This window comes from Magnolia sinica, chromosome 2, assembly GCF_029962835.1.
Source record: "Magnolia sinica isolate HGM2019 chromosome 2, MsV1, whole genome shotgun sequence".
NCBI classification, from domain to species: Eukaryota; Viridiplantae; Streptophyta; class Magnoliopsida; order Magnoliales; family Magnoliaceae; genus Magnolia; species Magnolia sinica.
In genome coordinates this window covers 22316831-22388919 of record NC_080574.1, presented here as the reverse complement: position 1 = coordinate 22388919, position 72089 = coordinate 22316831, and the positions used below count along the sequence as shown (strand labels likewise).

The window sequence follows — 72089 nt, the reverse complement described above, 5'->3', positions numbered from 1 at the left end:
GAGCCAAGCTGAGTTCATGTTGAGGTCAGTTAGTGGCCGAGCCGAGAGCTGAGGCCAACTCGACTCGGTTCAACTCGATGTACACCCCCTGCAGTCGAGGATCCACCAACCCCGGTGGATACTTAGATCCACCCAAGCCGTGCTCTTTAATGTGGCCAAACTATTTGGCAAAGGTAAATCTTTACCGTCCATCCGGTAAAGCACACTTTGTTTTTCTGAAATTAAATATAAAACATCAAAATTCATATAATTACCTGTGTTTTGGAATACTATGATTTTTAAGTAATTATTTGACCCTGACGAGACACATTAAATGAATGGATTTGATGATATATATAAAGACCACGTTGGGCCCTACACAGCCGTGTAGGTAACATCCCAACTTTTTCTGGTGGGTCGGCCTACCTATATTCTATAAGCCCGAGATTTTTGGATTCTAAGGTCAGGATGAGGCGGCATACCTGATGGATGAGGTGGATCTCATTGAAATTCCACCCACGTGGCACTCGATTACCGGAAGTGACCTACCGTCTGCCAAGGTGGGTGGATCCCTGACTATGGGGCCCACCATGATGCGTGTTACTTACATCCACGCTGTCCATCCGTTTTGAAAGCTCATTTTAAGAGTAAATGATACAGATCCAAATCTGAGGCGGATCACACCACAGCACACCACAGGGACCCATCGTGATTGATTGCCCGTCATTAAAAACTTGTTGGGGCCACCGGATTTTTTATTTACCATCCAACCTGTTGATAAGGTCACAAAGGCAGGAGGAAGGGACCAAATAAATATCATCTTGATCTAAAACTTTTGTGGCCCTTGAGAAGCCACTGTTTCCTCTGATGTGGTATGCATGATATATGGATCTGCTTTATTTTTTAGATCATGACTTAAAATTCTCTGTAAAAACGGATGGACGGAGTGAATTTAAGGAAAATACATCCTGTTTTGGCCCTACAGTCAAGGATCCACCTACCTTGATGGATCCGGGGATCCACCGAATCCGCGCCCCCACAGTCAAGGACCCACGCACCTAATCGGTTCCCACCTCGTGAGTGGATCCTTGACTGTGGGCCAACCGGGATGTATTTTCCTTAAATCCACTCCGTCCATTCGTTTTTACAGGTAATTTTAAATCAATTTCCAAAAAATAAAGCCGATCCACATATCATACATACCACATCACAGGAAACAGTGGCTTCTTGGGAGCCACTAAAATTTTAGATCAAGCTGGATTGACCATAAGGTGGCCTCACCTTGTATGTGCAGTGACCCAAATTTAAACCATCTCCATCGTCCAAGAAGTCCATACATGAACACTGAATCGGACCATTATCCGATCTTTGAATTTGAACAGTTCGTTTCTATCATACATATGGGGCCCACCTGATGACCAGATTGTCTGATTTTGGGACACCGAATGTGCTATGGTCCACCAGATGAACGACCTTGATCTTGTACACATTGGGGACTAATCAAAGGTTTACAGTGTTAGAAAAACTTCTTTTGGATACACCGAAAAATAAATAATAAAATAAATAAAATTATCACTAGGCTGAATCACGTATAAAATACGTTGTCCTTAAAGCGTGATTCGCCCCTTATCAACTGCTGATGGGACTATGGAGATGATAACAGTATTCTAGTATGAAGCTATGGACTGTATTTGATTTGATGGGGAGATGGTGTGTTGAGATGATGAAATCGGACTGAAATGGTCCAGTTTATATAGGCCTCAGGTTTAGACCCGTTGCTGTGTGGTATTCAATGGTCCAGAACGTTTGAAAAACGTTTCTGGCCGTTGTCCATTAATCTCAGATATTTCTGGTCATTAGATCTGTAGATCTGACCATTGGATCATCCTAGCCCGTCCGTTGTGGCTTTTAAGGTAGTTATCCGTTTAAGAAACGGCTGGACGTTTCGGATTTAAGATCCGACCGTTCAGCGCGCGCATGCTTGTGTTCCAATGCACACAACCCGTGTTTCATCTCCTCCAAAAAGCTTCAAGTAAGAATACCCTTCTCAACATCTCATATAAACCACAAAACTTTTGTTTGTATTTCCGATGTGGGACAAAGCACACACACCGCACTTTTAAATTTAAAAATTCAAAAAGATATTTTGACGGGAAAATCCCGAAAATTTAAAAATTTTGAATTTTCATTTTTTAATTATTAATTATTTTTTTTTAAACCACTGATTTTCAACACACAGCCCTTTTATCAGTTCGATGGGTGGATCGACACCCTGATAGGACCAATCAAAGGTGTGCGGTAGACCTTTTGCCATCACACGTGTGGGATTAGCATTTTCTAATCTATACGTCTACTAGAAAATGAGATGACTTTCCGTCCATCTCAAGAAATTCGAGATTTCATGCCCATAGCTAACCACCCATACGTAGATCAGACCGAGGGTGATATCTCCGAGGTGGACCATCTTTCAAAGCTGGATGGTTGGTAGTGTATACCTGTTCCCGCCTGCCTCTACCGAATTACCTACCAAAGGAAGAGACTATAAAGCAAGGTGGTGGTTGACATTGGACAACGACTACATGTGTGGCCCACCTGATGATCAGATTGGCTGATTTTCGGAACACTGAGCTTGTAATGGTCCCACCATATGAACGACCTGATCTTGCACATATAGGGGATATGTGAGGCCCATCAAAGGCTTTAACGCCTGGAACTAATCAGGAATATGTGGTTGAGATCTCTCAGATGGACCATCTTTCAACGTTGGAGATGGAAACGGATTGGCAACTCCCCCTGCCACCAGCCCGGTGGCTGATGGTCGGTGCTCTGTGGGCCCCACCATGGTGTATGTGTTTCATCCATTCCGTTCATCCATTTTTAAAGATCCCAAAAATGAGAGGGATATAAATCTCAGGTGGACCACAGCATGGGGAAATAGTGATTGGATATCCACCATTAAAATCCTCCTAAGGCCCACTGTAGTGTTTATTTGACATATCCAATCTGTTGATTAGGTCATACAGAACCAGATGAAGGGAAAAAACAAAGATAAGCTTGATCCAAAACTTTGATGGCCCCCGAAAAGTTTGTAATGGTTGAGGTTTATGCAACACTATTTCCTGTAATGTGGTTGACTTGAGATTGGGATATACCTAAGTTTTGGTCTAATAACATAAAATGATCTAGAAAAATAGATGGACGGCGAAACACAACATCATGGTGGGGCCACAGATCACCGACAACCAGCCATTGGCTGGTGGCAGGCGGAGTAGCCAACCGTTTCCGTTGGAGAATGACTTGCAATTAATAGTGTATGCTCGTTCTTGCCTGCCTCTACCAATCACCTACCAAAGGAAGGTGATGGTTGACACTGGGCAACACCACATGTATGGCCCAGCTGACACGTGTGATTAGCATTTTTTCCTTTATTACAGGAGGACATGATTTATTTATTTATTTTCTGCTCACCATAGGCCTTTTTAGAAGGAAAAAAAAGGAAAAAAAAAAAAAAAGTGACTCTTCCCGCCGTTTACAGAAATTTGAAATTTCTTGCCCATATGTGGATGAGAGAGACAGTGAGATATCCACGGTGGGCCATCTTTTAAAGGTGGAAAGTGTAATGGATTGCAATTATTAGTGCATGTCTGTTCTTGCCTGCTTCTCTGACTATATAGACAAGCTAATCTTGACATTGTTTCACAGACAATCCCAATACATCCAAACATGTTATTAGCTATAGCATCGAGAGTGTCAGAATCGTACTCGATTCAAATTGATGGTATGCATCCCAAGTGATGAGATAGGGAACTTTTTTGTCCGTACCACCGAATGAATGTACCAGATCCCTCACACATGAACATGGTGGTGGGGTCTTTTTCCATCTTTCACACGCTCGCCATGTGCTCTTTCATACCAGACGAAGAATTGCAAGTTGAGATGATCCTGTCAAATGATGCAACCGTCCTGCCAAAGCAGATTAGCCGCTGAGAGGTCCAGGTCATGTGGAGGTCATGTGCATGGCCTTTTTTTCATGTGCTCGTGAAGAGGGGAAAGTGGTTTTGAAGTTGTGAGAGAGGAGCCGAGGTCTGAGGCTAGTTTAATTATGGAGGCGACTATCGGGTGGGACCCTGGCCATGGGGCCCACCTCAATGTATGTGCTGCATATCTATGCGGTCCATCCGTTTTGTCAACTCATTTTAAGGGCGTGAGTGCAAAAAAGAATCAGATACAAATCTCAGGTGGACCACACCATTGGAAAAAAAATTATTATTAAATGCCCACCATCTTCCTAGGATCCACTGCAATTTTTTTTGCCATCCAACCTGTTAATAATGTCACACAGATCTAGATGAATGAAAAACACAAATATCAGCTTGATCCAAAACTTTTATGGCCCACAAAAAGTTTTTAATGGTCATTGACCAATGTTTCTTGTGGTGTGGTCCACCTAAGATTTGGATTCCTCTTTTGGGCACATGTTATAAAATGATTTGTAAAAACAGATAGACGACAAAGATATACAACTCATGCATCAAGGTGGGCCCCACGGGCAGGGTCCACCTGACCTAAATTGGCATTTTGAAATTTTATTTGTGGTATATATCAGTTAACGTATGAGCAAGCTTTGGGCGGAGTGCCCCGCCTCTTTCATTTTTGTACATTTGGAGAATTTGTATATTTGGAGTATCCAGCTAGGTGAATTCCGTTAGTTATTTTGTAGAATGCTTATTGTGGCCAATATATTCCCCATTTGGGCAAACACCACTATCGGGATTGTACTTTGACTTTTAGCTATATATTTATAGATTTTTGTTGTTTTTACATTGCTTTGAATCTGTCAAGTTGAATTGCGCTACTTTGATCATTCATGTGTCGAATGAATGTGAATTTAAACGAAGTCACACGTGCATTTCATTTGGTTTACACCCGAGAACTCGGGACCGTGGTCTCTGTACTCGGGTACCGATTTTCGGGGAGTGACAAGATGGGTTTGTATTACAAACTATCCCGGCCGAGTTGTACGAACTCGGTCTCAGTCATTACTATCTTACATTGGCCTTTCACTCTCTTGAACCGGCCAATATAGTTTTTAACGGAATTACTAAGCAACTGACGAAAACGCACAAGATCGGTCATAGAAATTTCTCTATCATTGTAGACGAATTGGGCATTTTCTTCCATATCTTACCTGATTTGGGCGGAGTTTGGCAACAAATTAAAATACCAAGTAAATGCTATTGTGATTAAGAAATTACTAAACAGTTGTAACTTATGATAATCATTGTTACCCAATTCACCTCATTACATGGTAAATCAACCAATATGTTTTATAGTCGATTGACCAGTGTCACCCGTGAAGAGCACAAAGTCTAGTTGATAATTCCTAGATTACGAATGTTGATGCAGTTTTCCTATAAACCCTCCTTAGTTGACCGTCGAGAACCTACACACAGGAAATAAAGAAACAAAGGAGACCCTCCGATGCCTAAGTCAGGAATTTAGGTCTTTTATATGAGATGATCTTTTAGGAAAAGAGTCACTAGTCGCATGAATGATTGAATGTGTGTACCTTTCACTGGTTAAAGGCTTCCCTATTTATATGAGTGGGAAGATCACACCATGAGAAACATTCCCCCTTTAGGACTCCTGATACGTCGGAGATATTCCCGTATGGATCCTCAGATTTGTCGAGGATCCTCCCAAGATTATGGGCATCTAAGATCTTCGGGATCTGATCTTATGGTTACGGGCATCCGAGATCTTCTGGATCTGATCTTATCTCCTGAAGATCTTGGGAGAGATCTTCGGGCCAGTTGCTCAGGACAAGGTCGGTTGTCAAAGGCGGATGATGCCTTAAAGATAGGTAATACCAAGTTGTTCGACAAATCAGCATTCACCTGAGGTCTCAACAGATCAGCATTCACTTAAGGTCTCAACATATCAGCATTCACTTATGGTAGATACCGACTGCCGACTTTGTCGGAGACTGTGCAGAGCTATGGAAGACTTATAGCCGTTTTATAGTCGTGCCGACCTATAGCCGTTGTATAGCCAACCTATAGTTGAACCGGCCTACTCAATAGATCGGTTGGTAGTCATGTGGACCTATAACTATACCGACCTACTTTGTGGTCGGCCTTTCTTTGCCAGTAGGTATCTTGCAAGCAGTTTGACCCATTGAGTCCATATCGGTTGTAAAGTCGGCTCTTTTTATAAGTCATTCTATTTTGCCCCCAACAACGAATATTGCCGGTCGATCCATTCAGGATAAGGTTTGTGCCATATAGAGGTAGTGGTGAAGCTGATAACTTGACTTGCCATTTCCTGTACTAGTTGTATAACTTGATCGCGGTCCAGATGTTGAGATTCATCAACTGGTAGTGGATCTAGACCTAATAGGTATTGTCCCCTGTTGTAATGCAAATTCCTAGGGAAATGGTGCCCTCTAGGCATTCCTTGATTTCTAAATTCTGAAATAAAGTTTCTGATCTCCTACTTAGGTCACTTGAATTTGGGGGGGGGGGGGGGGGGGGTGGTGGGCATTCCACACATCCTGTGTTGGAGCAAGATGTGTATTCCATTGTAGGGGAGGAACTAGTTGTATTGACACCAAGTTTCCAACATGATTGACCTCAACATTTTGCTGGGGTGCAGTAGACGCCCTCTCGGTAAGGATAGTCACTATCCAATTCAAGTTCTCGGTCTGACTAGCCATCCACCTGTTGAAGGTGCCTACCTAAATTCGCGATTACTTTGCTTGAGCTCGTGCTTGATCTCCTTCAGCCCTTCCTTATTACACGATATGATGGATTCCCATCTGCATATCGCGCACCCCAACTGATATCAACTCAAGAGGATTGCTCCAAGATGAAGATGTCCCATCCTGCTTTGGATGATTAAGCATAGGGTTTGATGGTGAACTCAATAGTTCAGGTATTGGTTGCACTTGCATTTTCTTGAGTGGAGAAGGGTCGTGGGCTCATTAGCTCCAGAAGAGTTTCAGGTGACCCTTCGGCTCATATTTCTCAAGTTGGATTAATTAATTGAAATAGAGTTACATCAGTATGTATACCAAATTAGGTGTCCCAATGGGCATGCTAAAAACTGCTGACCCTCGGTTTCGAATTCGGTCATATGTGATATGCATCGGCGTATCAAAACCGAATGTACGACTCGATTCCAACCGAACAACTTTAACCCCAAGCGCTAAGATTGGTAGATACGTTGACTATATATGACCAAGATTTACGGAAATTGGCTAGCTATTCAGCCACTCGTAAGCTCTTTAAGATGATCAGATGATTATCAAAGGGTAGGGTTCGTCCTTCGAAAATGGGTTGCACCTTGCCTTATGTAGGAAAGGACTTTTAGATAGAAAACTAGAAAAAAGGAAACACTTATAGTCAACCGCTGGGAGTAACTGTAAAACACTTTTTTAAAATAACTACTTGTATTACAATGGAAATCATCCAGCGCATGAGCGTAGATTACAACGAGGGTTATTAGATTACTACTACTCCTAATGTAGGATTAAGTTACTGGTTACACTAAGGAAAGTAAAAGACAAATTATGCTAAGGAGTATAAACATTATAATAAGATAATTGAAAAATAAATTTAATTTCTTTGATTGAGTTGGTATGGGACATTTTACCTCATTAAACTCTACTATTTATAGAGTTTTTAGAGATACCTATTTAGATGCTTCTTTTTATGTCCAATGATCACATTAACTGCTTCATTACCACTCCGCCCTTCCAAACTCTTCTTTGATACCTATCCTTATAAATAGTTCAACATCACTTTTCTCACAACCACGTTCCGCGGTGCTCCGCTACGCTCTGTCATCATTTTGTAAATCGTATGCATGTCATGTACTTTGCGAGCATCATATGTCTTTCTTTAATCGACTCTCACAGGGAATGTCTAAAATATAGGGTACAACAATTGCAACATGTGTGAGGGCTGTAGCCCTTTGACTTTATGACCAGGTTGGATAGAAAATAAACATCGTGGTTGGCTCTAGAAAGGTTTCAATGGTAGCCATCACTATCACAATTTCTTCTTATGCCATAGTCCACTTGAGTTTTGGATTTGCCTTATTTTTGGTCCCTTAATCTCAAATGAGCTTGCAAAATGAATGAATGGCATGGATAGAAAACATACATTATGATGAGGCCCACAGAGCTTTTTCAGTACTGAATAATACTAAGCTCGGTACTGGAGGGGTCACTACAGAAGTCGAGTCCATCTAACTCATTTATGAAGTGGGTCAGCATGTGACCAGCATCTTAACAATCACGGTGATTGGATTATGCTAGCCATTCGATACAAGTAATGGGCCAATTGAATTTAAACAGTTATTGTTCATTCTCATGTGATCGATGGTAACATCCTGGATTTTTCACTGTTTTGGATTTCCAAAAATCCTTGAAATTTTCTTCTGTAATTAGCTTATAATATCACTTACTGACCATTAGCACTCAATGTTAGTTGTACACAGCTGGTACTAGTAAAGAACCGCACAAGTCCGATTAATCAACCATAGGAAGCCAACGAATCTGCCCGATCACTTGAACATCAGGTGTAGCCCCATGATTTACTCACAAAGGACCCAAATTTAACAGACTCATCACTAACTAATCAAGACAATCATGATTTAATTAAAGATCTAACCGGGGCCGAGTTAGATAAGGCCCAGATCTTGAATAATAGATCAAATCAACCCTGTTACTCTTTTATCCTAAAACCGACGGTTTAGAGTAATCATGACCAAATCTCCACTTTCACTAGTTATAAATAGGTCACACTATGAATATAATTAATCCAAACCCCAATCATTGCCCATGAGAAATCTCACTACCAAATTCATTCCAGAAATGCCCCAATTCTCCGAACAAGCTCTAAACCGCTCGTTGGTGGGCCACTAGTTCCAAAACTATAGAATAATGTCCATCTTACTGGGCTTGACGTCCATCGTGGGAGTCGAACCTGGACTGCCCAGAACTGCTTAACTTGAACTAAAGGACGAGTGCATGAGAAGCGCAAATACCCCAAAGAAAGGAGCTGGAACTTAAGTGAATTAGATCATCCACTCTTATGCAAAGTTAAAGATTTCAGACTGTCAGTTTACGACCAAACTTCACACGTGGAGTGAGGATATTTTCCTACTCATATCCATATAGTCATGGCCCCGATCGACCACTGGCGACCGTTGAACAGACTTTTCATCATATCTGTCGATCAGCGCATCCAAATGGCGGGCCGATCATATCCATACGTAGATCATCATTAGGGTTAACTATCCTATGGTGTATATTGACTTGTACACCCCATAGTGGGCCTTAGAAGCTAGAAAAATCCTCCCATAGGATTAGTATAGTAAAAACCCAACACTTGGGGCCATTGGCACCAAATCTGGTATTATAAAAGGGCCTCATTTTGGGCACCCCTCTTCCCATACGATTTTTCCATCTTCAAAGGGGAGAAAGAGAGAAAGAGGGAGAGAGTAAAGAGAGAAGAGAGAGAGTAAGGAGAGAAAGAGAGAGTGAAGGAGAGCAAGGGTGGACCATAGATCGAGGTGGGCCCAAGGTAACTCAATCTTACAACTCCCTATCCCTTCTCCAAAGGAAAACCCTACACCACAATCACAAGAATCATTCCGTTGATCATCTAGGTAAGATCCCTCATCATTTTTTTTTAAAAACCCTTATGTTAAGAAGGGATTGATATGGATTTCTAACATGCAAATGTGTGCTTTAGGGATTCCGGCCGATCGACCTCAAATCCACCCTCCTAGGTCATTTTCAAGATCTCAACGATTCATAGGTGTGGACTATTATCCTTATATGGCTTAGCACCAATTGTAGTATGAGTCTAATGATTTTGATTGTTTGGATGATGCATTGAAGAATCTAGAGAAAACCTAGGAATTGTTGGGTTGTTTGGAATTGTATGGAATTATGTCTTATTGATTTTCCCATATGATGTTGTTCTTGCCTCTCACATGATTTGGTACAAATTGATGATCTCATGTTTATGTCTTGTTTGTTTTCTCATATGATGTTGCCCTATAGCATGTATGCCTTGTTAATTCTTGTACAATTTGGCTCTATGAGATGTAGGAAGTGCTTAACTTCCTCACCAACCTATACAACACATATGCAACTTTATTCATCATATTGTTAGCTTCGCTTGCTAGAAGAATCTGAATTACATGTTGAGGTGTATGAAAACATGATGATGATTATGCTAGTTGTTAACCCAGTTAGTTGGCATGTTATGGATCACCACCCAAACCCTTGTATTGGTCTGAAATACGAGGAGAGTGAAGGCGGCCTCGTTGGCAGGACCGTCTTGAGGCTAAACCATGGATTTGGGTGAGTGCGTATGTGCGATAGTAGTTAGACTACATGGGTCGCTCGTACCCGATGTTGTCCATCACGTACTTGCCTGAACTCATGAGTTCTAGCTTACTGGCTGACTAACCTTGTTTGTTAACCCTGTTTGCTCATACATGTATGGAACCTGAAACACCCTACAACTATTGTAGCCCATCGATAACCACCTGAAGCCGTTCCACCGCCTCGTAGGCCGGGCATGGTGGAATGAGACACTGTGTTCGAGCTGTTGGCCTACGCTAGGGTGACGAACCTCCCCGTAATGACCACGAGCGATCCCAATTCTCAGCACTCCTCATGTGCTTGAAGTCGGAGATGAGGAACCCAACAGGATCAAGGATCGCGGTGCCCTGGCCTCACGCATTGAGGGGCCTTAGCATCGCAACTAGTTAAGGGCATTGATACGTGAGGTATATCAGTTTTCCTAACTTGTTGGATGAATGAAATTAACTAAGAACTTTGCTAACATTATTGTAATACCCTGAAAATAGGGGGGTCGTGCATACGCTCGACTCCCGAGTTCCTGGGGTCACTTATAATCGGTTTTCATTAATATGCGATTAATTCAGGTTTAAAAGCGCAGCATGGAATTACTTGAAACATGAAGCACGATCACAACTAATCTGTTAAAATGAAAATAGATCATTATATACAGGTCCAAAAGAATATAAAAAGAGTCGCATCAGGCATTGCCCAACAAAATCACAAAAGGAATATCATGTCCAAAAAAATAGGGCTAAGTCCACAACTCAGCCATCCAAATCCTGTCTACTAGGCCGACGGGGAACCATCCATCAGCAGAAAGTAAGAAAACTCGTCCTCATCCTCAAGGCTCGTATCACCAGGCTCCACGAAATCTGTATCACCTGCATCTATGAACGGGTCTGGTTGGTGTTTTAAAACACCGTCCCAGAGTGGGAGTGAGTGATCAACTCAGTGGGTGCTATTAGCCATAAGTTGTAACAAGCATCAATTATAATAAGAATTTAATGAAAAGCAATCAATCATAAGCATCTATCTAGTCTTGTTAATGCGCATGCATGCAGGATGATATGATGTATGCCATCGCCACAACACTCCCTCGAGCGACTCCATCTAACGATCGCGTATGACAACACTCCCTCAGTGCGACCTCGACTGTCGAGTCGTCAACCTAACTAATGCCATGCAATGATGATGTTAACCGGGTTCTTAGTTAAGTCCATTCATCCAGCAGATTTGGGAATCTGATACACCCCACGTATCAAATGTCATGAACTAGTTGCGAGGCCAAGACCCCAAATGTGTGAGGCCGAGACCCCGCGATCCTTGACCCCATCGGGTTTCTCCCATCCCCGACTTCAAGCACATGGGGGGTACTGAATGTGGGGTCGCTCGCGGTCACTACGGGGAGGCGCGTCACCCCAGCGTAGGCCGACAGCTCGGACACCGTGTCTCATTCCACCATGCCCGGCTCACGAGACTGTGGATCAATATTTCATCTGGTATCGATGGGCTACAACGGTGGTAAGGTGTTCCAGTTTTCATATATATGTGAGCAAACAAGGTTAACAACCAGGTGGGTCAGCCAGTGGACTAAACTGTACGAGCCCAGACAAGTATGTGGCGGAACGACATCGAGTACAAGCGACCCATGTAGCCTAACTACTGCCGCCCACACGTACTCACCCAAACCCATGGGTTTAGCCTCAAGGTGGTCCTACCAACAGAACCACCTTCGTTCTCCTCATGTTCCTGACCAACCCAAGGGTAGGAATAGTGACTCATAGCATGCCAACTACCAATGTAACAACAAGCATATTCAATACCATGTTCTCATATTGCTCAACATACAATTCAAATTTCTCTAGTAAGCAAACTATTAATATCATGAATAAAGTGTATGTGTGTGGTGTGGGTTGATGAGGAAGTTAAGCACTTCCTACACCTCAAGGAATCAAACACATAAGAGCAAATGATTCATACACAATATGGAGCAACATATATGAGAAAAGAAATCAACCAAACATGAGCATGTAATCATCCATACACTAGATCATGAGAGAGACAAGATTAACATCAAAGAGAAATAAATATGCAATTCATACAATTCCAACAATATGTCATCCCTAGGTTCTTCTAGATTCTTTCATACAACATACCAAGCAAAAAAAATCATTAAACTCCAACTATAATTGGTGCTAGGCCACGTAAGGATAATAGTCCGCACCTTAAGAGGAGATTTCCATTCTTTGAGATCTTAGGGTTTGGAGATTTGGGTAAAACCACCTTTCCTAAATCAAAATCAAGAAAGACAACATTAATACCTAGAAATCTATACTAAGTTACTCTGTTGAAGGGAAATATACCATTCTTACTTCCGCTTCTTGGCATGGGTGGGTTTGGTGGAGGTTTTCTTGGAGAATGGGTAGAGAGTTACAAGGTTGAGCTTCCTTGGGCCCCACCTCCTACCACATACTCCTTTCCTTTCTTCTTCCTCTCTCTTTCTCTTCCTTTCTCCTCTTTCTTTTCTCCCTTTTCTCTCTTCTCTCCTTCCTTCTCTAGGGCAAATTCGTATGGGGAGAGGGGTGCCCCAAATGAGGCCCTTTTATAATGCCAGATTTGGTGCAAATGGCCTCAAGTGCTAGGTTTTTACTATACTAGACCTATGAGAGAGTCTTTCTAAGCTCTAGGGCCCACTATGGGGTGTACAAGTCGATATACACCATAAAATAGTTAGCCTTAATGATGATCTACGTATGGATACGATCGGCCCGCGTTTGGATGCGCCGATCGACAGATATGATTAGAAATCTGTTCAACGGTCACCGATGGTCGATCGGGGCCGTGGCTATACGGATATGAGTAGGAAAATATCCTTACTCCACGGGTAAAGTTTGGTCACAAACCGACGGTCCGAAATCCTCAACTTTACATAAGAGTGGACGACTCAATTCAATTAAGTTCCAACTCCTTCCATTAGGGTATTTACACTTCTCATGCACTCGTCCTTTGGCTCAAGTTGACCGGTTCTGGGCAGTACCCAGGTCCGACTCTCGCCATGGATGTCAAACCCAGTGAGACGGACATTATTCTATAGTTTTGGAACTAGTGGCCCACCAACGAGCGGTGTAGAGCTTGTTTGGAGAATCAGGGCAGTTCTGGCGGCCCTCTGGCCATGAAACTAATAGGATAGGTGCTCTATGGCCCGATGAAGGGCCATGCAAAATTTGGAGGTAAACGAATGCGGGGTTTTACCGCAACGGTCCGATTTACGATTAACGGTCACCGTTTCACGATCGGGTCCCAGATTTTTGTGGGCGGATGTAGAAAAATACATTAGACCCTCATCGTAGATCATGAAGAAATCTGACGACTGAAATGTCTTACATTTCGATTTTATTTACACGTGCCAGATTCTAATTTTTGGCATTGGTGGGGCGCATGTGGCAAGTGCCAGATTTCACTTCTGGGTACCTAATGGGTTCGTGGTCTGTGATGGTCCCCAAGCCCAGTGAGATCTATGCTCCCCTAAATTTTTATAATTTTCTGACCTTCCCGTGTCGCGGTATAGCCTGTACGGGCTGTCGCTAAATGTAAACGGCCATCTGGCTTGAAGGCCCGCACCAGGTTCTATCAAGCCTCGACTGGTCTATTCAATTGGGTTAATCTTGGTCTAATTTATTTGTGATACCTCACTATGAGTGACTTAAATGAACGGTCCTGTGGCAAATCCTACGTGGACGCCCCAGGACACTGTTCTGGTTGGGTGGGACGTTACACTACACCTGATGTTGAAGTGATTGGGCGGATTCATTGGCTTTCCACGGCTGATTAATCAGACTAGTGCGGTTCTTTACTAGTACACCCTTGTATAAACTAACATTGAGTGTTAATGGTTATTAAGTAATATTTAGGTTAATTAAATAAAATTTTAAAAAAATAAAAATTGATGGATTTTTAGAAATTCAAAACAGTGAAAATTCAGGATGTTACAATTATCATCACATCGCACTAGTTAGGTTGGCAACTTGGCAGTTGAGGTCACTCTGAGGGAGTGTTGGTCATACGCGATCGTTAGTCGGAGTCGCTCGAGGGAGTGTTGTGGTGAGGGCATGCATCATATCATCTATCATGCATATGCATTAACAAGATTAGTTAGGTGTTTCTGAATGATTGCCTTTCATTAAATTCATAATATAATTGATGTTTGTTACGACTTAAGACTAATAGCACCCACTGAGTTGATCACTCACTCCCACTCTGGGACGGTGCTTTAAAACACAAACCAGACTCTTTAGTAGATACAGGTAGTGATGAGTTCGAGGAGTTGAGCAGTGCTGGCATTGACGAGGAGGACGAGCTGTCCTACTTCCAGCTAATGGGTGATTTGTTATAGATTAGCAGCCTATTGTGGATCGCTGAGTGGTGAACTTAGCTTATCATTCTTTTTTGACATATTTTTATAATTCTGTTGGGCAACGCCTTTCGCGACCCATTTATATTCTTTTGAACCTATATATGTTGACATCTTTCATTTCAATAGACTAGTTGTGATTGTACTTCATGTTCCAAGAATTCCACGCTGCGCATTTTAAGCCTGATTAAATGTAAATTAGTAAAATTGGTTATAAGTGACACCTGGGAACTTGGGAGTTGAGCGTATGGACGACCTCCAATTTTCAGGGCATTACAAAATGGTATCAGAGCAATAGTTTTGAATCCATTTGGCCATGGGTCATGAACTCACTAACGCGTCCGCTGATTTGAGATGATACGCAATAGAAAACGCAACAGGGACTTAGAACGCTAGGAATCATCTCATACCCTGAACCAACAATTGTAAACGGAGGGTAGGACTTTCAAGGAATTGGGAATGGGTAGCAAGAGAGGGAATAGTGATGCTAGAGAAAGAAATCCAAGAGTCTTACAGTGCCATGGCCCATTCCTGGGCAAGAAATTAGGAACTTGACAGCAAGATTCGATTCAATTACTAGGAAATTTAGCTAGTTTAGTCCACCAAGTTCCTAAGGCTTGTTGGGCCAACTGAAATAAGTGGGATCAGGGTGGAATAAATTTTAGAGTAATGATAAATGTAGGTAAGGTATTGTCCCTGGGATGAGTGCATCCCATGTTCTATAATGCCCCATTGGAATGTATTCAATTAAGGGTAAATCCCAGGTCTTCCTTCCCAATTATGCTTAGAAATTCTTCATCCTGGGATTTGAAAATCCCACATTACACCTTCCAACGCAAGGCTCATTTAACAAAACCTGTGAAGTAAATTTGAGTCTCATCCCACACTTGTTCCAGATGTGTCATTCCCAATCTTGAGCTGGGATTGGCATTGCAATCCCATTTAGTACAGTTTAATGTCACTCGCCAAACAAGCCTAAATCGAAATTCCTCTTTCCAATATATCTCCTTAAGATATTAACATTTCATCACTCTATTCTTAAACTTCCCCAGCACATTGTTAGGAACGAGCCGAAAATTAAAAGATTTGACGGTCAAAGCCAACATTCAAGTTCGAATGAGCTAGTTCTGGTCAAATTTGTTAGTTCCAACCCATTCTAGGATAAAGACCTAAGGGTAAATGAAAATTTACTAGAAATAGTTGAAATGTAGATAAAATAGATTTTTAATTACTAACTAAGAAGAATTTTATAAAATAACTATATCCATTGTGTAGATCATCTTCTCCTACCCCAAATTCATATATGGCATTTCGAATAACTCATTTCGGTTTGCGAGATATGCCCATCGCAAGGCAACCCCACCCGGAAAATAGTGAGCCGGCAGGACCCCACCCGGACAACCGCCTAACCCCACTCGTGGACCCTGCCTAGCCGGCGGGGCCCCTGCCCGGACATCCAGAGGGTCGGCGAGACCCCACCCGACCGGCATGGCCTCGCCTGGATTTGGATAGATTTTGCTCCAACTTTGAAATATCATATCTCCTTCGTTATAACTTCGATTTAGGTGATTCAAAAGACAAGTTGAAGCTTGATAAGTCTAGTTTTATATAAAAATAAAAAATTATAATATAGTTAAAATTAATATATTTTGTCAACTGTTTGAAAATTTTTAATTTTAGGTAGTTGATGCTCCTAGAATTTTTGTAAATTATTTACAACTCTAAATGATATGAAATTTGGTGAGATAACTTAAAAATTGATGATAAATTATTATAAAAATTTTAAAAATAATTTAGTTGCTAAAAGTATAAGGAACGTTACAAGATGAGTCCCCTCCTCCCTTTCAATGTACACACGAGTGGGGCCCATTTCTCTTACTATTTAGGACTATTTAGAGTCCATAAAACATATCTCTACTACTCCCATTACCCGCCACCATCCCTTCTAAACCTTAGAGAAAACTCTCCCTGTCCTAATCTCAAAACTCAATCCCCAAACCCACCATCTTCTTCTTCACTCTAACTCATCTCAATCCTCATTCTCTCAAGCCCTTTCCAAACTTTTCTCAATCTCATTTCTTCAACTCATTCGTAATCACTTCTCAACTTCCATCTGTCAAATCCATTTTCTTAAACTCATTTCCAAATTCATCTCACTCAACATCTCCAAACCTATCTTCTCCTCCTTCACAAACTCATCACCAAATCCATTCTCAACACCATCTCAAACCCATTCACCAAATCCATTTTCAACACTTCCCCTTCAACACCCTCTTTTTTTTTAAAAAAAAAACCTATTCTCATCACCTTCCCCTTCAACAAAACCCATTCAAAACCATCCACTCATTCACTCTCATAAGCTCATTCACAAAACCCAAAGAATTGTAAAAATTGATTTTTATATACTTTTACATAAATTGATCATTAGATTATTGCAATTGGAAATGAAGGTTTGATAATAATCAAGAGACAACAATTTACTGTCCATTTTCAACTTCATTTTAGCCCAATTATTAATCTTTTCCATTCCTTTCCTTTTATAGGCCAATTGATGCTATTGCCACCACATGAGCACACTCTTTGAGGTTTGTGGCCACAGACCTTAATTTCTTTCCATTCTTTAAAGCTTTCCAGATAAAGAAAGTTGCTAAGGATACTATGTAGTCCACATAATCAATGAGATTTAAGTGGCCTCTAGGATCCAAAACATTGACCTAAATGGTGTAATCTGACCCTTCAATAACTTGGGCTAGGTATTCCATCCAATAAGTTGCCTTTGTTGTCTTGTTGGAGCTATAGCAGAAGTTGAGTCTTGATTAACTCCATTAACTCCCTCCAAATCACCCTCATCACTTCCTGAGCCTTGATTTGCTGTAGCAAAGGGGAGGGGGCACCCCCACCCTTGTTCAACCCAGAAAAATAGAAGCTTAACATACGGATAATTAGTAGTTTGTTTTGAGTTAATTAGGACTATTTCCATGTATTGAAGGATAACCAAAACTTTTGCTTGACGAAATTATATTTCCCTTACGTTTGGAATATCTATGCTAAATTTCATACTGTAGGATGTAACTGGCCATACTAATGGCACTTTGAATCCAATATGAATGTATGGATTGCCTTGGAATTTTCTTATCGCCTTGTGAATGCTTGTATGTATGATTACCTTAATGCGTCCTTATTAACATTATTAGCACTTCAAACCACCAAAATACTTTAAAACTTTTGACTATTCCTTCATTCTGAAAATTTATGAAACCGAAGTGTAGTCTGCTCATAAACCACTAGCCTAAGATTGAAATGGTAATTCATATAAAATTTCGTGCCTTTAGAAACTTTTTAGGATGATCTTTGACCATAGGTATATCGAGAGATTTATTAACCCCTAATTTGGATATAAAAATTAAAACGAGGACTCTCGTAGACCAAGACCCAAAGGACAACCTTATAAATAAGAGATGTAAACTTTCCAATGATGGTCATTTCCTAAACATTTAGATTGATCGGACTACAGAATTACGGAAGTATACACTTACGAAGTATTCGCAGCTTGACCCAATTCTCAATCCTAGGCGACTACCAATGGACTCACTGCTTTGACCGAACAGAAGACCAGGATCTACCAAGACTAGGAAGGGATACAACGTATTGTCTGCCCTAGTCAGGCGGACAATCGACGTATCGGATCAAAGCCTATCACAACTGTCTTTCCATATTAGCCCAATCATAAAGAGTAGAATATATCACCCTTAGGTAAACTTTATCATCAAACACTTAGCACAATAATGATGATTTTGACATTTGTTTGCAAACCTCAAAGGTGAAAACTTTTAAGGGGGGTAGATCACAATAAGCTAGGCTAGTTTATTTATTATATATCCTAAAATGTATATAAACCTGAAACTAACGAAACTTAAGAAAATAAAATGATAATATCTTTACTTACTACCCTTAAGCAATTTAGGGGACGAAATTGTTTTTAATGGGGGTAGATTGTAACATCCTGAATTTTTCACTGTTTTGAATTTCTAAAAATCCTTGAAATTTTTTTCTATAATTAGCTTATAATATCACTTACTGACCATTAGCACTCAATGTTAGTTATACACAGTGGTACCAGTAAAGAACCGCACAAGTTCGATTAATCAACCGTAGGAAGCCAATGAATCCACCCGATTACTTAAACATCAGGTGTAGCCCCATAATTTACTCACAAAGGACCCAAATCTAACCGACCCATCGCTAACTAATCAAGACAATCATGATTCAATTAAAGATCTAACCGAGGCCGAGTCAGATAAGGCCCGGATCTTTAATAATAGACCAAATCAACCCCGTTACTCGTTTAGCCTAAAACCAACGGTTTAGAGTAATCATGACCAAATCTCCACTTTCACTAGTTATAAATAGGCCACAGTAAAAACATAGTTAATCCAAACCCTAATCATTGCCCATGAGAAATCTCACTACCAAATTCATTCCAAAAATATCCCGATTCTTCGAACAAGCTCTAAACCGCTCGTTGGTAGGCCACTAGTTCCAAAACTATAAAATAATGTCCGTCTTACTAGGTTTGATGTCCATCGCGGGAGTCGAACCTGGGTACTGTCCAAAACCACTTAACTTGAGCCAAAGGACGAGTGCATGAAAAGCGTAAATACCCCAAAGAAATGAGCTGGAACTTAAGTGAATTGGGTCATCCACTCTTATACAAAGTTGAGGATTTCAGACCGTCAGTTTATGACCAAACTTCACACATGGAGTGAGGATATTTTCTTACTCATATCCGTATAGCCGCGGCCCTGATCGACTATCGGCGACCATTGAACAGACTTCTCATCATATCTGTCGATCAGCGCATCCAAATGGAAGGCTGATCATATCCATACGTAGATCATCATTAGAACTAACTATCTTATGGTGTATATTGACTTGTACACCTCATAGTGGGCCTTAGAGGCTAGAAAAACCCTCTCATAGGGTTAGTATAGTAAAAACCTAACACTTGGGGCCATTGGCACCAAATCTGGCATTATAAAAGGGCCTCATTTGGGGCACCCCTCTTCCCATACGATTTTTCCATCTTCAAAGAGGAGAAAGAGAGAAAGAGGGAGAGAGTAAAGAGAGAAGAGAGAGCAAGGAGAGAAAGAGAGAGTGAAGGAGAGCAAGGGTGGACCATAAATCGAGGTGGGCTCAAGGGAACTCAATCTTGCAACTCCCTATCCCTTCTCCAAAAGAAAACCCTACACCACAACTACAAGAATCGTTCCGTTGATCATTTAGGTAAGATCCCCTATCCCTTTTTCTTAAAACCCTTGTGTTGAGAAGGGATTAGCATGGATTTCCAACATGCAAATGTGTGCTTTAGGGATTCCGGCTGATTGACCCCAAATCCATTCTCCTAGGTCATTTTCAAGATCTCAACAATCCATAGGTGCGGACTATTATCCTTAAGTGGCCTAGCACCAATTGTAGTATGAGTCTAATGATTTTGATTGTTTGGATGATGCATTAGAGAATCTAGAGAAAACTTAGGAATTGTTGGGTTGTTTGGAATTGTATGGAATTATATGTCTCGTTGATTTTCTCATATGATGTTGTTCTTACCTCTCACATGATTTGGTACAAATTGATAATCTCATGTTTATGTCTTGTTTGTTTTCTCATATGATGTTGCCCTATAGCATGTATGTCTTATTAATTCTTGTGCAATTTGGCTCTATGAGATGTAGGAAGTGCTTAATTTTCTCACCAACCCACACAACACACATGCAACTTTATTCATGATATTGTTAGCTTCGCTTGCTAGAAGAATCTGAATTGCATGTTGAGGAGTATGAAAACATGATGATGATTATGCTAGTTGTTAATCTTGTTAGTTGGCATGTTATAGATCACCACCCAAACCCTTGGGTTAGTTTGGAATACGAGGAGAGCGAAGGCGGCCTCGTTGGTAAGACCGTCTTGAGGCTAAACCCATGGATTTGGGTGAGTGCGTGTGGACAATAGTAGTTAGACTACATGGGTCGCTCATACCCGATGTCGTCCGTCACGTACTTGCCTGAATTCATGCGGTCTAGCCTACTGACTAACCAATCTTGTTTGTTAACCTTGTTTGCTCATATATGTATGGAGTCTGAAATACCCTACAACCGTTGTAGCCCATCGATAACCACCTGAAGCCGATCTACCGCCTCGTGGGCCGGGCATGGTGGAATGGGACACTGTGTTCGAGTTGTCAGCCTACGCTGGGGTGACGAACCTCCCCGTAGTGACCGCGAGTGATCCCAATTCTTAGCACTCCCCATGTGCTTGAAGTCAGGGATGGGAAACTCGACGGGATCAAGGAGCGCGATGCCCTGACCTCGCATATTGAGGGGTCTTGGCATCGCAACTAGTTAAGGGCATTAATACGTGGGGTGTATCAATTTTCCTAACATGATGGATGAATGGAATTAACTAAGAACTTGACTAACATTATCATCGTATCGCACTACCTAGGTTGGCGACTCGGCAGTCGAGGTCGCTCTGAGGGAGTGTTGGTCATACGCGATCGTTAGTCGGAGTTGCTCGAGGGAGTATTATGGCGCGAGCATGCATCATATCATCTATCATGCATATGCATTAACAAGATTAGTTAGGTGTTTATGAATGATTGTCTTTCATTAAATTCATAATATAATTGATATTTATTACGACTTAAGACTAATAGCATCCATTGAGTTGATCACTCACTCCCACTCTGGGACAGTATTTTAAAACACCAACCAGACTCTTTAGTATTTGTAGGTAGCGATGAGTTCAAGGAGCCGAGCGGTGCTGGCATTGACGAGGAGGACGAGCTGTCCTACTTCCAGCTAATGGGCGGTTCGACATAGATTAGTAGTCTATTGTGGATCACTGAGTGGTGAACTTAGCTTTTCATTCTTTTTTGATATATTTTTGTAATTTTGTTGAGCAACGCCTTGTGCGACCCATTTATATTCTTTTGAACCTGTATATATTGACCTCTTTCATTTCAGTAGACTAGTTGTAATTGTACTTCATGTTCCAAGGAATTTCACGCTGCGCATTTTAAGCTTGATTAAACGCAAATTAGTAAAATTGGTTATAAGTGACACCCAGGAACTTGGGAGTCGAGCGTATGCACGACCCCTAATTTTCAGGGCGTTACATCGATAAGGGTTTAAGATGGCTCAATAGTCCGTGATCTTTGGGTAATCTTTGCGTGTGGTAGCCCACTGGATTAATAGTTTTGATCGTCTTGTACGGTTGCATATGTGCAGTAAAGATGCAAGTATATGTTTGTACCAAAATTTATATAGAGCAATTAAATAATATAGATTTAGCTAAATGGCATGGAAGATATTTAATAAGTGTGCAATAGAAATTTGGGGATGAGTTTATTTCTTTAAGTGTTCTCAGCACTTGGAATAAAGCAAGTAACTATTCCAGCCATGAAGGAGCCACATGAATAAATGGTTGTTATCTTGTAATCCCTGAATTCAAAATCCAAGCAACTATTCCAGTTACGTTGGCCCACGCGAAGAAGCCACGTGAATACATGGTTGTTACCTTGTCATTCCTAATTCAAATTTCAACTACAAATCTAACACAACATTAAGTATCTAAGTTTTAGTTTCCTTTCTTCCCCTGCATGACAGATATAAAGGAAGACCTTAGTTTATGAATTCGTTCACCTACACTCATAAGTTGAGTTAACTTTAGGGACCTCTCGATTTTCTAATTACAGGGATAATTCAAGGTAAATGGGTAATAATTATTTACCTTTATATTTTTAGTTGGATTTTCAAAGTAATGTTGACAACCATCTTCATTTATACTACTCCTCACTAGAGGTGGGTATCGAGTCGAGTCAGACTGAGTTGGGTCCAACTTGACTCGATCCGATTTTTCTAAGAACTTGACCCGAACTCAATCTGATCTGAATCCTTGCTAGCCTGACCCAAACCGAGTCTGACTCGGTCAGGGAAACAGAACTGAGTTGGATTGAGTTGGGTCTGTCCAGTCGATTCGGACTGAGCTAAATCAAGATCGTGAGACAGAGGGAGAGAGAAGGAGAGGTGGGAAAGAAGGAGAGAAAGGATGAGAGAAAGAAGGAGAGGAGAGAAATCCGAAGAGAAAGAGGGAGAGAAAGGAGGAGAGATGGGTGGGTGCGGGGGCCACCGTTCCAAAATACTGCAAAATAGAAGATAAAATAATAAATGAATAAATAAAAATTAAAACTAGAGTACCTTCCCGATCAATGGACATGATGAGCAATCATGATGAGTAGGCTAGGCTGCTTAGTGGCTGTTCACTCCCCAAGTATAGGGTTGTGACGGTGAGACCGAGGTCGAATCCCAAGGGACTGATACTTGTACGTAACCTAAAACTAGGTAGAAATAGAACTAGCCTAAGATAAAATCTAAATCAATTATAAATTGATGAATAATGGTGAGAGATTAATGTAAAACTTAAGAGAAATCAGAGATAAGAAACTAGGGATTCAGAGGATCCACTTGTAGAGATCAGGGAGATCTTATGCCTGCTTCAAAAATCATGGAAATTAAACTGAACTTCCTCTGATATAATTTTAATGAGATGAAAAGTATATGAATTAGAATGGATTCCATCACCAAACCATGCCCAGAAGACAATGCAAACAACAGAATTAAACTAATTACCAACCAATCAACATGCTATGAAGGTTAGGAAGGGTACCGTCATCCTAACATGCCCAGGAGACGATGGTGAACAACAGGGCTTCCTGACGTCATAAACATACAAGGAAGGAACATGCTCAAAGCCATCGCAGACCCATTGTAATTTCAGTCACAATAAACCATTAAAAACTAAAAATATTTTCATAATAAAATTAAATCAAAATCCATTCAATCTAAACAAAAGGCACATACATAAATTCTCCCATCACGCTACAAGCTTCACCTCTTAGCCCTACCTAAGAGGTTTAGCCAGACATGATCTAGCTAAAATATCTTAAAAACATAAAAGGGAAAGGAAGAAAAAGTCTAAAAGAAAGAGGGAGAAAACTCCACGTTATTCACGGCTGATCACACGTCCAAGCTTGGATTCACCTTCACGTCCACAACCGAGCTCCTTTTCTCTTTCTTCCCAGGACTGACTCCCTCACCTCTCTGACATCTCTTTCTTTTATAGGCTGATGGAGGATGGACGGCTGGGTGTAGAGGTGGTGGAGATCTCCTGCGGAAAAAAATTTTACGCATCAAACTGTGAAACTGGAAAGTCGGTTACCTGCGTAACTCCTTACGCTGATGTATTGGTGGCCCCCACATACGATCTCTGATAAAAAATCCACTCCGTTCACTGAGATCAGCACGGAAAAACGGTCGAACATGACCGTTTTTCTTCTGTTTTGGTGTGGTCCACACAATCTTTTGTGCTACCGTCCGTCCTCCATTTGGATGGTTGAGATCCAATCTTCATTTATTCCTGCAATTCCGTCATCTAGGCTTGGATGATAGGGAGCGTGGGCTTCAGATGGATGGTCCAGATCCGACCGATGAAGCACGGTGGTGGCCCACAAGATTTGTCCGCAGGCTCTGTTTGCGAAACAGAGTTTACGGACCGCTGCTGCGATGATCGGTGGGCCCCACCTTTATGTCTATGAAGAAATCCACCCCGTCCATTGAAATCCTGGCGTAAAACCAGTCGGGAAGGAGTAGTTTTAGTAGGTTCTTATGTGGTCCACTGTACTAACTTAATTCGCCGTTCATCTTCCGTTTTCTGACAATTCACATGCGTACACATGTATGGGCTAAAAAGAGAAGCTAGGTGATGGTCACGTCCCCCTTCTAGACACGTTGAACAGTCCAGATCATCAAAATATGATATAGGTGGGACCCACTTGCCAAAAACGGCCTCTGTGCGTAAAGACGCTGGATGGCCTTTTATATTTTGAAAATTGGAGTCGGTCAGCGTGTCCTGACCTACTTTGTGATATTTGGTGCACGGCCAGTGCACGTGCGCATGTGTATGCACGATGCACATGTGGGATACACTGTGATTTTTACGAGCAATCCAATACATCCATTTAGTTTGTATCCCCATTTAAGCCGTTGAGTCCAAAGCTAAGGCATATCCAGAGATCAGTTGGGCCCCACTTAAGGAATTAAGGGGCTGATCTGTCCATTGGGCCACTTTCAGAGGTATCCAATGGTTAAAATTTTACATGTACGGTTAATTTATGGCCCCCAGTCCATGTATGAAGTTTTGAGTCGAATGGATGGTTGGAACCATGTGATCTTGCATTCTGGACCAATTTCGAGCTCGTTTAATGTGAGTGGCCTAATTTTCTTGAATCTCTGGCATGTAATTTCTTCGATCTTGGTTCCCTAAAAGTCCATCCCTTGCCTTGGTGACTTCGGAGCGTAAATTCCATGCTTTTAGTATCCTTTTCAGTCCACGCTTATAAATCCACCTTGCAACACAAATACGATTAAAATAGGGCGTTAAACAGTATCATGTTCGTAAATCCAGGTAATAACTGGGGTCTGATATGCAATATTTGACCCTCAAAACAACCCCCAACCAGCATCTTGCTAGTCCCGAGCAAAGTATGCGAAAAATAAGTTGAGAATTACAGAACAATTTCTATAAACTCGAGTGATTTTTGAAGAATAATTCAGATACGAGAATTGTAAGATTCATGAATGTTAGGTATTACTTTCTCCTAGACTCAAGCGCACGGTAAACTTCATAATCAAGTTCAAAGTATTACTTCATCAATTAGAAAAATTCTAAACATTGAGTTCCATGAGTGTATAGTGTAATCTCGGCTTATCATCATTAAAATTCACTTCTTTATTTCAGGATATTATTGGTAACCAACAAGATAATTCATGATAATCAAAACTTAAACCAAAACTTGCCTCACAGATCATCTTTTTATTTTTATTTTTTATTTTTTTTAGCTTTTGATTTTTCTAGTAAAAGTAACGCCAAGAAGAGGAATCAAATCCTCACCTATAGGGAGCAAACCTATGGTGAAGACTGTACACCCAACTTTTTTCACATATCATTCATGGGGAATTAAATCTACACTTATAGGGAGCAAACCTATGGTGTAGACCATTCGCCCAATCCTTTCAATTTCTCAGGTTAATCCTTTGAACTGAACTCTTAATGTGCAAGCGAGATGTGTTTTATGAAATCATGACTCAATCAATATTTAAAACCTCTAACCATTGATTAATAGTTCAAACTTAACTGTGAAATCTAACAAATAGCTGAATCCAATAGTCATAAATTTTTAACATTACTTATCTTGTAATTCTAAATCCAAGATGGCCGTCAAAATCACTTCGAATTCATACGAAATTTCAGAAAAATTTAAAAATTTTCACAATTTTCGCGCTTACAAGAAAACACCGATTAGGAAACCTAATCTCCCACCCCCAACCTAAAGTCTACATTGTCCTCAATGTAAAGGAAATGCTCGCAATGTACATGAGAGAATGAAAGTAATTGAGAAGTGATGGGAAGATTGTACCTGGACGAGGGATTCAAAAAGTTTTTACACAAAGATCTTAGCATGAAAGCAAGTCAGCACAAGAGAGAAACCAACAAAAGAAAATTATCCTAAAATAATGTAGAAAATGAATGAACCTAGAACAGCATAAAGCAAACTACCCTAGTCCTATGAAAACAGGAAACCTACCTATACCTCCATCAGACTAGGAAATCAATCCTAGTAAACAGGATCAGTCAGAGGTATGGGCATATCCTCTGAATCAAATTTCTCGACTAATGACTTTAAGCGATGTCCATTTACTTTAAACTCCTTACCATTGTCAGGATCTCTTATCTCAACAGCCCCATGAGGATACGCAATGACCACAATGTAAGGGCCAGTCCAACGAGATCAAAGCTTACCTGGAAAGAGATGTAATTGAGAATTATAAAAAAGGACTTTCTGACCAGGTGTGAATGATTTTCGTAGAATACATTGGTCATGAAACGTCCTCATTCTGTCCTTATAAATTCTCGAGTTCTCGTATGCATCATTCTGGATTTCTTCGAGTTCATTCAACTGAAGTTTGCGTAGCGAGCCAACGTTGTCCAGATTGAAATTTAATTTTTTGATTACCCAGTAGGCTCTATGTTCCAACTCCACAGGCAAGTGGCAAGCCTTCCCATAGACAAATCTAAAGGGAGATATTTTAATAGGGGTTTTTAACGCAATACAGTAAGCCCATAAGGCATCAGTCAATCGGATTGACCAATCCTTACGGTCAAGGTTAACCGTTTTCTCCAAAATGTGTTTGATCTCCCTATTGAAAATCTCAACTTGCCCACTTGTCTGTGGGTGATATGGGGTGCTCACCTTATGAGAGATATCGTATTTCTTCATTAAACTCTCGAATGGCCTATTACAAAAGTGTGAGCCCCCATCACTAATGATAGCTCGAGGCATTCCGAATCGGGAAAGGATGTTCTCTTTTAGGAATTTAATGACCGTGCGATGGTCATTATTCCGACACGGAATCGCTTCGACCCATTTAGTGACATAGTCTACAGCGAACAAAATATATAGATTTTCAAAAGATTGGGGGAATGGTCCCATGAAATCAATGCCCCAGTAATCAAATGCCTCGATGATAAGAATGGGATTCAAGGGCATCATATTTCGATGGGACAACGCTCCCAATTTCTGACAGTGCTCACAAGCTTTGCAAAACTCATGGGTGTCCCTGAACATAGTGGGCCAGTGGAAACCATACTGTAGAATCTTGGCCGTGGTCTTTTTAGCAGAAAAGTGACTACCACATGCCTGTGAATGACAGAAAGAGATGACACTCTGATGCTCATCGTCTGGCACACATCTCCTCAGGATTTGGTCTGGGCAATATTTAAACAAATATGAATCATCCTAGAAAAAGTTGCGTACCTTGGTAAAGAATTTCTTCTTATCTTGTGCAGTCTAATGTGCCGGTATGGAACCTGTGGCAAGATAATTAGCGATATCAGCCAACCAAGGTGAATGAGAGACTCTGAATAGTTGTTCATCAAGGAACATATCATTGATATGGGTCGCCTTAAGGGAATCAGAAGTATTAAGGCGAGAAAGGTGGTCAGCCACTACGTTCTCTACTCCTTTTTTATCTTTAATCTCCAAATTAAACTCTTGGAGTAGAAGGATTCATCGTATCAGGCGGGGCTTAGAATCATTCTTAGAAAGAAGATACTTAAGTACCGCATGATCTGTATAGATAATGATCTTGGATTCGATCAAGTAAGACTTAAATTTGTCCAAGGCGAACACTACGGCTAAGAGTTCCTTTTTCGTAGTCGAGTAGTTCACTTGGGCAGGATTTAAAGTCCTACTTGCGTAATGAATGACGTGAGGCCTCTTATCTTTTCTCTGACCTAGAACCGCTGCAAGAGCATAATCAGAAGCGTCGCACATAAGTTTAAAAGGAACGCTCCAGTCGGGTGGTTGTATGATGGGTGCACTAGTCAACATGCCCTTAAGCTTAGTGAAAGCTTCCTGACATGGCTTAGTCCACTCGTATGGTGCATCCTTTTGAAGTAGATTACATAAAGGACGAGAGAGGGGACTAAAGTCCTTTATGAATCGTCTGTAAAACCCTGTGTGTCCTAAGAAGGATCGCACATCTCTGATGTTTTTGGGTGGAGGTAGGTTAAAGATAAGATCGATTTTTGCCTTATCTACCTCGATTCCCTTGGACAAGATGATATGCCCAAGGACAATTCCCTTCTGAACCATGAAATGACACTTCTCCCAATTAAGTACCAAGTTCTTTTCTTCATATCTTTTCAGCACACATTTAAGACTCTCTAAGCACTCGCTAAAAGAGGAACCGAAAACAGAGAAATCGTCCATGAAGACCTCTAGATATTTTCCCACAATGTCAGAAAAGATACTTATCATACATCGCTGAAAGGTGGCAGGGGCATTACATAATCCAAATGACATCCTTCTGTAGGCAAAGGTGCCGTAGGGACATGTAAATGTGATTTTTTCCTGATCCTCAGGAGCGATTTCAATCTGATTGTAGCCCAAATACCCATCAAGGAAACAGTAATAGGAATGACCAGCTAGTCTTTTCAAGATTTGATCAATGAAGGGTAAAGGAAAGTGGTCCTTTCTCGTGATGGTATTCAGCTTCCTGTAGTCAATGCACATTCTCCAACCAGTAGTAACTCTTGTTAGTACGAGTTCATTATTAGCATTGGCTACGATGGTGATCTCGGACTTCTTAGGAACCACCTGAGTTGGACTCACCCATTAACTATCGGATATGGGGTATATGATACCCACATCTAATAGTTTAAGAACCTCAGCCTTAACCACTTCCCTCATGTTTGGATTTAGTCTACATTGTGATTGTCAAGCAGTCTTCGCATTATCCTCAAGATATATGCGGTGAGTACAAATCGAGGGGTTAATTCCCTTGAGGTTCACTATCGTCCATTCAAGGGCTCCCTTATGCTCAATGAGAGTAGATATAAGCATACTCTTTTGTTCTTTCTCCAGGTGGGCAGAGATCACCATCGGGTATGTCTCATCTTGACCTAAATAGACATATTTCAAATCAGAGGGCAAAGGTTTTAGGTCAAGCTTCGGCGGCTTGAGGTTAGACGGTAGAGGCACTACATCAGTTTGGGACAACTCTTCAAATTGTGACCTCCACCGGTTAACTTCAAGTACCGGTACAGTATCAAGCAAGGCACACGTCTCCCTAATCATTTCATCATCAAAATCATGGGAGTGGGTCAGGCACGTCTCTAGAGGGTCAGAGGATAAGGTCAAAGGTGTCGTATCTTCCACTAAAGAGTCAATTATGTTAATGTCGTGGAAATCGTCATCATCCTCTAAATTTCTGCCATTATTGAAAAAGATGTTTGACTCCAATGTTATATTCCCAAAGGACATAGTCATGACACCATTCCTGCAATTGATAATTGGGTTTAAAGTGACAACGAATGGGCCACCAAGAATGACGGGAATCTGAGTGCTCATGTTATTGATGGGTTCGGTGTCCAGGATGATAAAATCTACAGGGTAGTAAAATCTATTAACTTGGACTAACACATCCTCAATTATCCCTCTTGGTACACGAACAGAGCGATCAGTAAGTTGTAGTATGGTTAGGGTGGGTTTTAATTCACCCAAACCTAACTGTTTGTGTACCGAGTAGGGAATCAGATTAACACTCGCTCCTAAGTCAAGAAGTGCATGATCAATTCGATGGTCCCCGATTACACATGATATGGTTGGGCTACCGGGATCTTTGAATTTCTGTGGCACGTCTTGCTTTAGGATGGCACTCACTTTCTCGGTCAAGAAGATCTTCTTTTGAATACTCTGCCGTCGTTTGGTCGTGCGTAAGTCTTTCAGGAATTTGACATATGAAGGTATCTGTTTTACGACATCAAGTAGAGGAATGTTGACTTTCACTTGTTTCAACACCTCTAGGATATCCTGAGAGTTAGAGAGAGGTTTTGGTGCGACCAACCGTTGAAAAAATGGAGCAACTGGCTTTTCTAAAAGTTTCGGTTCTAATTTTTGTGGGGCCTCACTAGATTCATTATTGTTATCCTCTTCTGGTTCTTGAGGCTTTTCAGGCCTAACCGGAAGGGTTTTATCAATGATCTTCCCACTCCTAAGAGTGGTGATGGATTTAACGTGCCCCATTTGATTTGAAGAGCTGGGATCACTTATCTCGTATTGCGGTTTAGGATTGGGGAGCGGTTGTACAGGAAGCATTCCCTTTTCTATAACCGTCATATGTGAATCCATCTTTTGCATAAAGTCTCGCATTGCCTGGGTCAGCTCTTGCATGGAATTTTGAACCAGTTCTTCTTGAGGTTTCCCTTGATTTGGATTTTGATTGAAAAAACTTTGAGGGGTAGCAGTTTGTCCATTTCTCCAACTAAAGTTTGGATGATTTTTTCAACCAGGATTGTACGTATTAGAGGTCGGTCCATTGAAAGGTCTTTGATAATTATTTACGGCATTGGATTGTTCATTCAATACTTCTCGAAATGTGGGTATCGTAGGACAATTTTTAATTGTATGAATGTTGCAATCACAGATGCCGCAAACACTTTCATTAACCTTATCCTTCTTTCCTTCCATGGCCTCAACTTTTCTTATAAGCATAGTCACTTTATACTTGAGATCATCCTCTTCTTTCAAGAGATACAATCCACCTTTCTCCTTAGATTGAGTCGACCTAGACGTGGTGTCCGATTTTGGGTAATAGTCCCATGATTGTGTTTTTTTAGCAAGACAATCGAGGTAATCTCATACCTCGTCAACATTTTTATTAATGAATTCTCCATTACACATTGTCTCGACCATTTGGCGCATAGAAGATGTCAGTCCATCATAGAAAAAATTTGCAATGCGCCACGTTTCAAAGCCGTGTTATGGGCATGAACTGACCAAATCCTTGAACCTTTCCCAACATTGGTAAAATGTTTCATCTTCCTTTTGGGTGAAGTTCATGATTGCTTTTCTAAGGGTAATCGTTTTATGATGTGGAAAAAATTTCTTTATAAATTCCCTTTGCATATCATTCCATGTGCCAATGGATCTAGGACGCAGTGAATGTAACCACGTCCTAGCCTTCTCTTTTAAGGAAAAAGGAAAGAGTCTCAGCCTGACTGTGTCCTTAGACACATTTTGAAAATATAAAGTGGCTATGATCTCATCAAACTCTTTTAAATGTAGATATGGTTCTTTAAATTCAAGCCCATGGAACTTAGGAAGGAGTTGGATAACCCCTGGCTTGATATCCATATGTCCTGTATTTTCAGAAAAAATCATGCATGGGGGCGTACTCACCCCCGCTGGTTGTAAATAATCTCGTAAAGTACGAGGCGGGGGTGCTTGATGCACCTCATTCTCATCCTGAATGTCCTCCACCCTGGGTTGAGGTAGAAGAGGTTGGTTCTCAGCCATCACTTCAATTAACTTAGGAGATTTCGAGTGGTGTCTAGTCCTACGATGGATAGTCAACCCCTCAACCAATCCTCCTTCAGTCAAGAGACGTCGAGTGTTGTCACGGGCTCACTTGGGCATAAAACAATCGCAGCCCTCAATCAAATTCGAAGCCTAATCCTAAGAAAGGAAAAGCAAATCTGGAAAGAAAGAGAGGGTTGGAAAGAAGTTACCAAATTGGAGTCCCTAAGTTAAAAAGCTGCAAAAGAAAACAAAACAAGTTAGTTTCTAAAGAGAATGTCTAAAATTAGAAAAATCCTTAAAAAGAAAGATAGAAGTAAACTAGTTTCTAAAAGAAGAAATTCCTAAAGGAAAGTGGAAATTTCTAAAATAAATTAGGAAAGTCCTAAACTAGAAAGTAAGTTACTAAAAGAGATCTGAAAAATTGAAAGTAGAGAAAGAACTTACCGAATTAGAAATTTCTATCTTAAAGGCCTACAAAATAGGAAAGTTAGTTTCTAAACAAAAATTCTACAAGTAGAAAATTTCTAAAAATAAATTAGGAAACAAAGTTAGATTCTAAAAGAGTTAGAATTAGAAAGTTACTAAAAACAAAAATAGAAAGTTAATTTCTAAAAAGGGAAATAACTAACCTAGTTTCTAAAAACAAAAGAGGAAAGTTTCTAAAAATAAACTATTTCCTACAAATAGGAAAATACTAGAATTAGAAAATTTCTAAAATTTAAATCCTAATTCTAAAAATAGAAAAAGTAGAGAAATTAGAAAGGGATTACCAATTTAGAAACTTATGTCAGGATCCTACAAAACAGAAAACAAGTTAGTTCTAGAAATCAGATAGAAATAAAAATCTAAAACTAAAGTTAGTAAAATCCTAATCTCAAACTAATTCTAAAACTAATTAATTTCAAAGAATCGTAACCGTCAACCCCCGGAAACGGCGCCAAAAACTTGTTCACTCCCCAAGTATAGGGTTGTGATGTTGTAATAAACTCGGTGAGACCGAGCTCGAATCCCAAGGGACTGATACTTGTACGTAATCTGAAACTAGGTAGAAATAGAACTAGCCTAAGATGAAATCTAAATCAATTATAAATTGATGAATAATGGTAAGAGATTAATGTAAAACTTAAGAGAAATTAGAGATAAGAAACTAGGGATTCAGAGGATCCACTTGTAGAGATCAGGGAGATCTTATGCCTACTTCAAAAATCATGGAAATTAAACTGAACTTCCTCTGATATAATTTTAATGAGATGCAAAGTATATGAATTAGAATGGATTCCATCACCAAACCATGCCCAGAAGACAAAGCAAACAACAGAATTAAACTAATTACCAACCAATCAACATGCTATGAAGGTTAGGAAGGGTACCGTCATCCTAACATGCTCAGGAGACGGTGGTCAACAATAGGGCTTCTTGACGTCATAAACATACAAGGAAGGAACATGCTCAAAGCCATCGCAGACCCATTGTAATTTCAGTCACAACAGACCATTAAAAACTAAAAATATTTTCATAATAAAATTAAATCAAAATCCATTCAATTTAAATAAAAGGCACACACATAAATTCTCCCATCACACTACAAGCTTCACCTCTTAGCCCTAGCTAAGAGGTTTAGCCAGACATGATCTAGCTAAAATATCTTTAAAACATAAAAGGGAAAGGAAGAAAAAGACTAGAAGAAAGAGGAAGAAAACTCCACGTTGTTCACGGCTGATCATCCATCCAAGCTTGGATTCACCTTCACGTCCACAACCGAGCTCCTTTTCTCTCTTTCTTCCCAGGACTGACTCCCTCACCTCTCTGACATCTCTTTCTTTTATAGGCTGTTGGAAGATGGACAACTGGGTGTAGAGGCGGTGGAGATCTCCTGCGAAAAAAAATTTTACGCATCAAACTGCGAAACTGGAAAGTCGGTTACCTACGTAACTCCTTACGCTGATGTATTGGTGACCCCCACATACGATCTCTGATAAAAAAAATCCACTCCATTCACTGAGATCAGCACGGAAAAACGGTCGGACATGACCGTTTTTCTTCTATTTTGGTGTCGTCCGCAAAATCTTTTGTGCTACTGTCCGTCCTCCATTTGGATGGTTGAGATCTAATCTTCATTTATTCCTGCAATTCCGTCATCTAGGCTTGGATGATAGGGAGCGTGGGCTTCAGATAGATGGTCCAGATCCAACCGATGAAGCACAGTGGTGGCCCACAAGATTCGTTCGCAGGCTCTGTTTGCGAAACAGAGTTTACGGACCGCTACTGCGATGATCGGTGGGCCCCACCTTTATGTCCATGAAGAAATCCACCCCGTCCATTGAAATCCTGGCGAAAAACCAGTGGGGAAGGAGTAGTTTTAGTAGGTTCTTGTATGGTCCACTGTACTAACTCAATTCGTCGTTCATCTTCCGTTTTCTGACGATTCACATGCGTACACATGTATGGGCTAAAAAGGGAAGCTAGGTGATGGTCACGCCCCCCTCTTGGACACGTTGAACGGTCCAGATCATCAAAATATGATATAGGTGGGACCCACTTGCCAAAAACGGCCTCTGTGCGTAAAGACGTTGGATGGCCTTTTATATTTTGGAAATTGGAGTCGGTCAGCGTGTTTGTGATATTTGGTGCACGACCAGTGCACGTGCGCATGTGTATGCATGATGCACATGTGGGATACACTATGATTTTTACTAGCAATCCAATACATCCATTTAGTTTGTATCCACATTTAAGCCGTTGAGTCCAAAGCTTGGGCATATCCAGAGATCAGGTGGGCCTCACTTAAGGAATTAAGGGGCTGATCTGTCCATTGGGCCACTTCCAGAGGTATCCAATGGTTGAAATTTTACATGTACGGTTAATTTATGGCCCCTAGTCCATGTATGAAGTTTTGAGCTGAATGGATAGTTGAAACCATGTGATCTTGCATTCTTGTCCAATTTCGGGCTCGTTTAATGTGAGTGGCCTAATTTTCTTGAATCTCTGGCATGTAATTTCTTTGATCTTAGTTCCCTGAAGTCCATCCCTTGCCTTGGTGACTTCGGAGCGTAAATTCCATGCTTTTAGTATCCTTTTCAGTCCACGCTTATAAATCTACCTTGCAACACAAACACGATTAAAATAGGGCGTTAAACAGTATCATGGTCATAAATCCAGGTAATAACTGGGGTTTGATATGCAATATTTGACCCTCAACAATGGCCGAATCGAGATGGTGCGACGCTCGCTTGGGTGGAGAAAGAGAAAGGGGTTTTTAGGGTTCGGGAGGATTGCCGGGTGCAGGAAGCCAGGTAGGTAAAAAGTGAAAAGTTTTTTTTAAAAAAAAAATTGCTTATATACACCGGTTCCGGATCGGTCCGGATCAGATCCAATCGGATCGGATCAGTCCGGATTGACCATTGATCCGAACTCGATCCATCAATGGTCGGATCTGACTGGGCCAACTTGATTCGACTCGATCCTAGCCTTCGGTTTGGTTCGGATCCGTTGGATTGGTCTGATTTCTGCCCAGCTCTAGTCCTCACTGCAATTGAGGAGAAAAACATTAAATTGTGGCGCCTGCTATAATGTGTCTTATTTACAAAGTCCATCCCTTTAGCTAGCTCATTTTAGGGCATGAACCAAAAAATGAGGCAGATACAAAGCTCAAGTGGACCACACCATAGGAAACAATAGGAATTGAGTTCTTTTTTTTTCCCCCTTATCCATAATCGAGTGACCTTATGAACATGTTGGATGACAAAGAAGCATCAATGTAAACCCAAGAGAGAAAACAACTTTCAACCATTGATGTCTCTATAATCATTGTTTCCTAAGGTGTGGTCCACTTGAGCTTTGAATTTGCCTCCTTTTTAGCTCATGCCTTAAAATGCGTTGTTAAAGAGGATAAATTGTGTGGATTAGGTCACATATATCATTATAGGGCCCACATGTTTAAATCGATCATAACATGCCCACATATTTAAATCCATAATAACATGATTTTTATAAACCAAATTTCAAAACGTAATTCGTGGCAAATTTAAAACAGGTGGGGTAAGCCATAATTACTTTTTTACGTCCATAACTTAAAAGAGTAATGCTCACACACAACTAGCTGGACATTGCATTTTCATCCAACTAGCCATGCATTTAATGAAAGCAAATCCCTCTTAATTAATGAAAGTGAATGCTTCCACCGCATACTAATTTCATTTTGGGGGATGCGGATTAGCTAATGACAGCTTGAGTAGCCACACTAGCTACTGAAGTAACGGCACCAAGTTCTGTGGGCCACACCATGATATATGTTTTGTATCTACACCGCCCATCCCTTTGAAGAGATTATATTACGGTGTGATTCAAAGAATGAGCCAAATCCAAAGCTGGAGAAGACCCACAGCAGAAAACAGTGGGGAGAGTGATGCCCACCATTAAAAAGTTCTAAGCGCCACAAAAGTCACTCTGCCCACATAGAAAACAGTGGGGAGAGTGACGCCCACTGTTAATAAGTTCTAAGGGCTATAAAAGTTTTCGATCAAGCTAATATTTGTGTTTTCTCTTCTTTCATGTCCGCGTTAACACATGAATGGTTGGATCTCAAATAAACATCATGCTGGACCTATGGAAGGTTTCAACTGTGGGCGTCACTCTCACCACTGTTTTCTATGGTGGGGTCCACCCAGCCTTGGATCTGCCGTGTTCTTTGGATCATGCCCTAAAATGATCTCTCCAAATGTATGGACAGTGTGGATACAACACACACATCATGGTGGGGCCCACAGAACTTGATGACGTCACTTCAGTAGCGAGTCTCGCTACTCGACCTGTCAGTATCCAATCCGCAACCCATTTCGGCATGGAAAAGGGGCCACGGCTTGGGTGGGCCCCATCGTTGTGTTAATGTAAAATCAACCCTGACCATCAACTATGTCACCCCATATTAGATCAGGGTCTCAAATTTCATCCCCATCCTTAGTTCAGGTCAACCATAAGAAGAATAGAAACATTGTACCTGGAAAGGTTCACCTACTAAACTATTTTCTTTGGTGTGGATCACATGAATTATGTATGGACCTGATTTTTGGAATCCAGGCTTAGTTTTGGTGTGACATCTAATGGATGGAATGGATTGCACAGTTTCGTCATGATGGACCCTGTAAAAATCGATGGTGGATGTTTCCCTCCTTCATTGGTGTGGCCGATCTGAATCACGGGTTAGCCTAATTTCTTGGCTCTAACTCTATAACTGGATTATACATATAATGGTCGGAGTGGATCACTCATAAATGTCAGAGTGGGCCCATAGAAAATCAGATGTGGGAGTTGTGTAGTACCTGCTCCCAACACACTACCGCTTGGCGTAATTTAAGATGATAATTAATTCTCGTAACGCTTGGCAGGGGGACGCGGATTGCATCCTACCGCCGCCCGGACGGTAATAATCCGTCCGGGCAGGGATCTGTGGGGCCCACCGTGATGCAAGTGTTTTATCCATGCCGTTAATGGCTTTTCTTATATCATTTTAACATATAAATGTAAAATTGAAGCAGGTTGTGCACCACACTAGAGGAAGCTGCGGTGATAATGACACCAATTAATTAGGTCATGTATACGGGGATGAAGTGAATATATATATATATATATATATATATATATATATATATTAGCTTGATCCGAAACTTCTCCAGCTCCCAAGAAGTTTAAAATGGTGGAAATTAAATCCTCACTTTGTGGTGCACTGTCCTGTATCTTTCTCAGTGTTTACTCATAACTTGAAATGATCTGAGAAAAGCAATTAACGGCTGGCTTGGATAAAACACTTACATCATGGTGGGCCCCACAGATCCCTACCTGAACGGCAATCCACGTCCTTTGCGGAGGAGAGAAGTGGCGTTATTTTGATAATTAATCCTCCTCGTAATGCCGGTTACCGATGGAGAAGTGATTTAAACTAACTTTGGAAAAGAGTGGTCCATTCGGGCTAGCCCACCATGGTGTTAATTTTAAATCTACTCCGAACATTGGGTGGGTGACCTCACCTTACACCTATGTTTCAAAATCAGGTCCATCCTTTTTACAGGTGGACCACGCAGCTGGAAATAGTTGACAAAGAAAATCTCACCCTCCAAACTATTTACATTTGTGTGGCCTACTTGAAAGATAGATGGACTTGAATTTTCCGCCTAACCCTAAGTTTTAGTGTGACATCTAATGGCTGGAGTGGATTTGATATAATCTCTATGGTGGCCCTGTAAAAATCAAGGACGGACGTCTCTAAATCAAGTTAGAGCGTCCGCCGAAATTCTTTTTTTCCGATAAAAGTCCAAGTTGGAGTACCGTTTAATGTCCAACCACTACATGTCATCCAACTTTTTATGTAAATATGACATCCAACCCGTCTAATAGGTTGGTCCATTATAAGCATTACTTTTTGTAAAACACCACAAAAGCCATATATATAAGCCAGTAGGCTAAACACATTTTGGTTGATTTTAATAGTGGGAATTTCTATCTTAACAATTTACCATAGTGTAGCCCAATCCAGTGTTGAATCTATCTTAGTTTTAAGCCTTTGTCCAAAGTGGTCCACATGATGGACGGGATGGATCTACTCCACATAAATTCTTTCCTTCGAGATCCGCGAAAGCAATGCCCAATTACCCTTAGGAAGGTCACCAAACTTTAGACTGATATTCGGGAATAGGAGACGGGTGAAGGGAGAGTAAATGTAGGATGGGTTGTATGCTATTATAGATTTGGATCATCCAACTCACAATCAGATCCATGCATTAGATAGGTTACACGTCAACATACTAGGAACAAAAAAGAATTTGACGATCTTATGATCAATCGTGTCAAATACTTGTGGAAAAGTGTTGGTTGTTAATAAAACAATCCAACAATCCAGGTTTAACATGCATACGTACTTTCACTTGTACTCTCCTTACAAGTGTAGTTTCTTACTTTTTGTACATAACTTCTCTTTAATGATTCTTAATTGATGAATGGCCTAGATCTCTTACACGTGTGTCACGTTATGTAACTATGACAGTCTTTCTAAAATCACACCATGTAAGCATATGTATCATATATATAAAAGAGGAAAATTTCGCATAAATTGAGATTAAATGCACAGCTAGTCGGACGAAAATGGACGCGGATCACGTCCTACCCCGTCCGGACAGTAATTCATCTTGACAGGGCTCCACAGTGATGTAAGTATTTTATCCATGTAGTTCATCACTTTTAACAGGTCATTTTAATATATAATCTTAAAAATAAAGAAGGTCCACAGCTCCAATGAATCACATCAAAAGAAGCTGCAGTGATAATGACACCCACCGTTGAAACCTTTCTAAAGGCCCCTGTGATATTCTTTTACCATCCAATCTATTCATAAGGTCTTGTAGATGTAGATGAAGTGAAAAAACAAATATCAGCTTAATCCGAAACTTCTCCAGCTCCCAAGAAATTTTTAATGGTGGAAGTTCAGTATCAAATTTGTGGTCCAGTTAAGCCCTTTACCTGCGTCATTTTTTGGTTCATAGTTTAAAATAATATGAGAAAAACGATGAATGACATGGATGAAACACTTACATCATTATGAGTCCCACGTAGCCCTGCCTCGGACGGATTACAATCACGGCAGTGTAGGACACAATCAGCGTCCGACGAAAATGCAAAGTCCAACTAGTTGCGTGTGGGCATTACTCAAACTTAAATAACGAGGGCTGACAATTGACTGAAAAAACAACCGAACCTTAATCTTTTTTTTCTTTTTTTGTTACACACGCACACACACCCCACACACACACGTACACACACACGCCGTGGGATTTCACCACTGATGGGTACTCGAACCTTGACCCGGTGTTGAAACTCCTGGGAGTCTACCACTCGGGTAAGAGTAAGGACCCGACCGAACCTTAATCTATCCATGACCGAGTGACCTACATGTTGGATGACAAATAAACAACAATGTAAGCCCAAGAGAGAAAACAACTTTCAACCATTGATGTCTCTATGATCATTGTTTCCTAAGGTGTGGTCCACTTGAGCTTTGAATTTGCCTCCTTTTTAGCTCATGCCTTAAAATGCGTTGTTAAAGAGGATAAATTGTGTGGATTATGTCACATATATCATTATAGGGCCCACATGTTTAAATCGATAATAACATGCCCACATATTTAAATCCATAATAACATGATTTTTATAAACCAAATTTCAAAACGTAATTCGTGGCAAATTTAAAACAGGTGGAGTAAGCCATAATTACTTATTTAAGTCAATAACTTAAAAGAGTAATGCTCACACACAACTAGCTGGACATTGCATTTTCATCCAACTAGCCGTGCATTTAATGAAAGCAAATCCCTCTTAATTAATGAAAGTGAATGCTTCCACTGCATACAAATTTCATTTTGGGGGATGAGGATTAGCTAATAACAGCTTGAGTAGCCACACTAGCTACTGAAGTAATGGCACCAAGTTCTATGGACCACACCATGATATATGTTTTGTATCTACACTGCCCATCCCTTTGGAGAGATTATATTACGGCATGATTCAAAGAATGAGTCAAATCCAAAGCTGGTGAAGACCCCACTGCAGAAAACAGTGGAGGAGAGTGACACCCACCATTAAAAAGTTCTAAGGGCCACAAAAGTCACTCTGCCCATATAAAAAACAGTGGGGAGAGTGACGCCCACCGTTAAAAAGTTCCAAGGGCCATAAAAGTTTTCTATCAAGCTAATATTTGTGTTTTCCCTTCTTTCATGTCCGCGTTAACACATGAACGGTTGGATCTCAAATAAACATCATGGTGGACCTACAGAAGGTTTCAACTATGGGCGTCACTCTCACCACTGTTTTCTATGGTGGGGCCCACCCAGCCTTGAATCTGCCGCGTTCTTTGGATCATGCCCTAAAATGATATCTCCAAATGTATGGACGGTGTGGATACAACACATACATCATGGTGGGCCCCACAAAACTTGATGATGTCACTTCAGTAGCAAGTCTCACTGCTCGACCTGTCAGTATCCAATCCGCGTCCCATTTCGACATGGAAAAGGGGCCACGGCTTGGCCCCATCATTGTGTTAATGTAAAATCAACCCTGACCATCAACTATGTCACCCCATATTAGATCAGGGTCTCAAAATTTATCCCCATCCTTAGTTCAGGTCAACCATAAGAATGGAAACATTGTACCTGGAAAGGTTCACCTACTAAACTATTTTCTTTGGTGTGGATCACATGAATTATGTATGGACCTGATTTTTGGAACCCAGGCTTAGTTTTGGTGTGACATCTAATGGATGGAATGGATTGCACAGTTTCGTCATGATGGGCCCTGTAAAAATCGAGGGTGGATGTTTCCCTCCTTCATTGGTGTGGCACATCTGAATCACGGGTTAGCCTAATTTCTTGGCTCTATGTCTATAACTAGATTATACATATAATGGTCAGAGTGGATCACTCATACATGTCAGAGTGGCCCCACAGAAAATCAGATGTTGGAGTTGTGTGGTACTTGTTCCCAACACACTACCGCTTGGTGTAATTTAAGATGATAATTAATTCTCATAATGCTTGGCAGAGGGACGCGGATTGCGTCCTACCGCCCCCTGGACAGTAATAATCCGTCCGGGCAGGGATCTGTGGGGCCCACTGTAATGTAAGTGTTTTATCTATGCCGTTAATGGCTTTTTTCATATCATTTTAACATATAAATGTAAAATTGAAGCAGGTTGTGGACCACACCATAGGAAGCTGCAGTGATAATGACACCCACCGTTGAAACCTTTCTAAGGGCCACCGCGATGTTTTCTTATCATCCAACCTATTAATAAGGTCATGTTTATGTGGATGAAGTGAATATATATATATATATTAGCTTGATCCAAAACTTCTCCAGCTCCCAAGAAGTTTTTAATGGTGGAAATTAAATCTCCACTTTGTGGTGCACTGCCCTGTTTCTTTCTCATTGTTTAATCATAACTTAAAATGACATGAGAAAAGCGATTAACGGCTTGGATGAAACACTTACATCATGGTGGGCCCCACAGATCCCTGCCCGAACGAATTAGTAGGACTCAATCCTCGTCCCTTGCGGGGAAGAGAAGTGGCGTTATTTTGATAATTAATCCTCCTCGAGTCCTCGTAATGCCGGTTACCGATAGAGAAGTGACTTAAACTAACTTTGGAAAAGAGTGGTCCATTCAGGTCAGCCCACCTTGGTGTTAATTTTAAATCTACCCCGAACATCGGGTGGGTGACCTCACCTTACACCTATGTTTCAAAAATCAGGTACATCCTTTTTACAGGTGGACCACGCAGCTGGAAATAGTTGATAAAGAAAAACTCACCCTCCAAACTATTTACGTTTGTGTGGCCTACTTGAAAGATAGATGGACTTGAATTTTGGGCCTAAGCTTAAGTTTTAGTGTGACATCTAATGACTGGATTGGATTTGATATAATCTCTATGATAGCCCTGTAAAAATCAAGGGCAGACATCTCTATTCTAACTATTTTCCTCGGTGTGATCCACCTTAATCACAGGTAGGCTTAATTTTTACACGTTGGAGGCACATACACATCAAGGTGGGCCCGCAAAAAATCAAGATAGAAGGTCCGCTTAAATTCTTTTTTTCTGATAAAAGTCCAAGTTGGAGTACCGTTTAATGTCCAACCACTACGTATCATCCAACCTTTTATGTAAATATGACATCCAACCCGTCTAATAGGTTGGTCCATTATAAGCATTACTTTTTGTAAAACACCACAAAAGCCATATATATAAGCCAGTAGGCTAAACACAATTTGGTTGATTTTAATGGTGGGAATTTCTATCTTAACAATTTACCATAGTGTAGCCCAATCCAGTGTTGAATCTATCTTAGTTTCAAGCCTTTGTCCAAATATGAGGTGGTCCACATGATGGACGGGATGGATCTACTCCACATAAATTCTTTCCTTCTAGATCCGCGAAAGCAATGCCCAGTTGCCCTTTGGAAGGTCACCAAACTTTATACTGATATTCGGGAATAGGAGACGGGTGAAGGGAGAGTAAATGTAGGATGGGTTGTATGCTATTATAGATTTGGATCATCCAACTCACAATCAGATCCATGCATTAGATAGGTTACACGTCAACATACTAGGGACGAAAAAGAATTTGACGATCTTATGATCAATCGTGTCAAATACTTGCGGAAAAGTGTTGGTTGTTAATAAAACAATCCAACAATCCAGGTTTAACATGCATACATACTTTCACTTGTACTCTCCTTACAAGTGTAGTTTCTTACTATTTTGTACATAATTTCTCTTTAATAATTCTTAATTGATGAATGGCCTAGATCTCTTACACGTGTGTCACGTTACGTAACTATGACAGTCTTTCTAAAATCGCTCGATGTAAGCGTATGTATCATATACAAAAAAGAGGAAAATTTCGCATAATTTGGCATTAAATGCACAGCTAGTCGGAATCGCGTCCTACCCCCGCCCGGACAGTAATTCATCTAGGCAGGGCTCTACAGTGATGTAAGTATTTTATCTATGTAGTTCATCACTTTTAACAGGTCATTTTAATATATAATCTTAAAAATAAAGAAGGTCCACCGCTCCAATGAACTACATCAAAAGAAGCTACAGTGATAATGACACCCACCGTTGAAACCTTTCTAAAGGCCCCCGTGATATTCTTTTACCATCCAATCTATTCATAAGGTCTTGTAGACGTAGATGAAGTGAAAAAACAAATATCAGCTTAATCCGAAACTTCTCCAGCTCCTAAGAAATTTTTAATGGTGGAAGTTCAGTATCAAATTTGTGGTCCAGTTAAGCCCTTTACCTGCGTCATTTTTTGGTTTATAGTTTAAAATAATCTGAGAAAAACGATGAATGACATGGATGAAACGCTTACATCATTATGAGTCCCACGTAGCCCTGCCACGGACGGATTACAATCACAGCAGTGTAGGACACAATCCGCGTCCGACGAAAATGCAAAGTCCAACTAGTTGCGTGTGGGCATTACTCAAACTTAAATAACGAGGGCTGACAATTGACTGAAAAAACAACCGAACCTTAATCTTTTTTTTCTTTTTTTTTTTTACACACGCACACACACACCCCACACACACACGCGCACACACCCACACATGCACGCCGTGGGATTTCACCACTGATGGGTACTCGAACCCTTGACCCGGTGTTGAAACTCCTGGGAGTCTACCACCCAGGTAAGAGTAAGGACCCAACCGAACCTTAATCTATCCATGACCGAGTGACCTACATGTTGGATGACAAATAAACAACAATGTAAGCCCAAGAGAGAAAACAACTTTCAACCATTGATGTCTCTATGATCATTGTTTCCTAAGGTGTGGTCCACTTGAGCTTTGAATTTGCCTCCTTTTTAGCTCATGCCTTAAAATTCGTTGTTAAAGAGGATAAATTGTGTGGATTAGGTCACATATATCATTATAGGGCCCACATGTTTAAATCGATAATAACATGCCCACATATTTAAATCCATAATAACATGATTTTTATAAACCAAATTTCAAAACGTAATTCGTGGCAAATTTAAAACAGGTGGGGTAAGCCATAATTACTTATTTAAGTCAATAACTTAAAAGAGTAATGCTCACACACAACTAGTTGGACATTGCATTTTCATCTAACTAGCCATGCATTTAATGAAAGCAAATCCCTCTTAATTAATGAAAGTGAATGCTTCCACCGCGTGCTAATTTCATTTTGGGGGATGAGGATTAGCTAATGACAGCTTGAGTAGCCACACTAGCTACTGAAGTGACCGCACCAAGTTCTATGGACCACACCATGATATATGTTTTGTATCTACACCGCCCATCCCTTTGGAGAGATTATATTACGGCACGATTCAAAGGAGTCAAATCCAAAGCTGGTGAAGACCCCACTGCAGAAAACAGTGGGGAGAGTGACACCCACCATTAAAAAGTTCTAAGGGTCACAAAAGTGACTCTGCCCATATAAAAAACAGTGGGGAGAGTGACGCCCACCGTTAAAAAGTTTCAAGGGCCTTAAAAGTTTTCGATCAAGCTAATATTTGTGTTTTCCCTTCTTTCATGTCTGCGTTAACACATGAACGGTTGGATCTCAAATAAACATCATGGTGGACCTACAGAAGGTTTCAACTGTGGGCGTCACTCTCACCACTGTTTTCTATGGTGGGGTCCACTCAGCCTTGGATTTGCCGCGTTCTTTGGATCATGCCCTAAAATGATCTCTCCAAATGTATGGACGGTGTGGATACAACACATACATCATGGTGGGGCCCACAGAACTTGATGATGTCACTTCAGTAGCGAGTCTCGCTACTCGACCTGTCAGTATCCAATCCGCGTCCCATTTCGGCATGGAAAAGGGGCCACGACTTGGGTGGGCCCCATCATTGTGTTAATGTAAAATCAACCCTGACCATCAACTATGTCACCCCATATTAGATCAGGGTCTCAAATTTCATCCCCATCCTTAGTTCAGGTCAACCATAAGAATGGAAACATTGTACCTGGAAAGGTTCACCTACTAAACTATTTTCTTTGGTGTGGATCACAGGAATTATGTATGGACCTGATTTTTGGAACCTAGGCTTAGTTTTGGTGTGACATCTAATGGATGGAATGGATTGCACAGTTTCGTCATGATGGGCCCTGTAAAAATCGAGGGTGGATGTTTCCCTCCTTCATTGGTGTGGCCGATCTAAATCACGGGTTAGCCTAATTTCTTGGCTCTATGTCTATAACTGGATTATACATATAATGGTCGGAGTGGATCACTCATACATGTCAGAGTGGTCCCAGAGAAAATCAGATGTGGGAGTTGTGTGGTACCTGTTCCCAACACACTACCGCTTGACGTAATTTAAGATGATAATTAATTCTCACAATGCTTGGCGGAGGGACACAGATTGCATCCTACCACCGCCCGGACGGTAATAATCCGTCTGGCAGGGATCTGTGGGGCCCACCGTAATGCAAGTGTTTTATCCATGTCGTTAATCGCTTTTCTCAGATCATTTTAACATATAAATGTAAAATTGAAGCAGGTTGTGGACCACACCATAGGAAGCTGCAGTGATAATGACACCCACCGTTGAAACCTTTCTAAGGGCCACCGCGATGTTTTCTTATCATCCAACCTATTAATAAGGTCATGTTTATGTGGATGAAGTGAATATATATATATATATATATATATATATATATATATATATATATATATATATATATATATATATATATATATATATATATATTAGCTTGATCCAAAACTTCTCCAGCTCCCAAGAAGTTTTTAATGGTGGAAATTAAATCTCCACTTTGTGGTGCACTGCCCTGTATCTTTCTCATTGTTTAATCATAACTTAAAATGACATGAGAAAAGCGATTAACGGCTTGGATAAAACACTTACATCATGGTGGGCCCCACAGATCCCTGCCCGAACGGATTAGTAGGACGCAATCCGCGTCCTTTGCGGAGAAGAGAAGTAGTGTTATTTTGATAATTAATCCTCCTCGAGTCCTCGTAATGCCGGTTACCGATAGAGAAGTGACTTAAACTAACTTTGGAAAAGAGTGGTCCGTTCGGGTCAGCCCACCATGGTGTTAATTTTAAATCTACCCCGAACATCGGGTGGGTGACCTCACCTTACACCTATGTTTCAAAAATCAGGTCCATCCTTTTTACAGGTGGACCACGCAGCTGGAAATAGTTGATAAAGAAAATCTCACCCTCCAAACTATTTACGTTTGTGTGGCCTACTTGAAAGATAGGTGGACTTGAATTTTGGGCTTAAGCCTAAGTTTTAATGTGGCATCTAATGACTGGAGTGGATTTGATATTATCTCTATGGTGGCCCTGTAAAAATCAAGGGCGGACGTCTCTATTCTACCTATTTTCCTCGGTGTGATCCACCTTAATCACGGGTAGGCTTAACTTTTACATGTTGGAGGCACATACACATCAAGGTGAGCCCCATGAAAAATCAAGATAGAGCGCCCGCTGAAATTCTTTTTTTCCAATAAAAGTCCAAGTTGGAGTACCGTTTAATGTCCAACCACCATGTATCATCCAACCTTTTATGTAAATATGACATCCAACCCGACTAATAGGTTGGTCCATTATAAGCATTACTTTTTGTATAACACTACAAAAGTCATATATATAAGCCAGTAGGCTAAATACAATTTCATTGATTTTAATGATGGGAATTTCTATTTTAACAATTTACCATAGTGTAGCCCAATCCAGTATTGAATCTATCTTAGTTTTAAGCCTTTGTCCAAATATGAGGTGGTTCACATGAGGGACGGGATGGATCTACTCCACATGAATTCTTTCCTTCTAGGTCTGCTAAAGCAATGCCCCCGTTAGCCCTGGGAAGGTCACGCAAATTTTATACTGATATTCGGGAAGAGGAGACGGGTGAAGGGAGAGTAAATGTAAGATGGGTTGTATGCTATTATGGATTTGGATCGTCCAACTCACAATCAGATCCATGCATTAGATAGGTTACACGTCAACATACTAGGGACAAAAAAGAATTTGACGATCTTATGATCAATCATGTCAAATACTTGCGGAAAAGTGTTGATTGTTAATAAAGCAATCCAACAATCCAGGTTTAATATGCATGCATACTTTCACTTGTACTCTCCTTACAAGTGTAGTTTCTTACTTTTTTGTACATAATTTCTCTTTAATAATTCTTAATTGATGAATGGCCTAGATCTGTTACACGTGTGTCACGTTACGGAACTATGACAGTCATTGTAAAATCCCACGACGTAAGCATATGCATCATATATATATATATATATATATATATATATATATATATATATATATATATATATATATATATATATATATATATATGAGTCATGTCCCCTGCGCACGTGCGCACCTTTGCACACGTGTCACGGGTTTCTAATCTGAACGGTCCATGTGATGCGGAATTCCATAAAACCTTATCTGATAAATTTTCACCGTGATCTAAAATTCTGTTGAGCCATAGCAAAGAGAAATGCAAATCAAGGGAGGAAAATTTTTTCATTTTTCATGGGCCATCAAAGTTTTAGATCAAAGTAAAACTTGGGCTCCGGGGATTTCACGAGGTGCTGCTTCACATGAACGGTTCAGATTTTGGATCCAGTTCACGCAGGATGGGTTCTCAAAAAAGTTCGTACGTAGTACGTACGAACTGGTTCGCAGGTGAGCTTTTCCGTATGTATATATATATATATATATAAAAGAGGAAAATTTCGGAGTAAATGCACAGCTAGTCGGACGAAAATGGACGCGGATCGCGTCCTACCCCCGCCCGGACAGTAATTCGTCTGGGCAGGGCTCCATGGTGTTGTAAGTATTTTATCCACGCAGTGCATCACTTTTATCAGGTCATTTTAATATATAATCTAAAAAGAAAAAGAAAGGTCCACAGCTCCAGTGAACCACATCAAAGGAAGCTGCAGTGGTAATGACACCCACCGTTGAAACCTTTCTAGACGCCCCCGTGATACTTTTTTACCATCCAACCTATTCATAAGGTCTTGTAGACGTGGATGAAGTGAAAAAAACAAATATCAGCTTGATCCGAAACTTGTCCAGCTCCCAAGAAATTTTAATGGTGGAAGTTCAGTACCAAATTTGTGGTCCAGTTAAGCCTTTACCTGCGTCATTTTTTTGGCTCATAGTTTAAAATAATATGAGAAAAACGATAAATGACATGGATGAAATACTTACATTATTATGAGTCCCACGTAGCCCTGCCCTGGATAGATTACAACTACGGCGGCGTAGGACACAATCCACGTCCGACGAAAATGCAAAGTCCAACTAGTTGCGTGTGTGGGCATTACTCTAACTTGGCATTACTCTAACTTTGATAACGATGGCTGACAATTGACTGAAAAAACAACCGAACATTAATCTTTTTTTTTATTTTTTTACACACGGACACACACCACACACACAGACACGCTTACACACGCACACACACCCACACACGCGCGCCATGGGATTTCACCACTGATGGATACTCGAACCCTTGACCCGGTGTTGAAACTCCTGGAGTCTACCACCCGGGTAAGAGAAAGGACCCGACCGAACCTTAATCTATCTCAATGCAAGGCGTTCCACGTGTCCGAATTGGTAACCAATAATATAAACAAGCAACCATAGATACAATTCATCCCAATTGGCACGCACACATCCACTGTCAGCATGCATTCTTTGTTTATCATTCTGGAATCGTAACATACTTTGCAGAGTATGATACTTCATATGCATGCACACATCAATGGCGCACATGCATGTACCTAAATCCAAACTGCCCAAATTTCGATCCGATCTGTGTAAAGGACCTAACAAAAAGAATACATAGAAGATCTGATAATGGCCAATTTCAGGGTGGCAATAAAATGGACAGTTAAATGGAAACAATCAATGGTTCAATTTAGGTGATCAAATGTCCATTAATTGGACTGCTATAATCATATAATCGATGTGATTTCCAGTGATATACATCATTTGGACAGTTTGGATATGCGTACGATGAAAGTATTCAGCAGCCGTATGGTGCAATAATATTCCTTAATATGGCAGCGTATGATACAATAATTCATCACAATTTGTGAAGCAATATCTCGACGAGGAATGCTTCAAAACTCATCGTAAGTGATGTAGGACTAAAATCTGAACCGTCAATATGATGAAAAACCGCATCAAACCCTGTAGGCCCCATTTTCATTCTATAAAAAACTTTGGTGGTCCATGGAAAATGAAAAACCGCATCAAACCCTGTAGGCCTCATTTTCATTCTGATAAAAAACTTTGGTGGGCCATGGAAAAAGGAAAATGTTTCTTCTCTTGATTTGTCTCTCTTTTTTCATGGACTACCAAAGTTTTAGATCAAAGTGAAAGTCATCTATCTGGGGTTTAATGGGGTGATGAATCACATGGACGGTTCAGATTTTTTATTCACATCAATTGTTATGAGTTGTGAAAAGGTTCTCACGATTTCCCGTGAGAACTGGTGCGACAGGTGAGTATTCCTATATCTCGACTCCGAAAGTTGACCAGGACAACAAACACTACAATGATAGTTTATCACCATTTAAAAAGTAATGGTGTTTCATCCAACGTGCATGGGACATAGAGGTACAGTAATCCAGACCATTCGAACCACATGGCCCATTCTACATGAGGAAAATCATGAATTTTGTATGATCGACTAATCTTAGTCATCCGATTTAGCCAATATCGATTTAATTGTTTGATCGTTATATGTAAACGGTTAGTTTGAAAGTTGCCAATTGGATGGCTAGTAAAGCTTCGATCAATGTAATAATCTTTAGGATTATGTTGCATCTGCGGTGGGCCCTACGGTTTGGACGGTATGGACTGGCATGCATGTATGCTATGGATACCGTAGATCTGACACTGCAACTTTAGATATCGTGGTTAGGTTAACTACTTAAACTATATTGTTGTCTTGTTATCTGTACCCTTCGGCGACACGTCCGAATGACATGTGGACGTGATTGTGATTCGACGGTGGAGATTACAGGACGGAGTGCTCTATGAGAAGTTTTGAAAGAGGCATCGAAAGATCCGGTAAGAAAATGCTGCCAAACAGAAGAAGACTCGTCCGGTCATCAAGTGGAATAAAGATCCTTGGCCACGTTTCCCTAGCCGTCCATTTTTCTCGTGCGTTGTATCCAGGTGGCCGGCCATAGTTGGGTGAGATCAGGCTCAAGGTGGGCCCTGGACTAATGAATGGCCAGATTTTACCCACATATTTATCTCCTCCACGGGAGAGAAACTCCTCAATCGCTCCTCCCTGTAGGCTTGCTAGCAGCCACGTTGCTACTGGTCGGTGCTATGTGGGCCCCACCATGATGTGTGTATTTTATCCATGCCGTCCATCCATTTTTCCAGATCATTTTAGGGCATGATACAAAAAATGAGGCAGAGTCAAATTTCAGGTGAACCACACCACAGGAAACAGTAGTGATTGAACGCCCACCATTAACTTCTTGGGGCTGAAAAGTTTGAATCAAGCTGATGCATGTGTACGTGACCTAATCAACAGGTTGGATGGGAAAGGAACATTGCAGTGGATCCCACGAAGTTTTTCCTGTGGTGTGGTCCACCTGAGATTTGGATCTGCCTCATTTTTGGTTTTATGCCTTAAAATGATCCGTAAAAATGGATGGATGGCGTGGATGAAACACATACATCATGGTGGGGCTATGGAGACCTGCAATCCACGTTTGCAACTTTAGTATAAAAAGCTTATTCACGTGCGGGGCCCACCGTGATGTAGTGTACACATCCAATCCATCTATGAGTTGTGCACCTTCACGTTCACCATAGAGAACGGTTAGGATGGGACGCCTGCCATTGAAGCCTTTGAGATAGTATGTGGGACCTACAATGATTTGTATATGTCATCCAATCCATTTAGAAGATGAGCTCCGATGGAATGATAGACGACCCAAAATTCAGGCCATTGAAATTCTCAGGTGGGCCACATCACATGCTTTTAGAGGTTTTAGGCGTGATTTTCCATGATGTAGGCCGCCTGAGTTTTGAATTGACCTGATTTCTAGGCGATGGCGGACACACGTAACGGACGGTGGGTCCATTGTAGAATACTACCAGGACTGGAATTCTCTACAGCCCGTCGCGTAGAGCAACCAAATTTGTAGGGCCCACCATTTTGTATATGTAAAATCCACTCCGTCTATCAGGTGCCACCGTAGATGTTAAGATCTATGGCCAAGGTTCAGCAAGAAAAACAGCTCATGTGGACCACACCACACTGAAAAATGGTGATGGAATGCTAACCGTAGGTTCATGATTGGGGTCAATCATGGTGTGCATATTTCATCAAACCCGTTAATCAGGTGTAAATCAGAAGGATGAAGAAATTTTTTTTAAAAAAAAATCAGAGAAAACATTCTGATACAAAACTCAGGCAAGCCACACCACATTAAGTTAGTGGTTTTGTGAGCAAATTGACATTGTTCGCACTGTTATGGCCCATATGAGTTTTAATCTGGTCTATCTTCTGCATGTGCCGTGCAAATAATGGTTGACGCCTGATGGACGGAATGGATTTTAAATATGCAACATGAGACCCCACAGATCTTGGGTGTTTTATTCCCTGCGGATAACAGGCGTTGTTGGCGACTCTGCTCTATTCTACAAACGGCGTGGAATGGACCAGAGCCGGCGGCCTCCTCCCGGACTACAGGCGTCATCCTTTTTAAGGAAGGAGTTATAGGACACTCGACTGTATGTTTTGAGCATACTCGTGTTTTAAGCCATGATCAATGGCCCCATTTTTCGATAATCCAAACGATTCGTTTGATGTATCTCACCGTAGAAGAACGAATTACTGAAGTTTCTTTGAAACACAATCAAAAGCTTCCAAGATAGGTCCTACAATTGAACGGTTAAGAAGAAAACAATACGTGTACTGCTACATTCAACGGAAAAAAAGCCACCACGTCCATCAGAATGGGAGCGGATTAGGTGCGGCTGCGGCCTCACCCAAGACGGCCCTTATTGTGGGGCCCACATTGATATAAACAGGTTGGATGGAAAATAAACATTACTGAAATATTAATGAGGGCCCTAGGAAGTTTTTAATGGTAGGGCATTCAGTAACCACTATTTCGTACGGAGTGGATATAGAATAACTGCATCAAGGTGGACCCCACTGTAAGGGCCACGTCCCATCCGCTCCCATCCACAATAACCCAATGGTTCGGATTACCCAAACATGCCCCACGCGCGAGAAACGGCCTAACGTGAATGAAATCCACACGGTCCCATCACGTACACGACCTTTCTGGGCCTTCAAAAAAAAAAAAACGATTATTCAATACTCAGGTGGGCCACCCAAAGAAATTGTGCCTAAAACATCTAAATTCACTTGGTATGGCCCACCTGAATTTTAGAATATTTTGATTTTTTTTTCTAATTCTTTCATTCTGATTAGGCACATCAGATAAATGGATTGGATGACATATAAACACCACGTCAGGTCAAAAAAACTGACGGTACACGTTCCATCACTATTTCCTATAGTGTGGCCTGCGTAAGTTTTAGATGACATGATTTTTTGTTTCAATGGTTAAAATAAGTTTCCTTATCTTATGAACGGAGTGGATCTCATAAAAATTCCAACCAAATGGATCTCCGATTGCAAACGAGGCTCCATTCAAAACCCAAGTACACAGTGATAGAGCCGAGGAATCGTCCGTAAACAGGACGCGGATTATCTGCGAAAGCCTTTGCAGGAAGTTCCTGCCCAAGGATGCTGGGTGCGGCCACCACCATGTTTGTGAGAAATATACTCCGTTCATCCGTTTGACGAGCTCATTTTAGGACAATCGACCAAAAACGGGTTGGATCCAAAACTAAAGTGGACCACACCAGAGGGAAAATTGGGAAAGAAATACCTACCGTTGAAACCTTCGTGGGCTCCACCTTGATGTTTATATGCCATCCAAACCGTTTATAAGGTCATTACAACAGGGATGAAGTGAAAAAAAAAAAGAGTCCTGAAACAAAGCTTTTATGGTAATAAGAATGTTTCAACGGTTCTCACTGAATCCCCACTGTTTCCTCTCGTGTGGCCGACTTAAGTCTTGTATCCACCTCTTTTTTGGTCGCTTGTCCTAAAATGAGCTCACCAAACGGATAAACGGAGTATATTTCCCACAAACACGGTAGTGGGCCCCACCCAGCATCCTTGCGCAGTAACTTCCTGCGAAAGGCTTTCGCAGAAATCCGCGTCCCCGTAAACGGCAGCCGCAGCGGACGCGGATTGGCTACTCCCCCTGCCAGCAGCCAATGGCTGGTGGTCGGTGCTCTGTGGGCCCCAAAATGATTTATGTGTTTCATCCATGCCGTCCATCAATTTTTCCATATCATTTTATAGTATGGTATATATCAATATCAATTGGACCACATTAAAGGAAATAGTGTCGAATGAGCTTCGGCCACTAAAAACATTTTTGGGGCCATAAAAGTTTTGGATCAAGCTGATATTTGTTTTTTTCCCTTCATCTTTGCCTGTATGACCTAATTAACCGATTGGATGTCAAATAAACAGTATTGTGGGCCTTAGGATGATTTTAATGGTGGATATCCAATCACTATTGTTTTCCTGTGGCGTGGTCCACCTGAGATTTATATCCCTCCAAATTTTTATATTAAGCTAAAATAATCTTTAAAATTGGATGAGTGGAATGGATGGAACACATACATCATTGTGGGGCCCACAAAGCAGCGACCACCAGCCACGGGGCTGGTGGCAGCGGGAGTAGCCAATCCTTTCCCGCAGCAAGCATCTTACGTCATACTGTTTGTTTTGTTTTTGTTTCCTGAAAGAAGACTTCAAAGAAACAACACTCTCACAAATCCTATCACGTTTTCCGGCGCAACCTTTTGTTTTCCATTTTACGCGGCATCGGTATTCCCACACGCCTCAGGACCAAACCCCATCATACCACCACTCTCTCTTTATATATCTTCTTCATCTGATCTCTTTCGTCCTTTCCTTATTATATGTGAATATACGATGGGAGATAAAGGAGAGGAAGGAGATCGAATGGCGCTGATGAAGTTCGACAACGAGAGCGCTGCTTCTCTCGTATCAGAGCTCCGCGGGAGCTTCAATTCAGGTAGGACGCGGGGCTACGAATGGAGAGCCGTACAGCTGAAGATGATGGTGAAGCTGATCGACAACCATGAGTCGGAGATCGTTGAGGCCCTTCGATCAGACCTCTCCAAGCCTGAAATGGAATCTTTCATTTCTGAGGTCTCTCTCTCTCTCTCTCTCTCTCTCTCTCTCTCTCTCTCTCTCTCTCTCTCTCTCTCTCTCTCTCCCCTCTCTCTCTCTATTAATTGGATTCTGATTGATAGTCTCGTTGAAGAATTCGCTCTTGATCATCTTGTTTCTTAGTTCATTAAGGGTTCTGTCCGATTGAGTTTTGGGAAGGACGCGGAAATTTATTGATTTGTAGTTACAGCGTAGTAAAATAGAGTTGTTGGTTGTTGGTGGCAGTAACTAATTTCAGGATGTCTTGTGCTGCTGCGGTGAATTGAGCACTGGAGGGTTTTTTTAGGGTGTTTTGGATTCGCCGGGTGCTCTGGTGAATCGGCTGCGCGTTCTTGAACATGTCGAATGGGGAATGATTCTTCCAAGGAGTTTGAATTCTGTTTGGTTGGGAGTTGTTGTGGTTAAGGGTGGGTTGGGGAGTATCTTAGGAATCGGTAATGGAGGTGGGAATCTTAGGAACTGCCAAAGTAGCATTTCGAACAGAGTGTTGTTTTGGGGGTGGAAGGATGAATGTGATAACATGCCCATTTGGCTTGTGTTTTTTAGTTCCCACCCCAGATGCTCGGCAGGTTCAAATGCATGCCGCCTGCCCCACTGATAGATTTGACCAAAACCCAAATCTGAGGGTACTTCCAAATGCTTGGTAATGCAAATTGGGGAGGACCTTTTGTGGGTCATTTTGTCTGTGTTTCCTTCATCGAACAGTACCATACCTTACCAAGCAGCAAAGGAGCTTGCTCGGTGAACGAAGAGCGATCCGGTCCAGTCCCTGACCCCACCCTCTTTGTTGAGAATTTTCACTTCAAAGCATTAGATACCATGAATAAAAAGACCAGCTAAAATGAACACTAAAGTGATTTCAACCACAGATGGCTGATTCATGCTTTCCTGTATGGATGGCATAGTGCGTAAGATAAAGGTTCCTAGTGACACTAAAGCTGTTCTTCTCATGCTTCTCTATGGAGAATTATTTGGTTGAACTTCACCTAAAGCACCTACCAAGATTTCCAATGTTCCATTCATCAATTAATTGGCTTGCAAAAAGAAAAAGGAAGTTTATACAGCATTTAAGGTGCTTTGTCTCTGCATGTAGTTAAAAGCACGGTCTGCCACGCTGATGAACATACCAATTAATGTAAAACATATTTTCTAATTATTATGAAAGGCGGTTTCGCGAAGCAAAGATTTATTATCAATGTATATAACGCCAGTAATTTTATATATTTTCCCCTCGCAATTAGTCTTAGGAATTTTAGTTATTAGATGGCAAGATATTGTTAAAAAGATATATACTTTGTAAGGGATGGTCGAAATTTTACTGCACAATGCGCCATGAAAGGCCTAGATCAAGCCCACCTCCTTTCATTTCTTTTCATGCATATAGCCTGCACCAGTCTCTCCTCTTCTCTACATGTGGTTTACACAAAGCATCTTATAAGGGAGAATGTGCAATAAAGTCTCTATGGGGCCAACCATGATGACTCATCCACTAGTGTCAGGACGTCAATCCAAAAATTAGGCAGATTGGGTACTTGAGTGAGCCATAACAAGGAAAACAGTGAGGATGGGTCCACCATTCCCTTCTCTTTCTCTCTATCTTTGTAGCACACACCTGCTCTCTCCGTTTTTTCCTCTCCATCTCCCCCCTCCGAATCTCACCTTTTTCTTCTCCATCCCCTCCTCGCTGCACATGTGTCACACATGCCATACCCCTAGTTATCAATACTGAAATGGTTTAAGGAACACCATCAATGTCTGGAAGTTATATATTTATTTAGCTTATTGAAGGCTTTCATATCATAGCTCTTTTTGTGTGAATGAATTTTGTAAGAGAGAGATGCTACAATAAGACGTCATTCCAATCTGCATATAACAACATCATCTACTAGTCTATCCTTCGTATTTGACTCATGCCATTCATAGTGCAGATATCCATGACAAAGAACTCATGTAAGGTGTCACTCAAGGAATTGAAACATTGGATGAAACCGGAACGGGTATGTGCTATTCTCTAAGTAAGGAAAGAGTTACAGCCATTGCTTGCTATTCATATTTACATTTTTTTATGACTCATTTGTTTAAGTGGGTGATATTAGCAAGAGGTGAGAATCAATAATGCAAACTCTTTACATTTGTGCAGGCTAAAACTACATTGACAAGTTTCCCTTCATCAGCAGAAATTGTATCAGAACCACTAGGCGTTGTCTTGGTCATTTCAGCCTGGAACTATCCCTTCTGTATGAGCGAATCCGATTCCTCAGATGACTCAATTCTCTTATTGTTAAGCTTAGTTATGCCTTGAACTAAAGCACCTTCTGATTTTCACACACGCGCACGCGCACAACGAGGGACATATAGTCATATTGGACATGTCTATGCCAGATATCACTAATTCATTTGTTAAAATATAAATATGCATACTTGTGCGCATGTGTGCAGTTGTGCGTTGAGGCGTTGGCTTGTTGCCACAAATATCCTGCTTAAAATACTACTGCAGACGCACCCTTTACTACTGTTATTTCATTAATATAAATGATGTGAAAAATGTACACATCATTTCTCCAGTGGAATGCTTGTTACTTCTCATCATTCTGTAGGAATACCTCATCGATTTCATCTGATGAAACTAAACGCATTGACTCTGGTCTTCTTAAGGTCAATTCAAACATGTCCCAAGACACCCATGTGGGCCCACAATAGGCTTAGAGTGGCCATGCCTTGATTTCCTAATCTAGGCAATTTTGGACTAGATTCATAACTTTTGCAAGGCCTAAGATTTTGCAATTAATGCCTTATTTTCAATTATGCTCTTTTAGGTAGAATTTTGATAAAGTCAAGGAAACCTTCAAACCCATATGTGATTAATGAGAGAAGCGTTTCCCTGGATTTGTCTTTTTGAAATGTTATATTCCCAAACTTTTTTTACTCTCAATCTTAGGGGTCATGTCCAAATCGTCTTTGTTGAGTGGTCCATGAATGATGTGATTGTATGAAATGACAAAATGCTTATTTCGGCAGCCTCATGTTATTTGTGATGGAAAGGGTTGATTCCTTTCACTGAATCTGATATCTTCTGGATCTTTTAGTTATTGATACAAATTCATTACCGTTGTCTACGCCAAATATATTGGTCGATGTGTTTGGAAGTGCATTAACTTCTAAATTGCTAGATAGGTGATGTCACAGTTGTACAGATTTGTAATATCATAACTGGCGTAAAACAGAGGCAATGTGGCAATTTTCACCAACCATATGCATAACTGCATATGCTTTCCACAAATAATCATGTGACCAACTTCTCCCAAATCTTCATGTCCAAAAACATCTCTGCTGATATAGTGTTGATATTGGAGACTGATCGAGACTGTTAAATTTGTGGGGGGGCAGCACGCCAATGATCATGTGCAAACACAAAATGCACCGTTGTGCATATGCATGTTAGTACACTAACTCTGCATTGTGTTCAAAAAGGGGTCCTAGCCTTGTTACTGGCTGAATATATATATATATATATATATATTGAAGACACTGGGTGTCCCCACCTCTTTTGAAGTGAGAGTAATCCCTGTGGATACATGCAATCACCCACAACCACGTGTTACTGGCTGAATATTTGTTCGGCCATATATTGTTTTCTGTTGCATGTGTCCACCTTAGTCATGGCAAGTCATTGGCTGATTGATTCGCTGTTACTTGTATTCATCCAATATTTTCAATTGGATTGAAATTAGACTGGGATATGGCTCTGCATCTTAAATATTAATCAGTGTATCATATCATGCATTTCAAATGGCAGTTCAGTTCTTATATGCTGCTCTTGGATGCAAAAGTGATTTGGATTGCGAACAGTCATCTTAAACATAAGGAGATGACCAAATGGTAATAACGTTTCTCAGTCATGATGGGGAAGAGCTCTCAAAATTGCAGTTGTGTTCCTTCAAGTCCCAACTTGTATCATCTTTGCAGTTTTCAGCTCAATCCCCTTATTATTGATCCCAAGTGGATTACAATTTGGTCACCAAACATACTCGTAGTGTGTCCAACATTAGATTAATGGTCGCGATTCAGTCTGATAGTGCATCCAAATGAACCCTTATTGACACAACATAGAGCTCGTTAGAAATTTACATCAGAGAGGTGGGAGCCATTTTCTCACTGAATTTGTTTTCTGTCAGCAGTGAGCCCTTGCATTTGTTCTTCTTATCACCTGCAAAGATATTGCATACTATTACACTTCTGCTTTTGTTACCTTTAAAATAGTACTGTGAAGCATTTACCATGCACAGATCAGAAGCATGCTCATATTACAAATCTATTTATTAACAATTTGTTTTTTGTTTTTTGTTTTTTGTTTCTTTCCAGTGTTATCTCTTGATCCAGTCATCGGAGCTATTGCAGCTGGCAATGCTGTGGTCTTAAAACCATCTGAAATTTCACCAGCTACATCCTCATTAATGGCAAGATTATTACCAGAATATCTAGACAGATCTGTCGTACGAATTGTAGAGGGGGCTGTTGCTGAAACAACTGCGCTGCTGGAGCAGCGCTGGGACAAAATATTCTATACAGGTTTTCACCCGTTATATGATGTTCTTAAGGATTCTTAGCTTTCTTTTTCAACTTGGATTTATCCACTCTGGAGATTCCATGCATGAGGCTTATTTTGATAGACACATAACCAAGCCTGTATTCCAGTTCTTCTTAAAACTCCTTTTGAAAATCTTAAATGCATTAATCGTTCTTCCCCCACTTTCGAGGTTTTGTAATCTGATGGCTGAGTGTTAAATTGTGCAGGTAATGGAAAAGTGGGACGCATTGTGATGGCTGCAGCTGCAAAGCACCTTACACCAGTTGTCTTGGAGCTTGGAGGAAAATCTCCTGTTGTTGTTGATTCGAACATCAATTTGGATGTAATCATCTTTCTCCTCATAGTAGAAGACATTGCCATTATTGCTGCAGCAGTAGTAGTTTAACTGGGAAGCTAATGTTGGTGCGTCTTTGTGTTACAAGGTTGCAGTAAAGCGAATTATTGCAGGTAAGTGGGCATGCAATAATGGACAAGCTTGCATTGCCCCCGATTACGTCATAACACCGAAATCATTTGCTCCAAAACTGGTAAAAATCCTATCAAGGTTTTGTTGTTATCTTTGAGGTTTCTGTTTTGTGTTCTTTCCTTTATATTTCTATCCAACAGATTGATGCTTTCAAACATACATTGGAGAAATTCTATGGGAAGGATCCGTTGGAATCAAAAGACTTGTCTCGCATTGTAAATTCCAACCATTTCTCGCGCTTAGCAAAGCTCTTGGATGACGAAAAGGTTGCTGGTAAGATTGTCCATGGAGGCCAACGGGATGAAAAGCGACCGTAAGTGTCAATCTGCACATTATTTCTTGGATCTTCATAAAACAACTGTCCACCGACTCTAAGAGCATTTTCATGTTGTTACAGAACTATTGCCCCGACGATCTTACTGGATGTTCCACAAGACTCCTTAATAATGAATGAAGAAATATTTGGCCCTTTACTTCCTATCATTACGGTGAGAATTCCTCACTGATACCCTGAAACAGAGAAACGAGAAATGGTTTTACTCATCATGTTCTGAGATTTCTCTTTTGTTGGGCTTGGAAAGGTTGACAAGGTGGAAGATAGTTTCAATGTTATAAACTCGAAATCGAAGCCTCTTGCTGCATATCTCTTCACCAAGAACAAGCAGCTCGAGAAGGATTTTGTGAATGCGGTCTCTGCAGGGGGGATGCTCATCAACGACACCTGCATACATGTGATCCTCTTTTCATTTTCCCATGCATACATAAGCACAACATGCATACATTCATACATGGTGGTCAAAATGCCCGGAATAGATGATTTTCTGCCTAGGTAGTCTGTGGGAGAACAATGCCTGGTGAAACATGTAATATTTACATCCATGAGAACAGGATTTTCGCACATTAGTACCCTTTCAATCCATAGTTCTAAAGCTCTGTGACTCTATGAAACTTGGCTGAGTCACCATGTAACTTGATGGCTTGCTCGACTCGGTCGAGACTTGGCCAGGCTTGTCAAGTCAGTTCGCCGATTCGGTTGACTTGAAGTGACTAGGCATGACTCAAACTGAGTCACTTGCTGGGTTAGTGCTTTTCATAATAGTAAAAAGAAACCATACGGCAGCGTGTGAAATTTGAACACCTGAACCCTTTGAGACGGTAAGACGACTCTACCAGCAAGCCATACACTTCATCCATGATAATCTATGTCCATTTTTATAGTTATAGCCTACTAAATAGGCATTATTACTTAATTATCCTTATTATTTTAATACTAAAAATTGAGTTGAGTCTTCGAGTTGACCCGACCTGGCTGGACATCAAGTTGAATCTAGTTTCGGGTTTTTGAACCATGGTTCAACCATACAAGTAAATATGTTTACATCTGTAATTATTGCTTGCACATTCACAATAGAATAAAATCATATATAAAACCTTAGACGATGACATGTCTAGGGCTGGTGTTGACAGTTGCCTATGTGACTGGGCAGTTGCGTAGGTCTATAAAGCATACCTTGCATGCATACATTTGTGAGACTATTTAGATTTGTATGAAACATTGTATATTATGCTGCAGCTTGCATTACACACATTGCCTTTTGGGGGAGTTGGAGAAAGTGGAATGGGATCTTACCACGGTAAATTCTCGTTCGATGCGTTTAGTCACAAGAAGGCTGTCTTGCACCGCGGCTTTGGAGGAGAAGCTTCCGCCAGGTATCCGCCTTACACACCCAAGAAACAAAGGTTGCTGAGGGCCCTGCTCAATGGTGATATCATAGGCCTAATTCTGGCTTTGATTGGATGGCCTAGAGTCTAAATAGTATGCCTGTTGTATTTGAGGTGCTTGCCCTTTTACTCTCAGATTTATTATTTAAACGTGTCTTTGAATTTGTCCAAGATGAAAATAAAACCAATGGTGTGTAGATTAGATTATTATTATTATTATTATTGGTTCCGCAATTTTTATTTCAAACTTGTTGCTCTAGAGCACATTAGGATGAGGGTGACAACGTGCCAGGTATCGCTCGTGAGTTGTGACCAGGTTCTGGGTTGGGCTTGGACCATGGGCTTCACTTGGGCCCTGCATGCAAGGCCGGATCAACTTTGGGGTTGGTAGTCGGGTTCAAGTCAGTTTAGTGCAGCCCACTGACCCTCCTGACCCAACTTTGTATGGACGTGTTATATCTTAGGCAACCATCTTCCTCCGTTGATTTCGTTCCTCTAAAATGTCTATTTCTTTGCGCATGTGTAGCTTGTCAGCTGATAGGTTATGAAAATTCAAGTACGAAATTGGGTTTTTATCCATTTTGGGGCTGGGCCAGATCGGGTCAGATCCAGGTCAACATTCTCCTCCCCCAGAAAGAGATTCTTTATGTCATGTTTGGGCACGAGTAATGTAATTCCGTGGAACTCAGAAACTGTATTTGTATGCATCCTATGGCGAAGATTCTGATGAGTGACATCCAAATACACAACATGAACTGTAGTTTTGCTCAAAAGAGGCGTTTCTGGAAGGTAACTTTTCCGGGAGCCAAACAACCTATCATTGTCTTCTCCTCTGCCAACAACTCAAAGCATGATCTTGGTACATGTGGGGCCCTTGATTTGGTGATCCAGGCCATTGTTCCGATGAAGTAACAAATCTTCTTAATTGTGGCTCCGTTTCTTTTGGTACTTGTGGGATATTATCTATCCTTTTTTTTTCTCTCTCTCTCTCAAGCCTTCTAGGCCATGGTTTTTTTAATTGGCAACTCACGGCCCATTCATTTGGTCCCGAGTCAAGTTGTGACTCAGGTGGGTTGTCAGAGTGACTCGGTCAGCCAATTCACTCGTCTATCCTTTACTTGTATGGTTTTGGTTTGAGTTCATTCCATGCCATTACATTACAATTTCTTATGGTTTTGGTTCGAGTTCATTCCATGCTGTTCCATTACAATTTCTTAGCGTCTGCATATCAACTGCCATACTCTACCACAGTATCAGAATTTTCAGGCTGGAGCGTCTAGTGGATGGTCGGAAATTGGTTTTTTTCTTGTAAATTACTTAAACTCTGTTCTAGTTTAAGACTGGGGATTGTAATGCCAGGCCTGGGCCAGCCAAAATCAATAATACAATATTGAGTAGGCCTGGTCTGACCAGTGAAAAATCTGTGCCTGAACCAAACCAAGGCCCACCAGTTGCCGTGCCTATCGATAATGCAAGGTTCACACCACTCTTTAACTACTAATTTTTTTCTCGATGCCCAAGAGAAAAGCACATCCATTCATAGCTTCTTCATACAAAAATAGGTAATGCTCAATTGAGCTTTTACTCAATCCAATAAACAATATATGTGGGCCCATCCAAATCGATCCTGAGCCTACAATTCGAATCAGATCAATGGTTTACATTACCAGGTGGGCCCCACCAATGCCTTAATATCAGAAAGAGGTGATGTTAAAACTTAAATAATACCATCTTGTTCACAACATGGATTCAAATGCACTAGTTTGCCTCTGGTATCACTTGAAACAACCCAAAACTAATAATCAAGTGGACGACAATTTAATTGAGGATGCGTTGAAGATCATAATTTAAAGGAGAAATAAATGGGGCAAAACTGCATTTTACGAGCTAATTTTTGAATTTCCACATCATGATGTATTTGCCATTGTGTGGTGACAACCTTCTTCATTCCAACACCCACACACGTGATGGGTGGCCGTAGGTGTCTTGGTATACCATCAATGCAGGCATCTTCTGGCAGAGCCTTCACCTTTTTCTTCTCAACAGTGCCCAGTCTACTACAAGAGGGGGTCACTGCTGTGGTACTTTTATCCATCACATAACCCGCAAGAAATTTGCCTGTATTCTGATCCAAAATACGCAGCACACCATCAGTACCCCCGACAACTAGTGTTGAAGTGTCGTTCTGCATATGTTGCATGGAGTAAATGACATTTGGACTTATTCGCCTCTCCCATAGAGGTCTCATTGTCCTGCCAGAAAGATGGGGGAAAAAAAACCCAATTCATTTCCTTTCATAGATCCACAGTCGACAAGCAATGCCAAACATGAAAAAATTGCATTGCCCCATATCTTTTGCTCATGATTTACAGATTTCACTGCTAAAGGGTGCACCCCCGTGAATGTCTCTAGGCTTCTTCTTTTTTCATTTTTTTTGAAAGATGAAATATTATCAAGGCCAGGGGCCAAAAAGAGAAACAGAAACAAAGGGCCAAACAGCGAACAAAAGAAGCTCAGGGAGTCTACTCCCTGATATGCATAGCAACCCTGCCTGAAACAACATCACTATTCACTAGAACCCCTCGGGTTACAAAAATGGCAGTTATTCCTTTACATCCAAATTGCCCACAAAGTTGCCATCAAGGCAATTCTCCACTTTTTCTTTCCAAAGGAGCCACCGGAATCAACCTGCCAACTATGCAGAAGGGCAATTCATGACAAGTCCCACCAAATGGGTGACTCAAATTGTTGATCGGTCCGATTATACATAATTTGTCATGGTGGCCATGAAGGATGGGATAGACTGAACACAGAGACCAGATTGATTGATTGAAATTTACATGTCTTATGCAACTAGGAGCATCATAACTTTTAGTACTCTCAGAGAAATAGACCATTTCTTAGAAAAAGAATAGAACTTTCACAACAAGCATGAGTAATATAAAGGCTTACCGAAGGTCCCAACAATGAGAATATCCGGCGGTTGATCCAGCAAAAACTAAATGAGTACGTGGGTTAAAGCATAAACTCCTTGTGCCTGATTAAGTCAAGTTCAAATCAAGTTTTAGCAGTTTTTCAACATACATATAGCTCATAAAGAAGGCCTTTCAACATACAAAGACTACACAATGTCTTCATACTTCATAGAATATTTGAGCCAAGAAAACAAGAGCCTCATGGCATAACTCTACAGAAGGAAATTTAAAGACAATCAAAAGTGATGAATGGCAAACAGGAAATCATTTATGGGTCGTTCATTCTTTCCATTATGTTAAATATTAAACCATCAAGAATGACAAAAGAAAAATGAATCCATCAAACTAAGTCAATCACAAAATTTCCTAACTGAGCTCTCCTAAGCCCACATGCATGTCCTAGGCATCTCATGTGCATGCAACCATGTGCCAGCGTGGCACATCAGCATGAGATCCAAGCTGTCCATCGGGTGATTCACATCTTTTTTTTAATTCTCTGAACAAAAATCAGGCTAGTTAGACCAACAGGTGGCCCACAATTTACAAGAGAAACGGATGGCTGACAGAACTTTGTGCAAGTTTTTCTAAACCATCCAACTATGTCTATCATTGTGCATGCCAGATGTGACTAGACCAGACTGATTTTGGGTCCAGGCTCCAGGGGACGTATATGATGGGACCCACGTGATGGACAGCTAGATCTCATGCATGTGCACCACGTGGGCACACACGTTGGTGTTTACATGAACAACCTTATGCACACATCTGGGCTTAGAAAACCTCATCTAATAAAATATAGAACAATGATAATTATATCAAGCTAAAAACCTATGTAACACTCGCCAAAGTCAAAATCATAAACTAAATTTTTAAATAAAAGCAAATGAGGATGAATCACCTACAACCAGTTGTATGATACAATATTTTACATTGGCATGCAGAATTTTGGTTTCCAAGCTTGTTCTTGAAATGTCATATATTTTTTAAGGACAAAGTTCAAAAATGGTTTGTTAGCTAAGTTAATCTATAGCAGGTTGTAGGTGACAGATAAGGCAAATAAATCTTTTAACTATGGAAAAAGACATGATGAAGTTTCAGCTATATGCTGCTCTCAATGTTCCATTTTATACTTGAAGATGGCTGTTGGTAGACTTTTAGAATATCATCTCTAATACAGATTGACTCATTTCCAAGTTTTGGGGCAATATCCAACTTATGTGCATTGAAAGCACACCAATGGATGGTTGAGATTAAGGATCAGATCTTTGTCAATACAATCAAGGTGGATCTCAGGGAAAGAGATACTGACAAAAACGAAAAACAGAACTTCAAGGTGGATCTCACCAATGGATGGTTGAGACTAAGGATCAGATCTTTGTCAATACAATCAATCAAAATCATCAAATTTCCTGATCATGAATCAGATGGCTTGGATTGTTTGGCGAAAGTGATTTTGGGATGTGCAAGCAATCAAAGATGAGGCCTACATGATAGAAAAATCCATATCAATGATCATACCTCTTCAAATATGATTAACAAGTAATTTCCAGCCCTGAATCTCCAATGGAAGTATATCTTGAAAGTTGAGAGCCATGGGAAAAGGTGGGCCCCATGAAAGGATTGCCAAGATTAGCTATTGCAATATTTTAATATGAATCATCAATCCAATGTGGGGTTCATATAAACATGCGTGTGTATGTGAAGGTGCCATTTGTTACTATCTTGTGCTGCATGCAGACTTACATGTTTGGGTATGATAGTGTCCATGGGCAATAGAAGATCATGAGCTCAAGGTGAAGGACTCCAAGACCCTTCTCTTTGGTGAGAAACCAGTTACTGTATGTGGTGTCAGGTGATTGAACTTCACATCTCATGTATTTTGGAAGCTCTTTTTTAATATTTGAAATGCATATGTGAAAGACAACCAGGGTTGCTGAGATCTCTATTGTTTTACCAATTGTAAGGAACCCTGAAGAGATTCCATGGGCTGAGAATGGCGCTGCATTATGTTGTGTAGTGAACTAGAGTGTTTACTGACAAGGACAAGGCTGCTGCCCATTTGAAGGTTTTCTAATTTCTATTAACTCATTTTTCCTTCGTTCAAGATAAAAGAAAATAGATTTTTTAGTTGATATTGATGACTTGTACAGGAGTATGTTTGTTTGTAGTGTTTGATTTGATTGGAATTCATTTGGTGGCCTGATAGCTAGAAGTGGTTTATCATGTTTCATAACTGTTTCATTTGGTGCCAGTGCTGGTTTGTGCCATTTTTATCTCCTTTTTTCCTTTTTTGATGTTTCTTTTCCTCAAAATCTATATTGCTGTTCCAGCTTTTCTGAATTGGATATTTTATATGATTATTGGTCTTGTTGCTAATGACATGCAAGCAACAATTATGGAACCAGCAGATAGCCCCTTTGCAGGTGGTGTATTTCTTGTAACCATTCACTTCCCACCAGATTACCCCTTCAAGCCACCCAAGGTAAATCTCACATTCTCTTGAGACAGGGCAATGAAATATCTTTTTAAAGAGCCTGAGTGGGAATGAATGATTTGTGAGTCATAACAAACTGCTTGAGTAATGTTCAAAATCCTGGTCACAATTGAAAATTGGTCAATGACTTGGCCATGTCAATGAAAAGGTTGCTGACTGTAGCAACTGACTTGCATACCTTTATGAGGTGTGGCAAGTAGCTGAAATTTAAAATGAATTGTAAGAAACTATGGATCAATGTTTAGGTTATAAGGAAGTGTTCTGTAGCTGAAATTTAAAATACATTGTAAGAAACTATGGATCAATGTTTGGGTTATAGGGAAGTGTTCTGTAGCTGAAATTTAAAATGCATTGTAAGAAACTATGGATCAATGTTTGGGTTACAAAGAAGCGTCCTGTAGCAGACATAAGAGAGCATCATGTGACAATTACCGCTGTTTTATGCAGTGCACACATTTAGAAAGGATACAATTCTTATGCAGTGCATGGGATGTACGTAGGAATGTTTATGTATGTTCTAGATCACTGATGACAGTGAGTATTGTCTTCCTTTTTTTGGTGGTGATTGTAGAGTGAATATCTCACTTTCCTATACTTGCCTATTTAGATGTGGACCAAGGAAGAGACAGATCAGTTATTTGACTTGTGTGAATGGTTCGATCTACGTTTTATAGTGATAGCTGATAGGTTTTCATCCTCTCAAAGCATGGAGGAATTGAAGAGTCGTTATTATGTAGGTAATGCTTATGTTGCACTATCTTGGATTGTTGCATACTATGTTTCCTCATACTTCTATCTGTGCAACACAATGATATCCACATATCTACATATCTTTTAACTCTAGGTTCAACACAACGATATCCTTGCAAGATGGCTTTCAACACTGCTATTTTGTTCACTTGTTTGTTTTGTTATTATGATGGATTTCTTTATTGTGCTTCCACATTTCCCAATGATGAAATGTCTGGTAATCTGAACTCATTCAAACTTGTGAAATATCAGTGCTCTCTCTGCATTCTTTTAATTTAGTGTTGTGGTTCAGGAACTGTGATTTTGGGGCTAGGTTGGTAGTATGCATTGAGGGAGGTTGTGGATGTGCTATGGATCAAAGAAAGTATTGGTTTTACATATTTTTTTGCTGGCTGCTGGATACTATTTACTGAACTCAATTAATTGTCTATAATATTCTAAAACCTGAACTGGGCTATCAAACCAGTTTGAATATGATATTCATTCATTAAGCATGAGCTACCAGCTTTCTGCAAGCACCGGTGGAACTGAACTCCCTGTAAAAATGGGTTTGGTTGAGGAATGTTGGTTGGGATTTTGGTCATTTAAGAGTGAATCCTCTACTTGATCATATTACTGAAAATTGGGAATTTTTTCTGTAATTACAAGCTTATTAGGATACAGACTGTTGCATTCCTTCTCTTTCCAAAATATTTTTTTGAAAGGTTCTCTTTCCAAAATATTTCAATATAATTGATTTAGATCAATGCTGAAATTTTGTGTTATTTGTGTCAATTTCTGTAAATGCTATTTGACAAAGCATTTATGTAATTGAGCTTAGTTTTGCCAAAAACTTGCAACAGATTGTGGTTTAACCAGTTTTCTCGGGTTGCTTCTAACAAGCAGTGTTCCTTCTTTGGAAATGTATCTCTCAGAACCAGCATTTCACTTTTTGAGCTTTGGGATATCTGTGATGTGGTAAGCTTCACACACCCAGAAAGGGTTTCATAGGCAGATAAGGATTTCATATCAGTATCTCTCATGTCCTTTATTCAACTACAAATGCTCTTGGAACCAGTTTTGTTTTTTGAAAATTTTCTCATGGGTCCTTTATTCAACTACAAATGCTGACTTGTGCAGGTGGTGCTTGCTTATGGTGTAGAAAGTGACAGAGTTCTTGGAATTCCTGGGGAAGTATGTTTCCAACAATCAGAAACATCTGCCTAGTATCCCATGTAAAAACACAACATTGTTTTCTACTACCAATGATATAATTAGCTCATTTCGTTGTTTGAAACCTCATCAAGTAGATGCAAAGATCAGCTGAGTTTGCTCAACTTCATCAGGAATGAAGTTGAGTTTTTTTACAACTCAATTTCTACTCTTTTTCCTTTTTCTTTATATTTTCTTCTTCTTTTCCGAATGGTTTTGACTCAAGAAGGCCCGAGATTTTCTTGAAATAAATGAAAACTCCAAAAACCTCGGTAGAGTTAACTCTTGATTGAGACTGTGTCGACTCAAGTCGAAAGCAGACTCATCTCTCAAGTTTCTAAACCTTTTGTTTTTTTTTTTTCCTTCTAAACTTTGCTTCATGTTACGGCATGCAAGTGTTAGTGTCATGTTCAATTGCAGTTGAATATGGAGCAACTTTTTCATATTCGGTCCATGTTTCTATTCTACAAGTATCTAATCAACTCAAGGTCAATCTAATTACAGGTCGAGTCTTGAGCCTTGCATTGTGGTGTAAGGGTGTATGTTAATGTACATAATTTGCTGGATGTTGATTTGGTTAGATTTTCATGCTGCATTGTGAGAGCTTGATGATGTTGATCAAGAGACCAACTCTTTGTTCCCCATGCAAGACCAAGCCAGTTCTCTAAAATCTCCAATATCAGGGAATAGTTTTTTTCTTAGAAGTTCACTAAATAGGGAATGTCTGACATTTTGATAGGTTAAAAGATGTTATTTCTCATGTAATTCTCTATTCTTGTTATTGATGGATGCAGTTGGAGTGGGTTAATGGGGCTAGATCAATTTACATCAATGGACCTGAATATGTATTACAACAGTGCCACTGGCACTCTCCTTCAGAGCACACCATATGGTATCTTCAATTTTTTAGCTTCTTATTAAATACTTCATCCTATTTTGTTTGGGAAGTTTGGTGGATGGCGGGCAACCAATTATAGAAGTTTTACATTCTACCATATTTAAAAGTCGATCCCAACTTGGTGGGATAAAGGCCTATGTGATGAGTGGAACTTTAATGACAAATAGGGGCAAATGTTAGTTTATGCAAGTCACAAGATGCATACTTTAATAACCAAGTAAGAAATAGCCAAATTTTAGTTTCTTCACTGATTGCACTTGCCTCAAATTTGCAAGCATGGATGAGAGGCAATGATCTAGTATCAAACACTCGATACTGTTATCTTAAATTATACTATTTTCACCATAAGCATTTGACCAACACTTTTGACATTGTAACCAGTCATACTATCAGATGATCATTAATATATTAAAAAAGTACGTTGGATATACTAAATACTCGTCAAAGTCAAGCTCAAGTACTTCTTTACACTAGGAATTGATTTTCAAATTGTACCAATCTCAAAAAAGTTTTTGTAGTTACTGAATGAAAGTAGGACACTAGCAGTTTCTTGAAGAACTGGCTTGCCACCACTACACCAAAAAGGCCATTTAGGAATGAGTAGGTCTTTGGTTCTGAAACAGCTTAAAACCGTATCAAATTTGGAACCCCCACCACCATACCTAAATCCCTCTTTTTCAGCCCCAATCTCCGTCCCACTCCCTCACTCCCAACTGTAAGACCCTCTCCCGTGATCTCTCCCTCTCTCCCACTCCCCATTCCCAACCCTCCCTCTCTCCCTCTCTCCATTACCAACCCTCCCTCTCGAGAGCAGAAGCTTCTTTATCTCCTCTCTCTCTCTCTCTCTCTCTCTCTCTCTCTCTCTCTCTCTCTCTCGCTTGAGGCAGAAATTAGGGTTTGGGAAAATGGCACCAGACAAGGGCAAGAAATCCAAGGTTGCAGAAAGAGGAGATGAAGATGATTCAGATCACATCGACGGAGAGCTCGTTCTCTCCATTGAGAAGCTTCAAGAAATCCAAGACGACCTTGAAAAGATCAATGAGGAAGCAAGCGATGAAGTGCTGGAAGTGGAGCAGAAGTACAATGAGATACGCAGGCCCGTCTATACCAGATGGAATGATATCATTCATTCCATTCCTGATTTTTGGTTAACTGCGTTTTTGAGCTACCCTGCATTCTGTGATCTTCTAAACGAGGATGACCAGAAGGTTTTCAGGTACTTACATTCTCTGGATGTTGAGGATTTCAAAGACGTTAAATCGGGGTATTCCATTACGCTTAACTTCTATCCTAACCCTTATTTTGAAGATACAAAGCTTACAAAGACGTTTTCCTTCTCTGATGATGGAACTACAAAGATAACTGGTACTGCAATCAAGTGGAAGGAGGGTATGGATATTGCTAATGGTGTTGATCATGCGAAAAAAGGGAGCAAGCGGCCCTTTCATGATGAAAGTTTCTTTAGCTGGTTTAGTGAAGTTCAACAGAAAGATCTTTCAGAAGGGTTTCATGATGAGGTAGCAGAGATAATTAAGAAAGATCTTCACTTTTTCCCCCCTTTTCTGCTGGAAATCTGTTGATTTTATGATTTTTTATAGCATTTTTATGGTTGCAGATTTTTTCCTTTTTTAACTCGATTTGATGTTGATTTCATCAGATTTGATGGTTTACTTCCGAAATTCTCTGTTGTCGGGTTCTGTTCAAAGTCCTGTGGTGATTTGAGAGGAATGGATGACAGGATGGTCTCCTCCCTCGATAACCTGCAGAATCCGGACAACATCTCTTACCTCTCACACAGAGAGGCTTCCGAGACTGACAAGATACTCATGGGCCCTCTCAACTTCAGTGTTGATCAGCAGATGGTTCGTTGTCCAGTTGCTTTGTGGTCCTGCATTGTCTTTGGTATTTTTCAATGGCTCTGATTTACTTATGAGTTTGTGATTGCAGGAGCTAATAGGCTTGAATATCGTAATGTCAATAGTAGAGGCCGAGTCTATTTAAATATTATCTAATTAATTACTTGTCGTGATATTTCTGAGCACTTATTTGTTACTTTTCATTCTTCTTGAAGCTAATAATTTAGTGTAAAACAAAAGAGAAGAGAGAAAAAGAAAGAACAAAAAGCTAATAGTTCATTGGCTTGTGAAATCTACTGGTGTATGCATTGCAGTTTTGGCTTCATGAGTAATAAAATTTAATTTTCAGGGTGGTAGCTATAAAGGGATAGATAAGGCCTTGTCTAGTCGACAACTTCATGAAAATTTCATTTTGTGGCCATGCAGTTTTCGAAGACTCATTTCATCTAAAATGTTGTTTTGATGACAATATATATTTCTTATTTTTTCTTATAGC

At 40.5% G+C, this 72089-nt stretch overlaps 2 protein-coding genes, 2 long non-coding RNA genes and 1 other non-coding gene across 7 annotated transcripts; 4 read left to right on the top strand and 1 right to left on the bottom strand.

Annotated features, from left to right (window-relative positions):
* Positions 1–31204: 31204 nt before the first annotated feature.
* Positions 31205–31311, top strand: LOC131238317 (small nucleolar RNA R71). Its single transcript, XR_009167720.1, has one exon. It is a non-coding gene; the product is annotated as a small nucleolar RNA R71 (small nucleolar RNA).
* Positions 31312–54246: 22935 nt separating this feature from the next.
* LOC131236621 (aldehyde dehydrogenase family 3 member H1) lies at positions 54247–61645 on the top strand. Its single transcript, XM_058233928.1, has 10 exons — positions 54247–54632; positions 56582–56650; positions 56794–56890; positions 59016–59222; positions 59448–59563; positions 59664–59768; positions 59848–60020; positions 60105–60195; positions 60289–60438; positions 61281–61645. The coding sequence occupies exons 1-10, from the start codon at positions 54393–54395 to the stop codon at positions 61518–61520; spliced, it is 1488 nt and encodes a 495-aa protein (XP_058089911.1). The 5' UTR covers positions 54247–54392; the 3' UTR covers positions 61521–61645.
* A 1297-nt stretch (positions 61646–62942) lies between these two features.
* Positions 62943–65593, bottom strand: LOC131236624 (uncharacterized). The gene is made up of 2 exons (XR_009166806.1): positions 64382–65593; positions 62943–63681 (listed from the first exon to the last, which is right to left on the bottom strand). It is a non-coding gene; the product is annotated as an uncharacterized LOC131236624 (long non-coding RNA).
* Positions 65594–65673: 80 nt separating this feature from the next.
* On the top strand, positions 65674–69268 carry LOC131236625 (uncharacterized). Of its 3 annotated transcripts, XR_009166807.1 has the most exons (5): positions 65674–66006; positions 66109–66256; positions 66369–67635; positions 68491–68605; positions 68768–69268. It is a non-coding gene; the product is annotated as an uncharacterized LOC131236625 (long non-coding RNA). The 3 variants fall into 3 exon arrangements; XR_009166809.1 differs by lacking the exons at positions 68491–68605; positions 68768–69268 and having other exon boundaries at positions 65680–66006; positions 66165–66256; positions 66369–67718; XR_009166808.1 differs by lacking the exons at positions 68491–68605; positions 68768–69268 and having other exon boundaries at positions 65680–66006; positions 66142–66256; positions 66369–67717.
* A 1305-nt stretch (positions 69269–70573) lies between these two features.
* On the top strand, positions 70574–71834 carry LOC131236623 (NAP1-related protein 1-like). Its single transcript, XM_058233932.1, has 2 exons — positions 70574–71599; positions 71685–71834. Exon 1 carries the CDS (start codon positions 70643–70645, stop codon positions 71315–71317), a length of 675 nt encoding a protein of 224 aa, XP_058089915.1. The 5' UTR covers positions 70574–70642; the 3' UTR covers positions 71318–71599; positions 71685–71834.
* The last annotated feature ends 255 nt before the right edge of the window (positions 71835–72089 follow it).

Coding starts and splice junctions, on each gene's coding strand:
- LOC131236621 (XM_058233928.1), top strand. CDS start 54,393: ATGGGAGATAAAGGAGAGGAAGGAGATCGAATGGCGCTGATGAAGTTC. Junction 59,564..59,663: donor ATTCGAACATCAATTTGGAT/GTAATCATCTTT, acceptor TTGTGTTACAAG/GTTGCAGTAAAGCGAATTAT. Junction 60,439..61,280: donor TCAACGACACCTGCATACAT/GTGATCCTCTTT, acceptor ATTATGCTGCAG/CTTGCATTACACACATTGCC.
- LOC131236623 (XM_058233932.1), top strand. CDS start 70,643: ATGGCACCAGACAAGGGCAAGAAATCCAAGGTTGCAGAAAGAGGAGAT.